The sequence below is a fragment of the Salmo trutta genome, chromosome 13, assembly GCF_901001165.1.
Source record: "Salmo trutta chromosome 13, fSalTru1.1, whole genome shotgun sequence".
NCBI lineage: Eukaryota > Metazoa > Chordata > Actinopteri > Salmoniformes > Salmonidae > Salmo > Salmo trutta.
Genome location: NC_042969.1, coordinates 85,663,651 through 85,718,768, shown reverse-complemented (window position 1 = coordinate 85,718,768; position 55,118 = coordinate 85,663,651). Strand labels below are relative to the sequence as shown.

Sequence of the window (55,118 nt, the reverse complement as noted above, 5' to 3'; positions counted from 1 at the left end):
AGGACATGTTGTGCCAGCTCTACGCTCCAGACCTCCAGTGCGCCTCCACAGCTCGGTATGTCCTGTGCCAGCTCCACGCACCAGGCCTCCTGTGCATCTCCCCAGCCCGGTACGTCCTGTGCCAGCTCCACGCACCAGGCCTCCTGTGCATCTCCCCAGCCCGGTACATCCTGTGCCACCTCCACGCACCAGGCCTCCTGTGCGTCTCCCCAGCCCGGTACATCCTGTGCCACCTCCACGCACCAGGCCTCCTGTGCGTCTCCCCAGCCCGGTACGTCCTGTGCCAGCTCCACGCACCAGGCCTCCTGTGCATCTCCCCAGCCCGGTACATCCTGTGCCACCTCCACGCACCAGGCCGCCTGTGCTTCTCCCCAGCCCGGTACATCCTGTGCCAGCTCTACGCACCAGGTCTCCAGCAATGGTCTGCAGTCCAGAGCCTCCAGCGACGGTCGGCGGTCCAGAGCCTCCAGCGAAGATTGGCGGTCCAGAGCCTCCAGCGACGGTCTGCGGTCCAGAGCCTCCAGCGACGGTCGGCGGTCCAGAGCCTCCAGCGACAGTCTGCAGTCCAGAGCCTCCTGCGAGGGTTCCCAGTCAGGAGCCTCCTGCGAGGGTTCCCAGTCCGGAGCCTCCTGCGAGGGTTCCCAGTCCAGAGCCTTCAGTGATGGTCTGCAGTCCAGAGCCTCCAGTGATGATCCTTGACCCGAAGCCTCCAGTGATGATCCTTGGCCCGAAGCCTCCAGTGATGATCCATGGCCCGGAGCCTCCAGTGATGTTCCATGGCCCGGAGCCTCCAGTGATGATCCATGGCCCGGAGCCTCCAGTGATGTTCCATGGCCCGGAGCCTCCAGTGAGGATCCATGGCCCGGAGCCTCCAGTGAGGATCCATGGCCCGGAGCCTCCAGTGAGGATCCATGGCCCGGAGCCTCCAGTGATGATCCATGGCCCGGAGCCTCCAGTGATGATCCATGGCCCGGAGCCTCCAGTGACGATCCATGGCCCGGAGCCTCCAGTGACGATCCACGGTCCGGAGCCCCCGGCGACGATCTATGGTCCGGAAGCGGAGGGATCCGTGAGCGGAGCGAGGTCTACGTCCCGAACCGGAGCCGCCACCGAGGCTAGATGCCCACCCGGACCCTCCCCCATAGAGTCAGGTTTTGCGGCCGGAGTCCACACCTTTGGGGGTGGTACTGTCACACCCTGACCTTAGAGAGCATTTTTATTCTCTATTTTGGTTAGGTCAGGGTGTGACTAGGGTGGGTACTCTAGTTTTTTGTATTTCTATGTTGGTTACAACGTGTTTGCATCTGGGGCTTGGATCCTGATAGAGTAGGTGTTCTTAAATGTTTGACCGGTAGTGTATGTTTAGCAGATGTTATTGCGGGTGTAGCGAAATGCTAACATGTAATTATATATATAATTCAAACAGGTTGTACATCCTCCACGCACTTGTGGGAAACTTTTATAGCCAACATTTCAACTGAGTACACTGACAGTTCATCTATTAGTCTTCTACATATCTGTATGTCAAATTCAAGAACGTAAACACCTGCTCCTGTGGGACCACTATCTGGTTCCTTGGATCCATCTGTGAAACACGATAAAAAAGCATTAAAACTTCTACAAATGTTATTGTCAACCACTATCCTTATATCACTGACTTCTGACAAATCATTTTTTTTCTCTACAAAGGTTAGATCAACAAACAGGATCTGAGAGTAACCATGGAGGAAAATCCCTTATCCCCACAGAAGGGGGAACCTCCAACTCCCTCTAAACACTCTCATCAGCAAGCTTTTCAACTCTCCAACCAAAACCACCAACTTGTCTACTAGTTTTATTTACATTTTTACTTTAGTTTATTTAGCAAATATTTTCTAAACTCTTTTTTCTTAAAACTGCATTGTTGGTTTAAGGGCTTCTAAGTAAGCATTTCAAGGTAACGTCTACACCTGTTGTATTCACGACTTCAAGGTAACATCTACACCTGTTGTATTCGGCGCATGTGACAAATAATATATTTGCAACTGTCATTTAGAACAGTAGCAGTGGGATTTGTATTTGTATTTATTATGGATCCCCATTAGCTGCTCTTCCTGGGGTCAGGCAAAATTTAGGCAGTTATACATTTTATAAACATTATAACACATTTGTTGGGGGTTACCCTGGGGGTTGGGTGTGGGGCTACACCGATGCCATGATTACTGTATATATGTGATAACCTTTGTATGCTTGTAATGCGCAATGATGGAAAAGTACTGGGTAAATGGAGATGTACTGCTTTAGTTCTCAGACTGAGAATTGTCTGCACCTGTTGATAGTCACACAGCCTCAAGGCCGAGAGAGAAAATACAGTCTAGTTCTCATCTTAGATACTTTGTATCTAATCCAATGCAACAATGTTAAGATATGATTGACGTTAGGTTGTATGAAGACTGTTGTCTCCTGTTTCGCCACACAGACCTTTACTATAGACTACTGCAGTACTCTGAATGTGAAACTCTGTCTGCAATTGTATTTTATTACTAAAGAGTTTTATACCAAGGTTCCTGTGTCTGTGTCATCAATCTGGAAGACTGATTAAAACCTGTTAGGGCTAGGGGGCAGTATTTGCACGGCCGGATAAAAAACGTACCCGATTTAATCTGGTTACTACTCCTGCCCAGTAACTAGAATATGCATATAATTGTTTGATTTGGATAGAAAACACCCTAAAGTTTCTAAAACTGTTTGAATGGTGTCTGTGAGTATAACAGAACTCATATGGCAGTCAAAACCCTGAGACAAATCCTGACAGGAAACTGAAATCTGATGTGTGGATATCACTTCAAACATTTGCCATTGACACACACAGGGGCTTGTGAATCATTTAGCACTCCCTATGGCTTCCACTAGATGTCCCCAGTCTTTACAAAGTGGTTTGAGTCTCCTATGGTAGTAACTGACCCAAAGAGAGGCTGTGGCACTTGGTCACAGGGGATGGGCCATTACCATTGTGACGTCGGCGCCCGTGACTACTCTCCCTTTTCGAAACGTTTTGAAAAACAATGCAACCGTCCCAATGGAATATTATTGAAGCCCTGGTTGAAAAAGCCCCTAAAGATTTATGTTATACAACGTTTGACATGTTTGAACGAACTTAAATATATATTTTTTTGCTCATTCCTGACGACAAGTCAGACGCACACGGTACATTTTCACTAGCCTTCGGAGCACGCTAACACTATTGGGACATAAATTATTAACTTTTTTGAACAAAACTACATTTGTTATGGACCTGGGATTCCTAGAAGTGCCTTCTGATAAAGATAATCAAAGGTAAGGTATTATTTACAATAGTATTTTTAATGGTTGATCGTTGCAAGTTGGCTCCAACATGTATAGCCTAGACTTTTTTTCTGGGCATACCACGTCGTTTATTGCAAAGTGTGATTTCCCAGTAAAGTTATTTTTAAATCTGGCAAAGCGATGGCATTCAAGACATGTTAATCTATAAGTCTTTGAATGACAATATTACATTTTAACAATGTTTTCGAATAGTAATTTTGTAAATTGTAGCGCTAATTCACCGGAAGCATTTGAGGGAAAAGATTTTCTGAACGTCATGCGCCGATGTAAAATGCTGTTTTTATATATAAATATGAACTTTATCCAACGAAAAATGCATGTATTGTGTAACATGATGTCCTAGGAGTGTCATCTGATGAAGGTTGTCAAAGGTTAGTGCTGCATTTAGCTGTGTTTTGGGTATTTGTGATGCATGCTTGTTGCTTTGAAAATGACTGTGTGATTATTTCTGGCTGGGTACTCTGCTGACATAATCTAATGTTTTGCTTTTGCTGTAAAGCCTTTTTGAAATCGGACAATGTGGTTCGATTCAGGAGAGGTGTATCTATAAAACGGTGTAAAATAGTCATATGTTTGAGAAATTGAAGTTATAGCATTTATGAGGTTTTGCATTTAGCGCGACGCGATTCCACTGGCTGTTGATTAGGGTGGGACGCAAGCATCCCAATGGCCCAGACAGGTTTTAAAGGAAACTTACATCACCCCATGCAAAGGACCACCCAACACATTCATAACAGATTTATCAACACACTAAGTGTGTGCCCTCAGGCCCCTACTCCACTACCACATATCTACAACACACATGTGTCCGTGTTTGTATAGTGTCTATTCATATGTTTGTGTTGCTTCACGGTACCCGCTGTTCCATAAGGCGATTTTTATCTGTATTTTAAAATCTAATTTTACTGCTTGCATCAGTTACCTGATGTGGAATAGAGTTCAATGTAGTCATGGCTCTATGTAGTACTGTTCGCCTCCCATAGTCTGTTCTGGACTTGGGGACTGTGAAGAGACCTCTTGTGGAATGTCTTGTGGGATATGCATGGGTGTCCGAGCTGTGCGCCAGTAGTTCAAACAGACAGCTCGGGACATTTAACATGTCAATACCCCGCATAAATACAAGTAGTGATGAAGTGCATGGCCACGCAGTCATGGGTGAACAGGGAATACAGGAGAGGGCTGAGAACGCACCCTTGTGCGGCCCCAGTGTTGAGGATCAGCGGGGTGGAGATGTTGTTACCTACCCTCACCACCTGGGGGCGGCCCGTCAGGAAGTCCAGAACCCAGTTGCACAGGCCGGGGTCGAGACCCAGGATCTCGAGCTTAATGATGAGTTTGGAGGGTACTATGGTGTTAAATGCTGAGCTGTAGTTGATGAACAGCATTCTTACATAGGTATTCCTCTTGTCCAGATGGGTTAGGGCAGTGTGCAGTGTGATTGCGATTGCGATTGCGATTGCGTCATCTGTGGACCTATTGGGGCGGTAAGCAAATTGGAGTGGGTCTAGGGTGTCAGGTAGAGTGGAGGTGATATCGTCCTGACTAGTCTCTCAAAGCACTTCATGATGGCGGAAGTGAGTGCTATGGGGTGGTAGTCATTTAGCTCAGTTACCTTAGCTTTCTTGGGAACAGGAACAATGGTGGCCCTCTTGAAGCATGTGAGGACAGCAGACTGGGATAAGGATTGATTGAATATGCCCGTAAACACACCATCCAGCTGGTCTGCTCATGCTCTGAGGACGTGGAGACACTGGATTTTACTCAAAGCCAGTGGCATGTCGTTGTAAAGATTGAAAAAAGTAAGGGGCCTAGACAGCTGAAAATCACAGAATGGGCTTCCTTAATCTAACCACATTGTCCGATTTCAAAAAGGCTTTACAGCGAAAGCAAAACATTAGATTATGTTAGGAGAGTACATAGACACAAATAACCACACAGCCATTTTTCAAGCAAGCATGTACACTGCTCAAAAAAATAAAGGGAACACTTAAACAACACAATGTAACTCCAAGTCAATCACACTTCTGTGAAATCAAACTGTCCACTTAGGAAGCAACACTGATTGACAATAAATTTCACATGCTGTTGTGCAAATGGAATAGACAACAGGTGGAAATTATAGGCAATTAGCAAGACACCCCCAATAAAGGAGTGGTTCTGCAGGTGGGGACCACAGACCACTTCTCAGTTCCTATGCTTCCTGGCTGATGTTTTGGTCACTTTTGAATGCTGGCGGTGCTTTCACTCTAGTGGTAGCATGAGACGGAGTCTACAACCCACACAAGTGGCTCAGGTAGTGCAGCTCATCCAGGATGGCATATCAACGTGAGCTGTGGCAAGAAGGTTTGCTGTGTCTGTCAGCGTAGTGTCCAAAGCATGGAGGCGCTACCAGGAGACAGGCCAGTACATCAGGAGACGTGGAGGAGGCCGTAGGAGGGCAACAACCCAGCAGCAAGACCGCTACCTCCGCCTTTGTGCAAGGAGGCGCAGGAGAAGCACTGCCAGAGCCCTGCAAAATGACCTCCAGCAGGCCACAAATGTGCATGTGTCTGCTCAAACGGTCAGAAACAGACTCCATGAGGGTGGTATGAGGGCCCGACGTCCACAGGTGGGGGTTGTGCTTACAGCCCAACACCGTGCAGGACGTTTGGCATTTGCCAGAGAACACCAAGATTGGCAAATTCGCCACTGGCGCCCTGTGCTCTTCACAGATGAAAGCAGGTTCACACTGAGCACGTGACAGACGTGACAGAGTCTGGAGACGCCGTGGAGAACGTTCTGCTGCCTCCAACATCCTCCAGCATGACCGGTTTGGCGGTGGGTCAGTCATGGTGTAGGGTGGCATTTCTTTGGGGGCCGCACAGCCCTCCATGTGCTCGCCAGAGGTAGCCTGACTGCCATTAGGTACCGAGATGAGATCCTCAGACCCCTTGTGAGACCATATGCTGGTGCAGTTGGCCCTGGGTTCCTCCTAATGCAAGACAATGCTAGACCTCATGTGGCTGGAGTGTGTCAGCAGTTCCTGCAAGAGGAAGGCATTGATGCAATGGACTGGCCTGCCCGTTCCCCAGACCTGAATCCAATTGAGCACATCTGGGACATCATGTCTCGCTCCATCCACCAACGCCACGTTGCACCACAGACTGTCCAGGAGTTGGCGGATGCTTTAGTCCAGGTCTGGGAGGAGATCCCCCAGGAGACCATCCGCCACCTCATCAGGAGCATGACCAGGCGTTGTAGGGAGGTCATATAGGCACGTGGAGGCCACACACACTACTGAGCCTCATTTTGACTTGTTTTAAGGACATTACATCAAAGTTGGATCAGCCTGTAGTGTGGTTTTCCACTTTAATTTTGAGTGTGACTCCAAATCCAGACCTCCATGGGTTGATAAATTGGATTTCCATTGATTATTTTTGTGTGATTTTGTTGTCAGCACATTCAACTATGTAAAGAAAAAAATATTTAATAAGATTATTTCTTTCATTCAGATCTAGGATGTGTTGTTTAAGTGTTCCCTTTATTTTTTTGAGCAGTATATATCACAAAAACCCAAAACACAGCTAAATGCAGCACTAACATTTGATGATCTTCATCAGATGACACTCCTAGGACATTATGTTATACAATACATGCATGTTTTGTTCAATCAAGTTCATATTTATATAAAAAAAAACAGCTTTTCACATTAGCATGTGATGTTCAGAACTAGCATTCCCACCCAAAACTTCCGGTGAATTTACTAAATTACTCATGATAAACGTTGACAAAATACAGAACAATTATTTTAAGAATTATAGATACAGAACTCCATTATACCCCCCTGTCACGCCCTGACCTACTCTACCATAGATAACAACTTACCATGGTCAGGACGTGACACCTAATGAGCTAACGACTATTTTTATGCCGTATATCCAAAGGCATCTCACCTGCCTCCACTAGTAAGACACATACAGATGTTAATTTAAATGCACCAATACATATCCTTCAAGCTATATAATGTATTCTGTCCAGCCTCTGAAGCCAAGTCTTCGCGGCTATTCAATAAACTACACACCCGTAATCAATTGTCATCCTGGTTAGAGCTCTATAAATATCCATCAACCATTGTCTATCAGCTTGCCATTCATAACATGAGACCGAGCGCATAAGAGCCATCACCTTCTTGCACTTTGTTTCAACATTTATGACACGATGTTTCCATGTATATCTCTCATTGAACCAAATATTTGTGTAATACTGTAGTCAATCTTCTGACTGCCTCAGCACTTCTAGTGACACACACACACACAGCCCTCAATCACACCGACCACATTGTCTAACCTCTTCAGTTCTGAGTTCATCAGACGCCAGTCAAACCAGAAACACAAACGCCAGTAGCATTCTGCTTTCAAATTCCTTCTCTCTGGCATTGATGCACGTCTGAATATCCCCCCGTTCCTTCCTTCTGTTTGGAAAAGACACAGTAGAAGGATGTGGAAGGACACAGTGGAAGGATGTGGAAGGACACAGTGGAAGGACACAGTGGAAGGATGTGAAAGGACACAGTGGAAGGATGTGGAAGGACACAGTGGAAGGACACAGTGGAAGGATGTGGAAGGACACAGTGGAAAGACGTGGAAGGACACAGTAGAAGGATGTGGAAGGACACAGTGGAAGGATGTGGAAGGACACAGTGGAAGGACACAGTGGAAGGACACAGTGGAAGAATGTGGAAGGACACAGTGGAAGGACACAGTGGAAGGACACAGTGGAAGGACACAGTGGAAGAATGTGGAAGGACACAGTGGAAGGACAAAGTGGAAGGACACAGTGGAAGGATGTGGAAGGACAAAGTGGAAGGATGTGGAAGGACACAGTGGAAGGATGTGGAAGGACACAGTGGAAGGATGTGGAAGGACACAGTGGAAGGATGTGGAAGGACAAAGTGGAAGGATGTGGAAGGACACAGTGGAAGGATGTGAAAGGACACAGTGGGAGGATGTGGAAGGACACAGTGGAAGGATGTGGAAGGACACAGTGGAAGGATGTGAAAGGACACAGTGGGAGGATGTGGAAACACAGTGGAAGGATGTGGAAGGACACAGTGGAAGGACACAGTGGATTAAGTCAAAGTGATTCTTTGAGAAAAAGAGACAACAGACCTCTTTGAGAGGCAGGCCAGGTCGGGATGCCTGGCATTTTTGACAGGGTCTCTTTGTATGCTCAGCCCAGCCCTTCACACAGAGAGGGCAGCAGGGCCAGGGGTGCACAGAGTACTGTTAGCCGCAGCGTGGGAGAAAGGGACACAACATGACTCCTATCTAAACACACAGACGAGTGGACGAAAAAGTCACGTCCAACTTCCCGACAGAATGCCAAACACGCATAACCCTGAACTTCAAGTCACAGGACAGAGTACTGGACATGCATAGAGTGAAATACAGAAACATGATATTGTACACTACATGCTAATAACAGGATCCCTCCCTGTTTTAGTCAATATAACTGTCACAAAGATATATGTGCACTATGTAATTGAATGATGTGATGTTATAGCAACCAAAGACCCCCACGACTATTATGAATGTCTGCTTTAGCTGTGCTGTCATAGTGACATTTTCTTCTGTTGCAGAGCGCTCTGAGATCATCTCTGTAGGACAGACTTGAAAAAGCAGGTGGTCTAAGTGATTTCATGCTAATGACTAAAGTGTTCCACTGGTGTGAAACATATTGGCAAAGCTGTTTACAAGGCCTGGAGGTCCCATAACAGTACCAACACTTACTAATGTTAGACTAACGGTTTTCTCATGATGGTTCCTTCGATTCCCTAACCAGGACCGTATAGAGACTACTGAATTACAGGTAACTACCAAAATAATATATATAATGTATATTGAAAGTAGGTGCTTCTACACATAGGTGTGGTTCCTGAGTTAATTAAGCAATTAACATCCCATCATGCTTAGGGTCGTGTATAAAAATGCCCAGTTGTCCATTATTTAGGCTACCATGGCTAGAAGAAGAGATCTCAGTGACTTTGAAAGAGGGGTCTCAAAGGAGCACAGGGGGTTTAAAGGGTGTGTGTGTGTGTCTCTGTTGACAGATTTCAACCCAATTGAACACTTATGAGAGATATTCTGGAGCGGTGCCTGAGACAGCATTTTTCACCACCTACAACAAACCAAAAATTAGAACATTTCTTACGGAAGAATGGTGTCACATCCCTCCTATAGAGTTCCAGACACGTGTAGAATATATGCCGAGGCGCATTTGGCACTCGTGTTGGTCCGATAACCTATTAAGACCCATTACGTTGGTGTTTCCTTTATTTTGGTAGTTACGCCTATACTGAGTCTGTATTGTTACATTGTTTGGATGTACGTATTGAAACTACTGCAAATGTTGGTGCGATCAATGAAGACAATAAGCCTTCAAATAGTTTCAAGGTCTATTTTGCGATGTAGGTATGGGGCCTGACCGGCGATGAGCTGTCTCCTAACTGTGCTTCCAGGTCAATGTAACTTTTATCATTGCAACAGGCTTGCTAGAGCAGGCTATTTTGGGCAGCCACTTCTCTCCATGTGATCTGGTGTTTTATGTCAATGTTGACGGGACGTGGTGTAACACTATCATTGTGTAAAATATTATTCCTTCAGCTGGCTGATTGTCTGAGTGGGGGGACACTCGTCAATATAATCTACCCTACTGTATGTCATGCTACATGCAGTACTCTAAAAACAAGAGTTATCCGAACAAGTACTAGTCCAACAAACACGTTACATTTATGGGGACATGATTTCTACCCTTGTCAATCTTCTGTGACAGTCAAAGACCTGTGAATATGAAACTGCTACCTTGAAATGTAAGCTGGGACTCCTTGTAAAATGTCTACTTCCTCTGCATTTCCCCAATTCTGGAACAGAGGAGAGTATTAAACTACACCTTCTGGAACAGAGGAGAGTATTAAACTACACCTTCTACCACAGAGGAGAGTATTATTAAACTACACCTTCTGACACAGAGGAGAGTATTAAACTACACCTTCTGCCACAGAGGAGAGTATTAAACTACACCTTCTGGAACAGAGGAGAGTGTTAAACTACACCTTCTACCACAGAGTATTAAACTACACCTTCTGCCACAGAGAGTATTAAACTACACCTTCTACCACAGAGGAGAGTATTAAACTACACCTTCTGGCACAGAGGAGAGTATTAAACTACACCTTCTGCCACAGAGGAGAGTATTAAACTACACCTTCTGCCACAGAGAGTATTAAACTACACCTTCTACCACAGAGGAGAGTATTAAACTACACCTTCTGGCACAGAGGAGAGTATTAAACTACACCTTCTGCCACAGAGGAGAGTATTAAACTACACCTTCTGCCACAGAGAGTATTAAACTACACCTTCTGGAACAGAGGAGAGTATTAAACTACACCTTCTGCCACAGAGAGTATTAAACTACACCTTCTACCACAGAGGAGAGTATTAAACTACACCTTCTACCACAGAGGAGAGTATTAAACTACACCTTCTACCACAGAGAGTATTAAACTACACCTTCTGGAACAGAGGAGAGTATTAAACTACACCTTCTGCCACAGAGAGTATTAAACTACACCTTCTGCCACAGAGAGTATTAAACTACACCTTCTGGCACAGAGGAGAGTATTAAACTACACCTTCTGCCGCAGAGAGTATTAAACTACACCTTCTGCCACAGAGAGTATTAAACTACACCTTCTGGCACAGAGGAGAGTATTAAACTACACCTTCTACCACAGAGAGTATTAAACTACACCTTCTGCCACAGAGAGTATTAAACTACACCTTCTGGAACAGAGAGTATTAAACTACACCTTCTGCCACAGAGAGTATTAAACTACACCTTCTGGAACAGAGGAGAGTATTAAACTACACCTTCTACCACAGAGAGTATTAAACTACACCTTCTGCCACAGAGAGTATTAAACTACACCTTCTGGAACAGAGGAGAGTATTAAACTACACCTTCTGCCACAGAGGTAAATAATGTTCTTTTACTCCACTACATTCCTAAATAAAATAATGTACATTTTATTCCATACATTTTCCCTGACTCCCAAAAGTACTCGTTACATTTTGAATGCTTAGCAGGACTGGAAAATGCTCTAATCCACGCACTTATCAAGAGAACATCCCTGGTCGTCCCCACTGCCTCTGATCTGGCAGACTCACTAAACACAAATGCTTTGTTTGTAAATTATGTCTGAGTGTTGAACTGTGCCCCTGGCTATCCGTAAATTTAAAAAACAAGAAAACCAAGTTGTCTGGTTTGCTTCATTTAAGAAATGTTAAATGATGTATGCTTTTACTTTTGATATTTAAGTACATTTCAAACCAAATACTTTTAGACTTTTACTCTGCTATTTTACTGGGGGACTTTCACTTTTACTTTAGTCTTTTTTTTTAAAGGTATCTTTACTTTTACTCAAGTATGAAAATACGGTACTTTTTCCGCCACTGATAGAATCTTAGGTCAAGGTAGAACTCTGAGGAGATTCTGGCATGGTGGAGTGAGATCTAGTAGAGCTCAGAACATGGTCTCTCTGGAAGGATCCTGTGTCAGGGTTCTGGAATGTTTTATTTCAACATATGCTTTCCTCTTCATCAGCCCTCAGACATGTGCTTCATCCTCCCACTGGAAACAATGAGATTTCTACGGAACATGGAGACATGCTCCTAAAGAGGAGAATGAGTAGGTCAGATCCTCAACCCAAGGGACTTAGGGGGTATGCAAGTGTGTAATGTTTCTCCAGCTAAACTCAAGGCCTATTGTGTCAATGAACTGCCGTGGAAAGTGTGGTGAGTGGTTTGAACACAAGGCTGGTTCTGAGTTATTTCCATGGCATTGGAAGTGACAGCAATTTCCTGTGTCTAGAGAGACCCTATGGGACAGAAGAGTTGACTTCCTGTGTCTCCTTCAGAGACCCTATGGGACAGAAGAGTTGTCTTCCTGTGTCTCTTTCAGAGAGCCTATGGGACAGAATAATTGTCTTCCTGTGTCTCCTTCAGAGACCCTATGGGACAGAAGAGTTGACTTCCTGTGTCTCCTTCAGAGACCCTATGGGACAGAAGAGTTGTCTTCCTGTGTCTCTTTCAGAGAGCCTATGGGACAGAATAATTGTCTTCCTGTGTCTCCTTCAGAGACCCTATGGGACAGAAGAGTTGACTTCCTGTGTCTCTGGAGAGACCCTATGGGACAGAAGAGTTGTCTTCCTGTGTCTCTTTCAGAGAGCCTATGGGACAGAATAATTGTCTTCCTGTGTCTCCTTCAGAGACCCTATGGGACAGAAGAGTTGACTTCCTGTGTCTCCTTCAGAGACCCTATGGGACAGAAGAGTTGACTTCCCGTGTCTTCTTCAGAGACCCTATGGGACCGAAGAGTTGACTTCCTGTGTCTCTGGAGAGAGCCTATGGGACAGAAGAGTTGACTTCCTGTGTCTCTTTCTGCACCTCCTGGTGCCATTCCCTGTGATGGACATGGCAGGATAAGAGATACATTGATTCATCTGATAGACATGTCAGGATGACAGTCAGTGATTCATCTTTTTGGTATTTGGTATTTGGTATTTTATTAGGATCCCCATTAGCTGTTGCAAAAGCAGCAGCTACTCTTCCTGGGGTTCCACACAAAACATGAATCATGACATAATACTGAACATTAATAGACAAGAACAGCTCAAGGACAGAACTACGTACATTTAAAAAAAAGGCACACGTAGCCTACATATCAATGCATACATACAAACTATCTAGGTGAAATAGAGGAGAGGCATTGTGCTGTGAGGTGTTGCTTTATATGTTTTTTTTTAAACCAGGACGCTTTCTTCAATTTGTTATGGGTATGGGAACTGTGAAATTACCCCTAGTGGCATGTCTGGTGGGGTAAGTGTGCGTGTCAGAGCTGTGTCTAAGTTGACAATTCAAACAATTTTGAATTTTCAACACAAAAAATAAGTTTTGCAGTCAGTCTCTCCTCAACTCTTAGCCAAAAGAGACTGGCATGCATAGTATTTATATCAGCCCTCTGATTACAAAGAAGAGCAAGATGTGCCACTCTCTTCTGGGCCTGATGTACAGTAGCTTATTAAAACCTGTTGGGGCTAGGGCGCAGTATTTTCACGGCCGGATGAAAAACGTACCCAATTTGAACAGGTTACTACTCTGGCCCAGAAACTAGAATATGCATATTATTAGTAGATTTGGATAGAAAACACTCTGAAGTTTTTAAAACTGTTTGAATGGTGTCTGTGCGTATAACAGAACTCATATGGCAGGCAAAAACCTGAGAAAAAGTCAAGCAGGAAGTGAAAAATCTGAGGTTGTAGTTTTTTCAAGGGATTGCCTTGACTGTATACAGTGACTTAGGGTTCATTTTGCACTTCCTAAAGCTTCCACTAGATGTCAACAGTCTTTAGAACGGTGTTTGAAGATTCTATGGTGAATTTGATGGGAATAACAGCACAAGGAAGTAGGTGTCCCATTATAAGGCATGGGCTCAGTCACGCGCAATGACTTGGGAGCGAGCTGAGTTCATATTCACTCCTAAAGAGAATGGATAGGTCCGGTTGGAATTTTATTGAAGATATATGATAAAAACAACCTAAAGATTGATTCTATACATCGTTTGACATGTTTCTACAAACTATAGTATAACTTTTTTGACTTTTCGTCTGGACTAAGTAAGCATGCGCGTTGTGGATTTGGATAGTGAACCTAACGCGCGAACAAAATTGATTATTTGGACATAAATATGAACTTTATCGAACAGTTATTGTGGAGCTGGGGTTCCTGGGAGTGCCTTCTGATGAAGATAATCAAAGGCAAGTGAATATTTATAATGTAATTTCTTAGTTTTATTGACTCCAAGATGGCGGGTTTCTGTTTGCTTGTTATTGGTGTCTTCTGGGCTGTACTCAGATTATTGCTAATTGTGCTTTCGCCGTGAACCTTTTTTGAAATCTGACAAAGCGGTTACATTTAGGAGAAGTGTATCTATAATTCTGTGCATAACACTTCTATATTGATCAAAGTTTATGATGAGTATTTCTATAATATGTGTGCTTATTGTGCTCATTCATCGGGAGGTTTGGAGGGAAACCATTTCTCAACATTACGCGCCAATGTGAAATGCTGTTTTTGGATATAAATATGAACTTTATCGAGCAAAACATACATTTATTGTGTAACATAATGTCCTAGGAGTGTCTAAGGCTAATGTGATTAGCATGAGGTTGTGAGTAACAAAAAAATCCCAGCACATAGACATATCTGATATGGGCAGAAAGCTTAAATTCTTGTTAATCTAACTGCACTGTCCAATTTACAGTAGCTATTACAGTGAAAGAACACCATGCTATTATTTGAGGAAAGTGCACAATTATGAACATGAAAATGTATTTAATAAACCAATTAGGCACATTTGGGCAGTCTTGATACAACATTATGAACAGATATGCAATGGTTCATTGGATCAGTCTAAAACTGTGCACATACACTGCTGCCATCTAGTGGCCACAATCTAAATTGTGCCTGTGCTAGAATAATACATTATGGTCTTTCTCTTGCATTTCAAAGATTTTTGTGCAAAAAATAAAAAATAAACACATGTTTTTTCTTTGTATTATCTTTTACCAGATCTAATTTGTTATATTCTCCTACATTCATTTCACTTTTCCACAAACTTCAAAGTGTTTCCTTTCAAATGGTATCAATAATATGCATATCCTTGCTTCAGGTCCTGAGCTACAGGCAGTTAGATTTGGGTATGTCATTATAGGCGAAAAAAGGGGGTCTGATCCTTAAGAGGTTTTAACATCATCCACATAAGATTCACAGCACAATCTTTAGTATGATCTCTTACACACTATTCTACTTTCCTGGATATAGCCACTATATTGTGATCACTGCATCCAATGGGTACGGGATACAGATTTAGAACAAAGTTCTACAATATTAGTAAAAATGTGATCGATACATCTTGTTCCTGTAGTGTTTGTAAACACCCTGGTAGGTTGATTAATAAACTGAACCAGATTACAGGCACTGGTTACAGTGAGAAGTTTCCTCTTGTGCAGACAGCTTGATGAAAACCATTCAATATTCAGGTCCCCAAGAAAGTAGGCCTCTCTGTTACACTACACATACATGATCAAGCATTTCACACATATTATTTAGATACTGACTGTTAGCACTTGGTGGCCTATAGCAACACCCAAAAAGATGTGCCAAGTGAACCTTCAAACACAACACTTCAATAACACTTGACATAAGATCTTCTCTAAGCATTACAGGGATATGGCTCTGAATATATACAGCAATTCCTCCCCCATAAGCATTCCTGTCTCTTCTATAGACGTTATATCCTTGTATTGCTACGGATGTATCATCGAATTAATTATCGAAGTGAGTCTCAGAAATGGCTAATATATGAATGTTATCTGATGTTAGTGAGTTATTGATTTCATGAACCTTATTTCTAAGGCTACATATATTAATATGGGCTATTTTCAGCCCTTTCCTGGGTAGCTTAACAGAGATAATTCCGTGTCCCCAGTGTCCCTTCAGAGATAATATTAAAAAGAGCAGACAAAGCAAGAGAAAAAAATATAGATTCAGCAGTCCATTAATCAATTGGTGTGTCTTCATCCTCATCCACCTCTTCCTCATCTTCATCGTCCTCTCATCCTCCTCATCTTCATCCTCCACCTCCTCTTCATCCTCCTCATCCTCCTCCTTCTCCTCATCCTCCTCCTCCTCCTCCTCCTTCCACCCTCCACCTCCTCTTCATCCTCCACCTCCTCTTCATCCTCCACCTCCTCTTCATCATCCGCCTCCTCTTCATCTTCCACCTCCTCTTCATCCTCTTCCACCTCCTCCTCATCATCTTCATCCACCTCCACCTTCTCTTCATCATCCAACTCCTCTTCATCCTCCTCCTCCTCATCATCTTCATCCACCTCCTCCTCCTCTTCATCATCCACCTCCTCCCCCTCTTCATCCTCCTCCTCATCTTCATCATCATCTTCATCCTGCTCCTCATTTTCATCATCATTGTTATCTTCATTGTTTAGCATCTTCTATAACAACCACTAATACTAAACAGGTTCATTGTTCACTCTGTCCTACTACCTTCCCCCCTACCTATCTCCTACCTTCTCCCCTACCTGCCCCCCTAACTGTCCCCTACCTTCCCCCCTACCTACCCCCTACCTTCCCCTACTTTCCCCCCTACCATCCCCCCTACCTGGCCCCCTCTCTTTACCCCTACCTGTTCCCTACCTGTCCCCTACCTTCCCACTACCTGCCCCCTACCTTCCCCCCCTACCTGTCCCCTACCTTCCCCCAACTTGCCCCTACCTTCCCCCATACTTGAATCCCTACCTGCCCCCCTACCTATCCCCTTTCCTTTCCCCTACCCTCCCCCCATCTTTCCCCCTACCTGCCCCCCTACCTGTCTCTTACCTGCCCCCTACCTGCCCCCCTACCTGCCCCCTACCTATCCCCTTTCCTTTCCCCTACCCTCCCCCCATCTTTCCCCCTACCTGCCCCCCTACCTGTCCCCTACCTGCCCTCTACCTGCCCCTACCTTCCCCCTACCTGCCCCCCTACCTGTCCCATACATTCCCCCCTACCTGCCCCTTACCTTCCCCCTACCTTCCCCTACCTTTCCCCTACCTGTCTCTCCCTACCTGCCCCCTACCTTCCCCCTACCTTCCCCTACCTTTCTCCCTACCTGTCTTCCCCTACCTGCTCCTACCTTCTCCCTACCTGCCCACCTTACCTGCTCCCCAACCTGCCCTTACCTTCCTCCCCTACCTTCCCCCTACCTGCCCCACTACCTGTCCCCTACCTTCCCCCTACCTGTCCCTACCTTCCCCCTACCTGCCCCCCACCTTTCCCCCTTACCTGTCCCCTACCTTCCCTACTTCCCCCCCTACATGTCCCCCTACCTGCCCCCTACCTGTCCCTGCCTTTCCCCTACCTTCCCCCCTACCTGTCCCTCTACCTGCCCCTACTTCCCCCCCTACCTCTCCTACCTACCCCCCTACCTGCCCCCATACATGCCCTCCTACATTTCCCCTTCCTATTTCCCGTTACTTGCCCCCACACATGTCCCCTACCATCCCCTCTACCTGCCCCCCACCTTCCACCATACCAGCCCCCCACCACCCCCCTACCTGCCCCCCACCTTCCACCATACCAGCCCCCCACCGCCCCCCTACCTGCCCCCCACCTTCCACCATACCAGCCCCCCACCTTCCACCATACCAGCCCCCCACCGCCCCCCTACCTGCCCCCAACCTTCCACCATACCAGCCCCCCACCGCCCCCCTACCTGCCCCCAACCTTGCAGTCTGGTTGTCCATGTCCAGTCTGGTTGTCCCCTTCCTATTTCCCGTTACTTGCCCCCACACATGTCCCCTACCATCCCCTCTACCTGCCCCCCACCTTCCACCATACCAGCCCCCCACCGCCCCCCTACCTGCCCCCCACCTTCCACCATACCTGCCCCCCACCTTCCACCATACCAGCCCCCCACCGCCCCCCTACCTGCCCCCTACCTTCCACCATACCAGCCCCCCACCGCCCCCCTACCTGCCCCCCACCTTCCACCATACCTGCCCCCCACCTTCCACCATACCCGCCCCCCACCGCCCCCCTACCTGCCCCCTACCTTCCACCATACCAGCCCCCCACCGCCCCCCTACCTGCCCCCCACCTTCCACCATACCTGCCCCCCACCTTCCACCATACCAGCCCCCCACCGCCCCCCTACCTGCCCCCTACCTTCCACCATACCAGCCCCCCACCGCCCCCCTACCTGCCCCCCACCTTCCACCATACCTGCCCCCCACCTTCCACCATACCAGCCCCCCACCGCCCCCCTACCTGCCCCCTACCTTCCACCATACCAGCCCCCCACCGCCCCCCTACCTGCCCCCCACCTTCCACCATACCTGCCCCCCACCTTCCACCATACCAGCCCCCCACCGCCCCCCTACCTGCCCCCTACCTTCCACCATACCAGCCCCCCACCGCCCCCCTACCTGCCCCCCACCTTCCACCATACCTGCCCCCCACCTTCCACCATACCAGCCCCCCACCGCCCCCCTACCTGCCCCCTACCTTCCACCATACCAGCCCCCCACCGCCCCCTACCTGCCCCCAACCTTGCAGTCTGGTTGTCCATGTGGCTTTTGACTCCTGAGAAACTGAATCTCTTCTCTAATCACTTCTGGCCTGTACAGCTGAGAGTGGGAAAGGTAAAACTGCCTGAATAAAATAATCAACCTTTCCTGTCTGAAAATGTGGTTGTTGATGTAGATAATTGGGGGTGTCGGGATGTGTGACAGCTTGTTCCTCTTAGAGCTCAACCAACCAGGAGAGCTTTGATGTGCTTTCTAATCAAGGGTAGTGTCTGGGGACTGTCTGGGGTGGTAAAGGGTAATGTCTGGGGACTGACTGGGGTGGTAAAGGGTAGTGTCTGGGGACTGACTGGGGTGGTAAAGGGTAGTGTCTGGGGACTGACTGGGGTGGTAAAGGGTAATGTCTGGGGACTGACTGGGGTGGTAAAGGGTAGTGTCTGGGGACTGACTGGGGTGGTAAAGGGTAGTGTCTGGGGACTGACTGGGGCAGTAAAGGGTAGTGTCTGGGGACTGACTGGGGTGGTAAAGGGTTATTGTCTGGGGACTGACTGGGGCAGTAAAGGGTTATTGTCTGGGGACTGACTGGGGTGGTAAAGGGTAGTGTCTGGGGACTGACTGGGGTAGTAAAGGGTAGTGTCTGGGGACTGACTGGGGAGGTAAAGGGTAGTGCCTGGGGACTGACTGGGGTGGTAAAGGGTAGTGTCTGGGGACTGACTGGGGAGGTAAAGGGTTATTGTCTGGGGAATGACTGGGGTGGTAAAGGGTTATTGTCTGGGGTGGTAAAGGGTAGTGTCTGGGGACTGACTGGGGCGGTAAAGATGCAGAAGGCAACCCACCTGGTTATGCTCAGACGATCAACCCCACATATGGGCCCAATCAGAACAAAGAATCCCCATGAAAGTACTTCCTGTCCCCCAGGGCCAGCTTCCCAGAGATATGACCCAATTATAACATACTGCTGGGTTTGTTCCTCTGAGAAATGGAACCATTTGAAACCTTGAGGTTGACTGTTTATGTGTACCTTTAATGGTCCTCTTTGGCTCTGGGCACTTGTAAATCTTTTTCTAATGAAACAATGCTACTCATTGTGAGAGCATGGCATACTTTGACACAACCACATTACTCCAGTGAATGATTTTTGGGGTCAGATTCCACCTTGGAACTGAATGGTACTGAGCAGGGGATCCCCAACACAGGGAGAAGCAGCCTTGGATGAGAAACGGGAAGATTAATCCCTCCCTTGTTTCTGAAAGATGGAGGTGAGGATTCTGGAACGCTGATGTGAAATTCCGACCTCACGGCAGATACAGAGAGGGACACTGATCCATGAACAAGTGCGTGTGTGTGTGTGTGTGTGTGTATACACACGTGTGAATGCGAGAGGGTGTGTGTGCATGTGGGGGGAGGGGGTTCTCACCTAAAGGCTCCTACTGGACTCTGGCCCACATTAAGCGTGTGGTCCACAGTTTTCCCTTATTGAGTTATTTGAGAACTTTATAGCTTTAGAGAAATAACAAGTTTCCCACATATCCATGATAGCAACAAAGTCATTATAATCAACAGTGACTTTAGGCAACACACTTGATCTTGCTTCTGCTGGACTTCAATTTTCCATGTTCAGCTTGAGATTTCTAAAGGTTCAAGTTTTCTAACAAGGTTTAGGAAATCATGTGGCCAGGAATTCCTGCCACAGAACAGAAATATGTCTAACCCTTCCCCAGTGTCCCTCCTCTACCCACTCTGTTACTATCCCTCCTCTACCCACTCTGTTACTTCCCCTCCTCTACCCACTCTGTTACTTCCCCTCCTCTACCCACTCTGTTACTTCCCCTCCTCTACCCACTCTGTTACTTCCCCTCCTCTACCCACTCTGTTACTATCCCTCCTCTACCCACTCTGTTACTATCCCTCCTCTACCCACTCTGTTACTATCCCTCCTCTACCCACACTGTTACTATCTCTCCTCTACCCACTCTGTTACTTCCCTTCCTCTACCCACTCTGTTACTATCCCTCCTCTACCCACTCTGTTACTTCCCCTCCTCTACCCACTCTGTTACTTCCCCTCCTCTACCCACTCTGTTACTTCCCCTCCTCTACCCACTCTGTTACTTCCCCTCCTCTACCCACTCTGTTACTATCCCTCCTCTACCCACTCTGTTACTATCCCTCCTCTACCCACTCTGTTACTATCCCTCCTCTACCCACTCTGTTACTATCCCTCCTCTACCCACTCTGTTACTATCTCTCCTCTACCCACTCTGTTACTATCTCTCCTCTACCCACTCTGTTACTATCCCTCCTCTACCCACTCTGTTACTATCCCTCCTCTACCCACTCTGTTACTTCCCCTCCTCTACCCACTCTGTTACTTCCCCTCCTCTACCCACTCTGTTACTTCCCCTCCTCTACCCACTCTGTTACTTCCCCTCCTCTACCCACTCTGTTACTATCCCTCCTCTACCCACTCTGTTACTTCCCCTCCTCTACCCACTCTGTTACTTCCCCTCCTCTACCCACTCTGTTACTTCCCCTCCTCTACCCACTCTGTTACTTCCCCTCCTCTACCCACTCTGTTACTTCCCCTCCTCTACCCACTCTGTTACTTCCCCTCCTCTACCCACTCTGTTACTTCCCCTCCTCTACCCACTCTGTTACTTCCCCTTCTCTACCCACTCTGTTACTATCCCTCCTCTACCCACTCTGTTACTTCCCCTCCTTTACCCACTCTGTTACTATCCCTCCTCTACCCACTCTGTTACTTCCCCTCCTCTACCCACTCTGTTACTATCCCTCCTCTACCCACTCTGTTACTATCCCTCCTCATAACCCTAACCCTGGCATCCCCATAACCCTAACCCTGGCAACCCCATAACCCTAACCCTGGCATCCCCACAACCCTAACCCTGGCATCCCCACAACCCTAACCCTGGCATCCCCACAACCCTAACCCTGGCATCCCCACAACCCTAACCCTGGCATCCCCACAACCCTAACCCTGGCATCCCCATAACCCTAACCCTAACCCTGGCATCCCCACACATAGATCTGTTTCGTCAGACAGAGCTACACAACTCTAGATGTGTCTATAGATTGAGTTCTAATTCACCTGCTCAGACGGTGTAATAGACCTGACACATTGCTATGGCATATGATGTGGTTAGCTGATATGTAAAATGCCTATCCAGGCATAGTAAGTTCAGGCATGTGTCAGCAACGTTTGGGACAGTGGAATGCGCCCTATGTGTTGAGGTTAGATGGAGGAGCTGTGTATCGCACGGCCTGACAGACTGGCTGCCATAACAAACACCCCCCCTGGCTCCTGTGATGTGGACCAAGTGCAGGACAAACATCAAATATTCTGCTTTGTGGAAACTGGCTGAACTTCAAAGGAGTCAAGCTGATTAGAGTTAAGTGACAATGAGTTAGAGATGAGAAGAGGTCTTGGATGGGAGGCTCTATACTCACAGTGGAAGAGATGAGAAGACTATATATTATCTGAGAGTTTATATTACCATCTAGCCATGAAGAAAAAAATAGCAATAATAAGTTTAACCCTCTACTCATTCCTTAACCATTTTCCTAATCTTACTCCAAACCAGACAACATCTGGAGGATTGTCACCTCAGTGAGGCTCCCGTGTTCCATCCTGGTGATTGCGTCTAGCTCTCCACCAGAAACGTCCCGCTCAGCCGGCCCTGCCGGGATCTGAGACAGCATTTTGTGGGGCCCTTCAGGGTCCACCGGAGGGTTAATGAATGAACTTACCATTTACAACTCCCCACCATCTCAGCCTCTTTTCATGTTTCCCTCCTCAGGCCGGTGGTTCCTGGTCTCCATGCTGATGCTATACCCCCCGCGACACTCCTCCGCCTCCCCTGGACATCGATGGGTCCCCTGCCTATTCCATCAGGTCTCTACTGGACTCCTGATGTTGTGGGGTCGCCTTCAGGATCTGGAGGGAGGGAGGGTACTGTCACGCCTACTCCCGTTCCCTCTCTCCGATGCTTGACGTCGCCGGTCTACTAACCACTGCCGGTCCTGGCAACCATCATTACGCACACCTGCTCCCCATCATTACACTACCTGCTCCCCATCGATATGCACACCTGGACTTCAGTACCTTGATTACTTCCCCTTAATTTAGTCCTCAGTAGCCTCAGTCTTCAGGCAGTATTGGTTATGTTCACGTTCAGTAAGCTTCTGCCTTATTCTCATTATTAAACTCACCTTCTTCACCTGCTTCCTGACTCCCATTGTATACATTACAGAGGTTGAGTTGAGGGGTTGTGTGGTGGGTAGGTCTTTAATCACAGAGGGACTTGTGCCTTCAGTCAGAGAACAGGATAGAACATCAACAGTGCTGTTCTAACACAGGAGGGCTGCTACAGAGAGGCCAAACAGGTTCCATCTTCCCCTGCCTGTGATGTGCAATCCCTGGGACCAGGACCCCTGCTGTGCCCTGCGCTGGAGATAGACATCTCAGATGGAAGGCTGGGTTGGGGACAGGGGAGATGGGGACAGGGGAGATGGGGACTGGGGAGATGGGGACAAGGGAGATGGGGACAGGGGAGATGGGGACAGGGGAGATATGGACAGGGGAGATATGGACAGGGGAGATGGGGACAGGGGAGATGGGGACAGGGGAGATATGGACAGGGGAGATGGGGACAGGGGAGATGGGGACAGGGGAGATATGGACAGGGGAGATGGGGACAGGGGAGATGGGGACAGGGGAGATGGGGAGATGGGGACAGGGGAGATATGGACAGGGGAGATGGGGACAGGGGAGATATGGACAGGGGAGATGGGGACAGGAGAGATGGGGACAGGGGAGATATGGACAGGGGAGATGGGGACAAGGGAGATGGGGAGATGGGGAGATATGGACAGGGGAGATGGGGACAGGGGAGATGGGGACAGGGGAGATGGGGACAGGGGAGATATGGACAGGGGAGATGGGGACAGGGGAGATGGGGACAGGGGAGATGGGGACAGGAGAGATGGGGACAGGGGAGATGGGGACAGGGGAGATGGGGACAGGAGAGATGGGGACAGGAGAGATGGGGACAGGGGAGATGGGGACAGGGGAGATGGGGACAGGGGAGATGGGGACAGGGGAGATATGGACAGGGGAGATGGGGACAGGGGAGATGGGGACAGGAGAGATGGGGACAGGGGAGATGGGGACAGGGGAGATATGGACAGGGGAGATGGGGACAGGGGTGGTTGTGAGTTCAATCTCTGATCGAGTCATATCAAAGACAATAAAAATGGGACCTGATGCGTTTCTGCTTGGAACTCAGCATTAAGGAGATTAGATTGGGGAGTAAAGGCCCTGCGATAGACTAGAGTCCTGTCCAGCGGGTGTAGATGTACATCAAGCTACCTCACGCTACAGAAACAGGAGATAGACTCCTGCTCCTATGAGCCGTTCTGGCTCACACTAAGCCAAGGCTCATACAAGGTTACTTACCAACATAATATGTGGGCATTTGATTGAATGAATGAATGATGAATGGGCTTCAACAATGTGGTACCACATAAGACATGGATCTTTTGTTGCAGATGCCATCTAACCAGTTAACTGTGTTTGATTGTCCTCTCGCACACACATGCAAGAAGTTTCTCCGGAACACAGAACACTGGCTCACATTCCAAAGATTATAGAGGAGAATTCCCTATTGCCCCATCCCCATTAACTGACATATCTCACTGCTCCAGACTGTCTATGGAAAATACTCTATAGATGTCATTTATTTTAACCTCCTCACTTCAGCACCAACCAGTGAGGTCCTCTATGAATGCCCATTAAATATGCTTGTAGATACCATAGACTTCCAGTCATTGCGCTAATGCTAGTTAGGATTGGCTAGCGAAACTAGCTTCATACTGGACACAGAGACATAGAAATGGTATCCACATCATGACTCTGGGGATAATTTAGATAAATTGCCTCGTTGCCAAAATCGCGAAGTATCCTTTCAAGAGAACGACAGTCGTGGTGGAATTAGTCTGTAACGTGCGAACGGTTTGAACTAAAAACAAATGTTCTTGTTTGTTGACTGTTGTGAAGGCATTAGAGTTGAGGTCAAACTTAAGTCAACGGGAGCTGTGAAGTTTTAAATGCGTATCGTTAAAAATTACCCTTAATTGCTCCAATTTACTCTGAAATAGTTTCCATTTGTAATGCCTTACAACAGATTGCTTTGACCCATTTTTCCAAAAGGGAGCAATCCAGCTAGCTAGACAAAGGGGAACGCTGTGCAAACCTTTTAGTCAGAGATTCAAAGTGTTTAATAGTCACATGTACAGGGTTGGAGGTGTGACTGCAGGGTTCAGGGTTGGAGGTGTGACTGCAGGGTTCAGGGTTGGAGGTGTGACTGCAGGGTTCAGGGTTGGAGGTGTGACTGCAGGGTTCAGGGTTGGAGGTGTGACTGCAGGGTACAGTGAACATCTTAGGGGAATTGACCAGAGTGGGAGCAGCATGACAGTTGAGGGGGTGGGGGGGGACCAAGTGAAATAAAAACAATACAAATAATTATTAATAATAAATGATTAATAATATACATACAGTACTGCCTGTGTCTGAGTGATCGAAGCAGGAAGAACAGGGGGTGTTTAACGGGGTCCCTGATGATCTTCTTGGCCTTCCTGAGACACCTGGTGTTGTAGGTGTCCTGGAGGGCAGGCAGTGTGCATCCAATGGTGCGTTTCGGCCGTCTGTAGAGCCTTGTGGTCCACGGTGGAGTTGCCGTACCAGGCTGTACACTGAGGGGCCCCTCTGGGACAGGCCGAATTTCTTCAGCATCCTGATGTTGAAGAGTCGCTGTGGTGCCTTTCTTCACAGCTTCTCGGAGACGTGTACGCAGAGGAATTTGAAGTTATTGACCGTCTCCACGGCGGCCCCGTTGATGTGGATGAGGGCGTGTCCAGCCTAGTTCCTCCTGAAGTCCACAATGAGCTCCTTTGTTTTGGTAACGTTGAGGGCGAGGTTGTTTACCTGGCACCATGCAGTCAGAGTGCCTACCTCCTCCCTGTAGGCTGTCTCGTCATTGTTGGTGATCAGGCCTACTAATGTCGCGTCGTCAGCAAACTTGATGATGGAGTTGGAGCTGTGTGAGACCATGCAGTCGTGGGTATATAGAGACATTATTGCATGGAACTCCAGTACATCTCATATTGCTAGCAGGTTGCTAGCAAACCTAGTTTCAAAAAACAGATAAAGCAACACCTCATGACACAATGTCTCTTCCCAATTTGACCTAGATAGTTTGTGTGTATGCATTGATATGTAGGCTACGTGTGCCTTTTTTTTTAATGTACGTAGTTCTGTCCTTGAGCTGTTCTTGTCTATTAATGTTCAGTATTATGTCATGTTTCATGTTTTGTGTGGAACCCCAGGAAGAGGAGCTGCTGCTTTTGCAACAGCTAATGGGGATCCTAATAAAATACCAAAAATACAGGAAATACAGGAGGAGACCCAGGCACGACGCTATTTTTTTAGGAATCCAGTGACTGAGTCGACGTATTCATTGATGTTATCTCCCGAGGCAACCCGGAACATATTCCAGTCCACGTGATCGAAACAGTCTTGGGGCGTCAATTCAACGCTGTACAGACCTGACCACCGGAACTTCCCTTTTGAGTTTTTGTTTGTAGGCGGGAAGAAGAAAGATGGAGTCATGGTCGGATTTGCCGATAGAAGGACGGGAGAGGGCCTTATACCCGTGTCGAAAAGACGTGTAGCAGTGGTCAAGAGTAGAATTTCCACAAATTAGACAGTCAATGTGTTGGTAATAATTTGGGAGCACAGATCTCAAATTACTTTTGTTAACGCCTCCAGTTTGTTCAGAGTCTATTGAAATACAACAATAAAGATCTTTGAGAGCTTTTTGGTGTCGGTCTGAGGCGGGATGCACACAGCCACGGCGATAATCCCTGAGAATTCTCTCGGGAAGGTAAAAAGAGCAACAAGTCGGGGGAGCAGAACCTCTCAGGTTTCTGTACGTTTCCTTCGTCGAACCATGTGCTGTTGGGCATAAAGCACAACCCACCACCTTTGCTCTTGGCAGAGAGAGCCTACTTCCTATCTGCTAGAAAACTGTAAAACCCGCTGGTTGTATATAATCAGTCTGGATGTCGGAAGAAAGACAAGTCTCAGAAAAACAGAGTATTTTGCAGGATCTGCTGTCCCTCTGGAACATCCCAGCATAGGGAGAGAAGCTATACAGCTTGGGAGTGTAAACCAGATGCCACAATAACCCCCCCGCAGCCCCCTCCTCTACAGATAACAGAGGTGCTGTTCCTAATGATCCTCCCTCCCTCCTCTACAGGGAACAGAGGTGCTGTTCCTAATGATCCCCCTCCCCCCTCCTCTACAGGGAACAGAGGTGCTGTTCCTAATGATCCTCCCTCCCTCCTCTACAGGGAACAGAGGTGCTGTTCCTAATGATCCTCCCTCCCTCCTCTACAGGGAACAGAGATGCTGTTCTTAATGACCCCCCCTCCCTCCCTCCTCTACAGGGAACAGAGGTGCTGTTCCTAATGATCCCCCTCCCTCCTCTACAGGGAACAGAGATGCTGTTCTTAATGATCCCCCTCCCTCCTCTACAGGGAACAGAGGTGCTGTTCCTAATGATCCTCCCTCCCTCCTCTACAGGGAACAGAGATGCTGTTCTTAATGACCCCCCCTCCCTCCCTCCTCTACAGGGAACAGAGGTGCTGTTCCTAATGATCCCCCTCCCTCCTCTACAGGGAACAGAGATGCTGTTCTTAATGATCCCCCTCCCTCCTCTACAGGGAACAGAGGTGCTGTTCCTAATTACCCCTCCCTCCTCTACAGGGAACAGAGGTGCTGTTTCTAATGACCCCTCCCTCCCTCCTCTACAGGGAACAGAGGTGCTGTTCCTAATGATCCCCCCTCCCCCCTCCTCTACAGGGAACAGAGATGCTGTTCCTAATGATCCCCCCTCCCCCCTCCTCTACAGGGAACAGAGATGCTGTTCATAATTTCCCTCCCTCCTCTACAGGGAACAGAGATGCTGTTCCTAATTACCCTCCCTCCTCTAAAAGGAACAGAGGTGCTGTTCTTTATGACCCCTCCCTCCACTACAGGGAACAGAGGTGCTGTTCCTAATGATCCCCCTCCCTCCTCTACAGGGAACAGAGGTGCTGTTCCTAATTACCCCTCCTTCCTCTACAGGGAACAGAGATGCTGTTCCTAATTACCCCTCCCTCCTCTAAAGGGAACAGAGGTGCTGTTCCTAATGATCCCCCCTCCCTCCTCTACAGGGAGCAGAGGTGCTGTTCTTAATGACCCCCCTCCCTCCTCTACAGGGAACAGAGGTGCTGTTCCTAATGATCCCCCTCCCTCCTCTACAGGGAACAGAGGTGCTGTTCCTAATGACCCCTCCCTCCTCTACAGGGAACAGAGGTGCTGTTCCTAATGATCCCCCCTCCCTCCTCTACAGGGAGCAGAGGTGCTGTTCTTAATGACCCCCCTCCCTCCTCTACAGGGAACAGAGATGCTGTTCTTAATGACCTCCAAACAGTGAGCACCAAAAACTGCTTTGGGACAAAACCCAGAGCCTCCAACCTCATAGTGGCCTGGCTGAAGAACCTATTTGGACTACGTGGACCTCTGGGGAGCTGTATTCTTAGAAAGTGCTCAAAATTCACCCCTTAAACACAACTCAAAACAACTCAACCACGTTGCTTCAGTCAGCTCAATTAGCTTCACATTGGACGAAACAGGACAAAATACGTGACAAGAAACACGTTCCATCTTTGGTTTAATTTCATCTCCCGGCTTCCGTTCATTTACAGCTAAGCACCAATTAATTTCCACAAAGTCGTTATTAGCTACAAAAGGCATAAATATATTATTACATAAAACCAATAATGCATAATTGTATTTACGTTGAGAGACCGTTCATATAATGCCACTGAATACTGTGTAAATTATAATTTCACATCCATTAAAAGTTGGTATTCATACTCAAGCACTATCAAACCATGATAGGGTAGATAGAGAATAACATGACAAACTAACAAAGCTCATTCAAACATATCAACATTTAGAAAATGTGGGAAATGGTTTATGAAAAACTGTATGATAATCCAGTGTAAAATGTATATGAGAAATATATATTTGGCAGTCCATAAAAATATACTGCCTGTATATAAACAAGCAGTAAAGTCAGAATAGGTAGAAACATTCTCATAATAGTTATTCATCTCTCTCTGTCATTGCAGCAAATCAGTCACTAAACAACCAAAAAAAGAGACAAACATTGAGGCAGAGGGAACATAGTGAGTTGTTGTCTTCCTCTCTCTCCATTGGCTGTAACAGTATAGTGTTGGGTCAGAACTGTCAACATGGAACCTCACTGTGTGACCCAGTCTCTAGTCCCTATAAAAACATGTAACCTCACTGTCTGACCCAGTCTCTAGACCCTATAAAAACATGTAACCTCACTGTCTGACCCAGTCTGTAGTCCCTTTAAAAACATGTAACCTCACTGTCTGACCCAGTCTGTAGTCCCTATAAAAACATGTAACCTCACTGTCTGACCCAGTCTGTAGTCCCTATAAAAACATGTAACCTCACTGTCTGACCCAGTCTGTAGTCCCTTTAAAAACATGTTAACTCACTGTCTGACCCAGTCTGTAGTCCCTATAAAAACATGTAACCTCACTGTCTGACCCAGTCTGTAGTCCCTATAAAAACATGTAACCTCACTGTCTGACCCAGTCTGTAGTCCCTATAAAAACATGTAACCTCACTGTCTGACCCAGTCTGTAGTCCCTATAAAAACATGTTAACTCACTGTCTGACCCAGTCTGTAGTCCCTATAAAAACATGTTAACTCACTGTCTGACCCAGTCTGTAGTCCCTATAAAAACATGTTAACTCACTGTCTGACCCAGTCTGTAGTCCCTATAAAAACATGTTAACTCACTGTCTGACCCAGTCTGTAGTCCCTATAAAAACATGTAACCTCACTGTCTGACCCAGTCTGTAGTCCCTATAAAAACATGTAACCTCACTGTCTGACCCAGTCTGTAGTCCCTATAAAAACATGTAACCTCACTGTCTGACCCAGTCTGTAGTCCCTATAAAAACATGTAACCTCACTGTCTGACCCAGTCTGTAGTCCCTATAAAAACATGTAACCTCACTGTCAGACCCAGTCTCTAGACCCTATAAAAACATGTAACCTCACTGTCTGACCCAGTCTGTAGTCCCTATAAAAACAAAACAAAAGAGAAGCAGTGGTGGGTTTCCAGACCTCCGACTATGTTACAATAAGAATAACATCTAGTCCGTCTTTCTTGGAAAAGAAGAGATCCTTTTCTGTACTGTTTCCCTTTCTTTTTGTTCCCTCCTCCTCCTCTCAATAATCCGGTTCTGCTACTTGGCTGATTGATGTGAGCTGTACCGTGGTCAAACTATTCCACAAACCTCGCTCCTCACAAGTCCACATGTGGAAAACAGTCTGTCCTGACATTGTACATTGTAGGACACACTGTGAAGTTTCTGTGTCTGTTTACAGTTTATAGTCCAGGGGTTCTATATTCCCCTTTAGTCAGCGCTGGTCCTCACAGCACACGTACATATGTGACCCGTAAGTCCGTGCCCAGGTGATTTTTGGCCAGGCACTTGTAGGTGCCAGAATCTGCTGTAGTGGGTCTCTGGATGATCAGCGTTCCCTGTGGGTGAAGCAGCTCGCTGCCCGTGGGCCGCCCTTTCCCCGCCGTGGAGAGCACAGAGCGGTCAGGCAGCTCCCAGGTAATCTCTGGCTTTGGGATCCCGATGGCGGCACAGTTGAGCTGTATGGGTGCCGCCGCCACCGCCCTCACGGTGGGAGGGGGTCCCGCAGTGATGCGGGGAGGGTAGGCGATGATGATGACCGGCACTGTGAGAACCGCCTCGCCTGCGTCATTCCCAGCCCGACACACGTAGTTTCCCCGGTCGTGGAGGGTGGTGTCCCTGACAACCAGGGTCCCGTTCTCCATCAGCTGGTGGCGTCCATGGACCTGAGGCCTTACTAGGGTGTGACCTCCAGGGATGGTCCAGTAGATGCTGGGTCTGGGGCTGCCATCAGCCAGGCAGTGGAGGAACAGAGGGTCCCCAGACACACTGCGTATGATCCCTCTGGGCCTGGTGAGGATTAAAGGCTTCTGGCCCACCTCCAGAACTATCAGCTTCTCAATGTAGCCCACCGAGTTCTTAGCGGCACAGCGGTACTTCCCAGCATCCTCCTTCGTGGGGTTGTAGATGACGAAGGTTCCGTCGTTGCCTATGTGTTGGCGCGAGCCCCGGTCGGGGCTGCCAGTGAAGCGGGTCCCATTAGGCAGCAGCCAGATGATCTCTGGTGTGGGGTGACCATCTGCAGAACAGTTCAGCACCGTGGTCTTGCCCATGCGGGTCACCACCTTCTCGTTGAAGGGGTTCTTGAAGATGGGCCGTCGGAGCATGTCAGTGACCTCCAGCTGTACCACCATCACCGCCTCCCCTCCGTCGTTCCTTGCCATGCAGATGAACTCCGCCATGTCCGTCGGACGGACGTTCCGGAATTCCAGCGTTCCGTTGTGGTGGACAATAATTCTGCTGCCGAAATACGGAGCATTCAGGAAGATGTTATCTGGCATAATCCAGGTGATCTTCGGAGGCGGGTCTCCAGCAGCCTTGCAGTCTATGAACTTCCTGGAGTACTTAGCAGCCGTGTCTTTCACCACGGTCCTGTTCTGGTAGTAGCCGTTGATCACCGGAGGGTTTCCGTCAATATCCAGCTTGTAAACCTTGCTGTCGTCCCCAGCGGTGTTGCGAGCCATGCACACGTACTCACCAGCATCCCTAAGCTTAACATCCCGGATATCGATAGACCCGTTGACGTGCATCAGGTAGCGCTCGTTGGAGGCTGCGATCATGTCGTTGGTAGGGAGCATCCACAGGATTTTGGGCTTGGGCTCGCCCGTGGCCTCGCAGTCAAAGCGGATGTCACCTCCAGGCTTCACTTGGGCGTAGGTCCGGCTGGGCGTCCGTATCCGTGGCGCTGCAGTCACCACGGTGATGTGTACGTGCATCTCATCCTTGCCCAGCTGGTTCTCGGCGTAGCACGTGTAGTCTCCCTCCTCTGCCATGCCCACCTGTAGACAGACACAGTACCAGCAGTTCGGAGTCAGAGGACTACAAAGACAGAGAAGAAATACATCTAGCAATATTGAGTTAGCAACATTGAGTTAGCAACATTGAGTTAGCAACATTGAGTTAGCAACATTGAATACAGCCCATTATTCCTAGCAAGCCAATGCATTAACTAATTAGTGTTCAGGTAGATTTCACACCTGGTTGAGATAAAGCGTGCCATTATCAAACAGGATGTATCTACGTGCGCGTCTCCCTCCACTGCTGCTGTCTGCCTGCAGGGCGCTGTTAACCATGGTGCCGTCTGGTAGACCCCAGGAGATCTCTGGCTCCGGGGCTCCAGACGCTTTGCAGTCCACCTTCAGGTCATTGCCGTAGGGGACCTGCTTCTTGCTGTACGTCTTGGGCTCGATCTTGGCTGGCTTCATGGACACAGTGACCTTCATGAGCTGGAGGTCGTCTCCCACCTTGCTGCGCGCCACACACAGGTAGTCCCCAGCATCCTTGTCACTCACAGAGTCTATGACCAGGGTACCGTTGTCTAGGACCTGGATCCTGTTTCCCATCCTGGATAAAGAGATGTGAAAAATAATTAGGTACATTGGTTATTTCTTTAAAAGTTACTTCTTACTGCAGCACAGCTTGCGGGCTGCCGCAGAATTCTATGGCACGTTATTTAAGTGTCAGCCATTGTTGCCATTAATGCTAGTTAGTTCTAGTTTGACCTCCAGAGGCCATCTTTGAGAAGCTGTTTTTAATATTGGCTGTATTAGAGAATTTAAAACCTTTTTTTGTAAGAACATAGTACATGGGATTGATGTTAAGAAATGTAGCTTAATTAATTTGATTAATATTATTGTGTTTCTATTCCAAGAAAAACGAAACCCTCAGAGTTTCTGTTAGGAAAATATGGCCCTGTACAACGTGACCGTGTCAGGGCTGTTGTAAGGAGAAGCCGACCAAAGTGCAGTGTGTGTGTCGTTCCGCATTTTATTTACACTGTGAAACTATGCAATACATAAACTAAAGAACAAAACAACAAACCGTGACGCAGAGGTGAAACATACACTAACTCAAAAACAATCTCCCACAAACCCAGGTGGGAAAAAACCCTACTTAAGTATGATCTCCAATTAGAGACAACGAGGACCAGCTGCCTCTAATTGGAGATCATCCCAAACAAAACCCCAACATAGAAATACAAAACTAGAACCTGACAACATAGAAATAGAAAACATAGAATCCCCCCCCCCCCCCCCCCCCCCCGTCCCCCCCCGTCACGCCCTGACCTGCTCTACCATAGAAAATAACATCTTTCTATGGTCAGGACGTGACAGACCGGTCGGGAGTAGGCTACTAAGTGACTACGAGTGAAGAGCAAAATAATCTTAACATTTCCACACCCTAATTGTAGGCTAACCAAAACCCAAATGGAGATTCTGTGTGTCATCATTTGTAGATAACAAATTAAAAATTGTCGAACAGAGAAAGAATGTTGCTTTATATGATATTACTTCCTATTGATTTTACAATAACATACAGAAGTATAGTAGGTCATGTAGAGATCAGACTACTGGGGGAAATGTTCTGTTTTTAACAGCAGCAGTCATGTCATCACATCAACAACATTGAATTACTTTTCCTCCTTGTGGAGCTTATAGGTCCTCCTGCTTGGTATTTCCATCAATCTCCATAAAACATACGTGGAATGTGTTATTCTTACAGGGGCCAGATGGGCTTACAGCAGATCACTCTATTTCACCTGGCAAGGCCAGGCGGGCTTACAGCAGATCACTCTATTTCACCTGGCAAGGCCAGGTGGGCTTACAGCAGATCAGCTCTGTCTTTTATCAAGGCCATTGGCAATGACTCACAATAATGGCTTCTTCCGAATTCTACAACAGTTGCAGAAAACAATACAACTGTAATAGAAAACTCGTCAGGGTTGCATAGACAGCCTCATAACAGTTTAAATCAGACAAGAAACACAGGGAAAAACATTCCACTAAGTGTCATTATCTGCATAATGCAGTTAATGATATAGGGGGGAATAATGATTTTATGAACTGAACAGTGAATGAAACCATTAGGCACTACGTTGTTCGACAGTTACATTCACAAAGGAAGTGTTGTATTTTTTTTTTTGCCTGTGTTACATAAGTCTTTGTTCCAAATAGACTTCCAAAATACAAACAAGCTCATTTTTTCAGTGATTGCATGCAGAGAGGACACATAGCAGAATGTCAGCTACATTATTAGGAGCAAGATAATGTCTCAACCAGGAAGCCAATGTTCTTCTGGTACTCTCATGTTCATCTTTAAGAAGCTCTGACTGGGTCCTTGCTCAAATAATATAAAACTTGTTTGTGTTGATATGCAGTCTAAAATCCGTCATATTGGGTTGCTATTCTGGAAAATACCCCTTCAGTTATTCTGGTCTCAGGTTTTCCCCAGCTAAGAACCACTGCTAATGGAGAAAAGATTGAGCGGCTTAATAAGGTCATTTATACTGGGTTGAATTCATCGGGTTTAACAGCATGCTACGGCTTGTGATGAGATGATATGTTATGGGTTCATTTGAAGACTACAGTCTGTACCTTTACCCCAAGGAGAGATCATATTAACATGTAGCTTTAGATCAGATGCTGCCGAACAAATTTCTGCCCTGCTAGAGCTGCCCCGGTCAACTGTAAGTGCTGTTATTGTGAAGTGGAAACGTCTAGGAGCAGCTCAGCTGCGAAGTGGTAGGCCACACAAGCTCACAGAATGGGACTGCCATGTGCTGAAGCGCGTAGCCCGTAAGAATTGTCTGTCCTCGGTTGCAACACTCACTACTGAGTTCCAAACTGCCACCGGAAACAACGTCAGCACAATAACTGTTCGTTGGGAGCTTCATGAAATGGGTTTCCATGGCCGAGCAGCCGCAAACAAGCCTAAGATCACCATGCTCAATGCCAAGCATCGGCTGGAGTGGTGGCAAGCTTGCTGCCATTGGAATATGGAGCAGTGGAAACGCGTATCTGTAGTGATGAATCACGCTTCACCATCTGGCAGTCCAACGGACTAATCTGGGCCAGGCCCCTTAGTTCCACTGAAAGGAAATCTAGTGCTACCGCATGACAATGACATTCTGGACGATTCTGTGCTTCCAACTTTGTGGCAATAGTTTGGGTAAGGCCCTGTCCTGTTTCAGCATGACAATGCCCCCGTGCACAAAGCGAGGTCCATACAGAAATGGTTTGTCGAGATCGGTGTGGAAGAAATTGACTGCCCTACACAGGGCTCTGACCTCAACCCCATTGAACACCGTTGTGATGAATTGGAACACCGACTGCTAGCCAGGCCTTCCCAGAACAGTGGAGGCTGTTAAGGCAGCAAAGGGGGGACCAACACCATATTAATGCCCCTGATTTTGGAATGAGATGTTCGACGAGCAGGTGTCCACATACTTTTGGTCATGTAGTGTATTTCTGACTATACAAATAACAGAGCAAGTCCTTACATGTCTCTGCATGTGTTCAGCCTGGCAGGACAGATTCTGAGACTGGCTTTATTTTTTACTTTAAAACTTTTGTTTATTATTTTTTTTACCCCTTTTTTTCTCCCAATTTCGTGGTATCCAATTGGTAGTTACAGTCTTGTCTCATCGCTGCAACTCCCATACAGACTCGGGAGAGGCGAAGGTAAAGAGCCGTGCGTCCTCCGAAACACGATCCAACCAAGCCGCACTGCTTCATGACACAATGCCCACTTAACCCGGAAGCCAGCCGCACCAATGTGTCGGAGGACACACCGTACACCTGGCGACCCGGCCAGCCACAGGAGTCACTAGTGCGCGATAGGACAAGGACAGCTGCAATGTCTTAGACCACTGCGCCACTCACGACGCTCCTGGCTTTATTTTTTTGAAGTCTCTGTTTTCAATCCACGTTTCTGTACATTTTCAAACTTAGGTGCTCAGTGCATGGATGGACTAACTTAAACCTGTACTGAAGAGGCACGATTCTTCTCTCTGGAGAACCCCAGTTTTAGCTCTCTGTACTGGAAACACATCTAAATCATTTCGGGGAGATGTTATAATGATGTCTCTTTTGGTGTGTTTAAACAGCTGTGTTGTAGCACAGATAACCTGGATTCTATTCAATATGTGTGTATGTTGATCTGCTGGCGTGTGATTGTACCTGTATGTCTCTGAATAGACTGTGTGATTAAGTGTATATTACAGATCATGTCCTCATTACCTGTGCCACTGGTCCACCACAGCCTTGGAGGGTAGTCTCCAGATTATCCTGGGTTTGGGGTCCCCGGTGGCCGAGCAGTTTAGCCTCAGCTGGTCCCCATACGACAGCACCGTCCTGTGGTGTGACGCCTCAACAATCTCAGGAGCCATCTCCTTCTTCTCTACTGTCAGCATCACCACCCTGCGCTCTGACCCTGTAGAGCTGGTGACGATGCACTCATACTTCCCACTGTCTTTGGCGGCCGTATCGGTCAGGTGGAGCGTCCCGTTAGCGAACACAGACACCCTGGGGTCCACAGAGGGCTTCATGGGCAGCACCGCCATCCCATCATAGAGGACCCAGTGTACGGTGGGCTGGGGGCTGCCCTGAGCTGTACAGGGTAACCACAGGCTCTGACCCACACCGGCCTGAACCTGCTGTCGTTTGGCCTCCAGGATGCCAGGGGGTGCTGCCACCACCTGCAGTCTGACAGTGGCAGTGTCGGCTCCTGCTGGGTTACTGGCGATGCACTTGTAGTGGCCCCGGTCATACACAGACACCTGCTTGATGAGCAGAGTACCCTCTGTGGTCACTGACACTCTGGGGTCCGAGTTGTGGCCCCTGACTTGGGTGCGGTTGGCCAGGATCCAGGAGACTAGAGGGGTGGGGCGGCCTTCCGCCTTGCACTTCATCTCCACTGTCTTCCCTGAGTGGGACTTGATCTCCCGTACCTTGGGCTCCAGGATGCGTGAGGGGTAGGCCACCACGGACAGGGTGACCAGGAGCTTGTCTGACCCCTGCTCGTTCTCAGCCAGGCAGAGGTACTGACCACGGTCTTTGATGTTGGCGTTCTGGATGGACAGAGTGCCGTTCTGGAACACCTCAAACTTGCCCATCTTGCCCTTGATGGTCATTGTGCTTCCTGAAAGGAAGGGAGGAACAGGAGAGAGAGAGAGAGCGAGAGAGAACGAGAGAGAGCGAGAGAGGGGGAGAGAGGGGGCGAGAGAGGGAGAGAGAGAGGGGGGAAAGAGAGAGAGTAATAGAGAGGGAGGAGAAAGAGGGCAAGAGAGGGAGTGAGAGAGAATATGTAAATACAATATAACTTCAGTACAACTTCATTCCAAACTACTTTTATAACATGCTAAATATCTCTACCCTTTTACCCGTGCTTGAAGAGAAGCGTTTCCAGCTGATGGTGGGTTCAGGGCTGCCCGCGGCTTCACAGGGCAGGAAGGCGTCTGAGTTGGACAGGACAGTGAAGCTGGCCGCGTTGCCTCCCACAATCCTGGGCTTGGTGAGCATGTCCTTGGTGGACGGCTCAAAGCCCACAATGTTAGCGGTTGTCGTATCATAGCCGATGATGTGGCTATAGGCGTTGGAGATGGTATCGTCTATGTCCTTGTTGCTGTAGGGGCCATTGGCGTGCCCTTGCTCTGCTTCCAGAACAGTCAGTGTGTCAAAAGTCAGGGTCTTGTCTGGGCCTCCGCTGGCCCTGTTACTGGACACCGTTGGCCTGATTCTCCTGATCACGGGTCTCTGTGTGATTTGGTAACGGCTGTCTCTCCCTGACGGGAGCCTGATGTTAGTGTTCACTCTGATGGGGTCGGTGTTAGTCTGGACGCGGGTTGATGATGCAGTGTAAGGCCTTGAGGTGGTGGTTAGATGAGGTGTGTTGGAAGTCATTCTGGGCCTGGTGGTGGAAGTGTAGGCTCGTGGACGGTTAGTGGTGGACTCCATCTCATCTGTCCAGTTCTCATCTTCGTATGAGTGGGAGTCTGTGGTGGTTTCTCCCACGGAGGTCAAGTCAGTGGACACAGTCACTGCAGACCTTTCTGATTCCCTGGAGGGTGTGTACAGGGGCTTGGAGACGGAGACGGTTCGTGTGGGATATGTGGTGGTCTCCATGGTGGTTTCCATGGTGGTCTCCATGGTGGTCTCCATGGTGGTCTCCTCTGTTGTTTCCATGGTGGTGCTGGGCGCTTCGGTAGTTGTTATGGTTTTTCTGAAAGGCCACCTGCCCCTGAAAGGCCTCCTGCCCCCTGACCCTCCATTCGGTCTCCGGTTTCCCCCAAATCTACGGGATAGGTACCCCCCTGACCCTCCGGATTCAGACCCAGAGGACGAGGCCTCATCTGTGTCTTCTCTTGGGGCAGGTTTTTCTGTGGGTGGAGTAGCGATAGTCTGAGTGTCTGGGGAAGACTCTGTGGTGTTGGAGTACCTGTAGTGCCATGCTGGGGTTGTAGTTCCACGGCTAGTGCCAGGCTGGGATGTGGTCGAGGCCTCAGAGTCAGGCGATGAATCTCCATAGTCATCGTCTGATGAGCTCTCTGGGGTCTCCGGGTGTTTACCTGCTCTAGGCGGTGACTCGGTCACAGGTTCAGCCAGAGACCGCTGGGTGGGCAGTGCGGTTGTAGTTTTAGTTGCGGTGGTGATGGGTTGGACCGTTGTTGAACCCTCTGTGGTGGTAGAGGGCCTAGCTGGTTTACGTAGTCCGTTGAGTTTCTCCTTCTGCCTGGCCCTGTTCCCAAACAGCCTGCCCCAGTTGATCTTACCACGGACAACCTTGGAGGCGGTTGTGGTTGTGATGGTGGAGGTGGTTGGTTCATCTGTTGTGCTCGTCATAGGGTCGTGTGTTGGGTCAGACTCTGGGGCATCAGAGGAGGTAATGTCGCCGCTGGATACCTCACCTCTGGACTGAGATTGAGTGGAGGTGGGCTGGGTGGTGGTGGTGGTGGGGGCTTCTGTTGAGTATGTGGTGGTGGGAGTGTCCAGTGTTGTAGAGATGGGCCTCTCTGTTCTTCCTAGAGAGCTAAGGACTTTAGGCGATGATTTAGGCGATGTTGTCGGTGTGACGACCCGCTGACCACCTGTCTTCTTCTTCCCATCCTCATCACAGTCACAGTCTGAAATAGCAACAACAATAACAATGAATCATCATCATCATGATCTTTTGGCTGTTCCTCAAAGCTCAAGAGTCTCACCAACAAAGATAATGTCAACATCAAAGACAAGAAACGACATGTTTGAACACCATGACAAGTATTATATTACTATAGTATTTGTGACGATCGTCGTAAGGAGTAGACCAAGGTGCAGCGTGTTGAGTGCTCATGATAAATATTTAGTATTGTACTCAGAACACTATACAAAAACAATGAACCACGAACGTCACGTTCTGCATGCTTCACTGAGCAATACAAAAACAAGATCCCACAACTGAAAGTTGGGGGAAAAAAGGGCTGCCTAAGTATGATTCCTAATCAGAGACAACGATAAACAGCTGCCTCTGATTAGGAACCATACGCGGCTCAACACAAAGAAATAGAAAACATAGAAATGAACATAGAAATACAAAATCTAGAATGCCCACCCAAATCACCCCCTGACCTAACCAAAATAGAGAAAATAAACGGCAATCCGGTCAGGGCGTGACAGTATTAATATATTTAAGTATTACTATATTTAAGTATATAAAAAAATATTTTCAATACATTTAATGTCAATTTTATTTGTATTTTATTAGCATTTAAGTTTATTAAATAAGTTTAAAATGATCTAAATTGGGATGCTTTATTTTCATTTATTCTTAGTATATTAGATAAAGAGCAAAACTAATATACGCTGAATACACCTTAAATACATTTTATGTATATTTCTCATGAATTAGAAGTACTAAAATGGTATTTGAATTATAATTCCGTATTTGCTTTACAAAGAAAGTGTATTTATAACGTGTTTCAAGTATAATTTTACAAGTAAACGTTTACTCATGAACCACATTAGTTATTGTAATTAGCCATGTTAAAGGTTACCTTCATTTACCAAGGCATATTTTCAGCTAATGCTATTTACAAAGCAGTTGTGGCTGGAGCAGCAAACTACGAGTTACGCTTTTGATAACTGTGCACCAGTTGCATTTCACACTTTAGCTGTTCACATTGTGATAAATTAACATTTCAATAAAATGTGTAATGTGTCATATGTGATGTGTAATTAAAAGTACAACATTATTCAGTTTGAAAATGAACATCAAAACATTTCAATTAGCTAAATATAAGGAACGATATCATATTATAAATGGAAACTTCAGCTGCAGAAAACGATGCTGGGTAATTTTGGGGTGTTTTTGAAAGTATACTTTAATATACTTTGCGGACATTTATGTTAAATATACTTTTTTGAAAGTATACTTAAGTATATTTACTTGAGATATGAAAAAGTATAGTCTCAGGAAGCATTTTCCTCAGCTGTGCATGCTACCTTATGAGGTATAAAACAATCATTATCATTGTCAACTTTCTCTGCACTCTTCTGAACTGGAATTAAGAAAGTACTTCAAAACTCATTATTGCCACTGAAACTGCAGTGCCTTGCAAAAGTCTTTGTACCCCTTAGATTTTTGTTAAACGTTATTGTTACAAAGTGGGATTAAAATTGATTTAATTGTAATTTCTTTGTCAACAATCTACGCAAAGATTTTATTTGACATTTTGTAAAGATTGATAGATATTAAATAACTAAAATATAGTTGTTGCATAACTATTCAGCTCCCTCAGTCAATACATTATAGAAACACTTTTGGCAGTGATTACATTGGTGAGTCTTCCTGGGTAAGTCTCTGAGAGCTTTCCAAACCTGGATTGCGCAATATTAACCCTTTATCCTTTTCATAGTTCTTCAAGTTCTGTCAAGATGTTGGTGATCATGGCTAGACAACAATTTTCAAGCCTTGACATATATTTTCAAGCAGATTTCAGTCAAAACTTTAACTCGGCCACTCAGGAACATTCACTGTCTTCTTGGTAAGCAACTCCAGTGTGGATTTGGCCTTGTGTTTTAGGTTATTGTCCTGCTGAAAGTTGTATTCCTCTCCCAGTGTCTGTTGTAAAGCAGACTGAAACAGGTCTTCCTCTAGGATTTTGCCTGTGCTTAGCTCCAACCCGTTTCTTTTTATCCTGAAAAACTCCCCAGTGTATTTGCAGATTGTCAAGCATACCCATATCATGATGCAGCCACCACCATGCTTGAAAATAAGGTGGCAGTTACTCAGTGATGTGTTGTGTTGAATTTGCCCCAAACATAAGGCTTTGCATTTAGGCCAAAAAGTGTATTCCTTTGCAGTGTTTTTTTTTTTAAGTATTACATTAGTGCCTTGTTGCATACAATAATATTTTTGTTTTGTATATTTGTATTCTTCTTTTCACTTTGTAATTTCTGTCATTATTTTGGAGTCACAACAATGTTGTCGATCCATCCTCAGTTTTCTACCATCACAGCCATTGAACTCTGTAACTGTTTTAAATCACCAATGGCCTCAATGTAACATCCCTGAGAAGTTTCATTCCAGTCCTGCAGCTCAGTTCAGGAGTATGACTGTGTATCTTTGATGTGTCTGGGTGGTTTAATACATAGTCCACAGCATAATTATTCAAATGACCATGCGTAAAGAGATATTCAATGTCTGATTTGATATTGTTACCCATCTACCAATCACTGCCCTCTCTTTATGAGGAAGGGTTAGTCATTAAAAAATCCTGTCTACCCCTATTATTAAACCACATTTTATTGCTGAACTAATGTATTCTTAACTAAACAAAGGGGCTGAATACTTATGCACTGACTATAATTTAGTTATCTTTATATATATATATATATATATATATATCTTTTTTAAATGTATTAATCTTACTATTTATTTTTATTTATTTTTCACTTTGACATTACAGAGTATTATGAGTTCATTGTTGGCAACAAATTACAATTAAATTAATTTTAATCACGCTGTTTAACTCAACAAAACGTGTAGAAATACAAGGAGTATGAATATTTTTGAAAGGCTGTATACTAATAGCGCACTTGATCACTTACAAGCAGTTTCATTAAAATAAAAAAAATCAATGCTTCAACTTAAAAACAACTCCAAGTGTATTTTAAATGAATATACAAAAATACATTTAAAGCGTTTGAAATTGAAGTACAGTTTTTTAATGAGTGTGTTTAAGTTTAATGATAGTGAACATATAGTATACTAAAAGACTGAAAAACAATTAATTTAAAGTACACTTTTAATAAGTGTATTGAAGTGTGATGATAGTACACTGAACAAATATATGAACGCAACATGCAAAGCGCTGGTCCCGTGTTTCATGAGCTGAAATAAAAGATCCCAGAAATGTTCCATGTGCACAAATAAAGTATTTCTCTCAGATTTTGTGCACAAATTTGTTATTATCCCTGTTAGTGAGCATTTCTCCTTTGCCAAGAGAATCTATCCACCTAACAGGTGTGGCATATCAAGAAGCTGATTAAACAGCATGATCATTACAGAGGTGCACCTTGTGCTGGGGACAATAAATGGCCACTCTAAAAATGTGCAGTTTTGTCACACTACACAATGCCACAAGTTTTGAAGGAATGTGCAGTTGGTATGCTGACTGCAGGAATGTCCACCAGAGCTGTTGCCAGAGAATTTAATGTTAATTTCTCTACCATAAGCCACCTCCAACGTCATTTCAGAGAATTTGGCAGTACGCCCAACCGGCCTCACAACTGCCGCCCAGGACCTCCACATCCAGCTTCTTCACCTTTGTCTGGGACCAGCCACTCAGACAAGCCGATGAAACTGAGGAGTAGTATTTCTGTCTGTTATAAAGCCCTTTTGTTGGGAAAAACACATTCTGATTGGCTGATTCCCCAGTGGGTGGGCCCCTGCCCAGTCATGTGAAATCCATAGATTAGGACCTAATTTATTTATTTCAATTAACTGATTTCCTTATATGAACTGTAACTCAGTAAAATGGTTGAAATTGTTGCATGTTGCATTTATATTTTTGTTCCGTATATATTTATAGTATACTTAAGATATACCAGAAAAGTACATCTCGCATTTGAAATATATTATTTAAATTTGCTGTATATTTAAATATACATTAACATACTTGTAATATATTAAAATATACAATTTTTTTCTCATTTGGTATAACGTACCTGTGGTCAGCTCCATAGTGTAGAAACTACATATCATATTTAAACAACATGACATAACGTACCTGTGGTCAGCTCCATAGTGTAGAAACTACATATCATATTTCAACAACATGACATAACGTGCCTGTGGTCAGCTCCATAGTGTAAAAACTACATATCATATTTAAACAACATGACATAACTTACCTGTGGTCAGCTCCATAGTGTAGAAACTACATATCATATTTAAACAACATGACATAACGTACCTGTGGTCAGCTCCATAGTGTAGGGTACTGTGCTGTTGCCTTGCTTCTTCAACGTGGTGGGCTGTTTGAGTTTGTTCAGGATGGACTGGATGTCTGTGATTCGGTTGGGCTTGATGAACCTCCTCCTGCCAGGATAGTTCCTCCTCCGGCCCCCTCCTCCTCGGCCATTCATAGGGGGGATGATGTGGATCTGCTGGCGGGAGATGATGGTGGAGCCTGCAGGCAGACGGGGGGACTTGATCCTCTGGGTGGTGTGGAAGGTGATCTCATCCTGCTCTCTCTCGGTGGTGGTGACTGCAGTGAAGGTGGTCTGGCTGTCTGGGTCAGTGGCTGTGTGGATCTCAGGCCCTCTGGGGGGTGATCTGGGACTGTCCATCATGGGGGTGACGTTGGGGTCGGTGAGGAGCGATAGCGCTGCCCCAGTGGAGGTCTCCGGATCTGCAGGTGCTTCTCCGGAGAATAGGATCTGGGTCTCGTCTGTGGTGTCAGTCACGGTGAGGCGGAGAGTGACGGGTAGCCTCGGGGATACCGTCATGTTCCTCTCCAGAGCGTACGACTCACCACTAGACCCACTAGTTCCACTAGACCTACTGATACTTGGAATGTATGGTGTAACTGCCTCACTCTGAGTTTCACTGATACTCCCTGTGATGTCGGGGCCGTGTGTGAATGTGGACTCAATGGGCGTGGCATCTGACCGGATGTATGACTCCGTCGTCCCTCTGTCAGTGTTTTCTGTTGTTACAGTGAAACTAGTCCGAATGTCATCTGGTATCTCCATGGTTGTCATGAAACTGGTTTCACTGTTCTGATTGTTTACGTTCTCTATGCTTGCAGTTACACTCATCTTTCTTTCATCTGGAGTATCTGGGGTTGGTATGACGCTGCTTGGTAAAACGACGAGTCCGTCTTCATGAGACAGACCCTCCCCAGATCCAGCATCGCCGTCCGCAGACATGTCAGTCTCAGAAACTCCTTTTACTTTCTCCCTCTCTGTCTTTGTTGCTGAACCACCTTGAGCCTTCTTCATGAACTCTGCAAATCTCTGGGGGTCTACTTTCCTGGAGGCTTGATCAAAGACCCTCCTGTTGCTCCACATGCGTCTGCTGCTGGCTGGGCCCCTCCGCCTCCCCCCTGAGCCTCCTGATCCTCTGCCCTGCGAGGAGGACCTGAGTCTGGGGTACGGCCTATCGGATGTGATGGTCCTGGATTCCTTGATGGTTCTGTCAGAGGGGCTGGAGGAAGAGATCCCACTGTGGGAATCCTCCCTCTCCTCTATGCCCCCGTCAACCTCAAACTCAACCCCAGCTTCCACTCCTGACCCCTCTCTATCCACCACCGTCACCTTCCTGTACCCCTCCCCAGTGACAGTCACCTGGGAAGTCAACAGGTCCACCCCCAGGTAGTTAGCACTGAGACACCTGTAAAACCCTCGGTCTCTGAAGGTCAGATCCTTTATTCCTAGAGTCCCGTTCCTATAGAGCTTCCTGTTCCCATGGGATTTATCCAGCACTGTGTGATCAGGTAGAATCCACTGGACCGAGGCATCAGGGCTGCCTGTGGACCCACAGTCTAGAACCAGGTTCTGTCCCAGAGGCCGTGAGAGCTTGACCCCGTTGACCTCTACCTCCTCCACATCGGGAGACAGTACGGTGACTCGGAAGCTTAGCACGTCTGCGTCCAGGTAGTTAGTGGCGATGCAGCGGTAAAGCCCAGTGTCTGAGGTGTCTGTTCCTCTCAGGGTCAGCCTGCCATCAACGGTGATCACTATCCTGCGGTCCTCGCTGGAGTAGGGCGCCCGTACCTTACTGCCGTCCGATAAGATCCACTCTACAGAGGGCTTTGGTTCCCCCAAAGTCTGGCAGTTGAACTCTACCACCCCACCTGTAATTACAACAAGAATCACATGAATAAATTGATTTTATAATGCACATTGCTATATTGTAACTCTGAGAGTATGTTACATACATTATATGGACACATTTCTGCTCATCCACAACACATTGTGCACTGTAGGACCCACCTACAAGGACGGCGTGCTCAGTCATGAACAAGACACATATTAACCATGCATTGCTTTCATGTAGCCCTTTTCAACAAGCATCAAAAAGCATTGTATGGCGTCTGTATCTCTGCCCAACACCCACCTATGAGGACAGAGTGCTCAGTCTGAGTCTGGTTGTCTCGTTTGATGATGGTCCAGCTGTAACGGTCCCTCCTCTGCGACACCTTGTTCTCCACACGCAGGTTAACCACTGACCTGTACTTAATGTGCAGAGTGGAGAATGTGGTCGTGGTACGGTCCAGCTGAAAGTTGACCTCTCCTTGCATCAACCATGCGGGTGAAGCCTTAATCTCAGCCTCGATGTCTGTGTGGATTTCATCATGTCCCTCCATTGGTCTGATCTGGGTGTACTTGTAGATCATGTCTGGGGTCCTGGAGAGCATCAACCCTCTCTCTAGCCTCATGGGAGCGTCACTGTACGTAGCCAGGATACGCCAGAGCTGTTGGATGTGCTCATAGTCAATATTACAAACCAGCCATGTAGAGATGGTGGTGGAGAGCATGGTCACGTTGTTCTCCCCCTCCTCCACCTGGGTTAGAGTCAGGTTCTCCATGGCTGATGGTCTCTGGACTGTGCAGGTAAGGCTAGCGTCATTGTGGAACTGATCTGTCAGGTTCATCTGCAGGGATCCGATGGGAGCGATGAAATCCCGGGGGGAGACAGGGGTGTAATCCCCCTCGTCCAGGCTGACGTTCCTCTGCTTCAGATGGGGGTGGATCCAGGGTTTGGTACAGGTGAAGGAGTCACGGGGTAGCTCGGTGAGGCTCCTGTCTCGAATGGGAGAAGGGGTCTCACAGACGGGGCAGGCTTCACCTCTGGCATACTTCCTGTCTCTCTTGCATTTCAGCACACCTGGAAAACAAGGTCATTACTGAATCGATACATAGTTTTTCCCTCATTCCCTTATGATGTTTTTTTATGTACAGTAACTGCCAAAGTTAAATCAAACATTCAGAATGTTGCAGAGAGAACTCTAATGTAACATTACCTGAATTTATCTCCGCCCACTCTGGGAACCAAGCCATGCGACAGTCGCAGGACCAGGGGTTGCCATGGAGATAGATGTTCTCCAGATGGGAGCAGCCAGTAAAGACGTCTTTGGGGAGGCTGGCGAGAAGGTTGTCAGACAAGTGGATGTTCCTGACAGACGACACCTTGAACACCTGGCTGTGCCTCAGCGTGATGAAGGTATCCGGGTGGAGCTGCTGGAGCAGGTTGCCCTCCAGGTGGACCAGCTGTAATGTGGTCAGACCGTAGAACGCCTCCGGGTTGATGAACTCGATGAGGTTGTGGTCCATGTGAAGTCGTACCAGGCCCTCCAGGCCTTGGAAGGTGTCCTTGTTGATCTCCTTCACTCTGTTATAGCTCATCTTCAGGACCTGAAGGCACATCGTTGAAAAATACAAGTTATAGTCATACATAGAGACCCCTGGAGCGAGAGCGTTCCACGGCTAACGTGTTTGAGGCTCTTCATTAGGAAAAACAGTGTTGTAAAAATCATCCAGGCCAGAGGTGATGTGAGGTTATTCTGCCTGGGAGCACTTCCAGAAGTCAGCTGTTGTGAATGTTTTTTAAATAAGAGGAACTCAAAGCAGTTGTAAAGTGATGCATTTCCAAGGTCTTTTATGATCCTCTTTCTCAGTTAACCCTCTGGCCTACAAACGTCTTTTGGAATAAAAAATGAACACCGCGGGGAAAAAAACACAGCTGTTTATTTGGTGATATATTTTCCAAGATGAATTACACTTGGGTTTGAAAGATGTTACTGGAAGGAAGAACTTGTATTTATTAATGTCTTAGTATGCTTAGTTCTTTGGCTCTACTAGCTTGGGGGGAAAAACGTCTACTCTGTCAAAGAAAGATATGAGGTTATGAATGGAGTAGGTTATACATTAAACATAATCATTGTCTAGTCATGGATATGAGCAAATGTGAATCAAATGAGTCAACGTATTAAACACATAAAGGATCCTTTGTAGCTCAGTTGGTAGAGCATGGTGCTTTCAATGCTGGGATAGTGGGTTCGATACCTGGGACCACCAATTTCTTAAAAAATGATGCGGGCATGACTGTAAGTCGCTTTGGATACAAAATGTCTTCTAAGTGGTGTATATATACGGGTAATACAGGAAACACCAACATAAAGTGTGTTAACAGGACGTTGGGCCACCACCAGCCAGAACAGAACACCTTGGCATAGATTCTACAAGTGTCTGGAACTCTACTGGATGGATGCGACATCAGAATTCCATCATTCGGTGTTTTGTTGGTGGTGGTGGAAAACGCTGTCTCAGGCGCCTCTCCAGAATCTCCCATAAGTGTTCAATTGGGTTGAGATCTGGTGACTGAGACGGCCATGGCATATGGTATTGGGTTGAAATCTGGTGACTGAGACGGCCATGGCATATGGTATACAGTGCCTTCAGAAAGTATTCACACCCCTTAACTTTTTCCACATTTTATTGTTACAACCTGAATTTAAAATTGATAAAAAATATTCTCACTGGCCTACACACAATCCCCAATAATGTCAAAGTGGAATTATGTTTTTAAAAATTGTTACAAATTAATAAAAAATGAAAAGCTGAAATGTCTTGAGTCAATAAGTGTTCAATCCCTTTGTTATGGCAAGCATAAATAAGTTCAGGAATTAAAATGTGCTTATTAACAAGTCAAATAATAAGTTGCATGGAATCACTATGTGTACAATAAATAGTGTTTAACATGATTTTTTTTAATGACTACCTCATCTCTGTACCCCACACATACAATTATCTGTAAACTCCCTCAGTGGAGCACTGCATTTCAAACACAGATTCAACCATAAAGACCAGGGAGGTTTTCCAATGCCTCGCCAAGAAGGGCTCCTATTAGTAGATGGGTAAAAAATAAAACAAATCTGACATTGAATATCCCTTTGAACTTAGTAAAGTTATAAATTACACTTTGGATGGTGTATCAATACACCCAGTCACTACAAAGATACACGCGTCCTTCGTAACTCAGTTGCTGGAGAAGAAGGAAACCGCTCATGGATTTCACCATGACGTCAGTGGTGACTTTAAAACAGATACAGAGTTTAATGGCTGTGATAGAAAACTGAGGATGGATCAACAACATTGTAGTTATTCCACCATTCTAACCTAATTAACAGAGTGAAAATTAAGGAAGCCTGAACAGAATAAAAATATTCCAAAACCTGCATCCTGTTTGCAACAAGGAACTAAAGTAATACTGCAGAAAATGTGGTGAAGCATTTTACTTTTTGTCCTGAATACAAAGTTTGGGGATAATCCAATACAACACTTTACTGAGTATCACTTTCCAGATTTTCAAGCATAGTGGAAGGTGCAACTGAGTCCTGGACTTCATCACCTGGCCTCCTCCAGGTGATGAAGGTCGGAGGCAACAACACCTCCACTATGCTGATCCTCAACACAGGGGCCCCACAAGGGTGCATGCTCAGCCCCCTCCTGTACTCCCTGTTCACCCATGATTGCGTAGCCACGCACGTCTCCAACTCAATCATCACGTTTGCAGATGACACAACAGTGGTAGGCCTGATTACCAACAATGACGAGACAGCCTACAGGGAGGAGGTGAGGGCCCTGGCGGAGTGGTGCTAGGAAAATATCCTCCCCCCCAACATCAACAAAATGAAGGAACTGATCGTGGACTTCAGGAGACAACAGAGGGAGCACGCCCCCATCCACATCGGACTGCGACATTGATCATCCTAATATTTCTATATTTCTTAATTCCATTCTTTTACTTTTAGATGTGTGTTTATTGTTGTGAATTGTTAGATATTACTGCACTGTTGAAGCTAGGAACACAAGCATTTCACTACACCCGTAATATATGTCTATGCGACCAATAAAATGTGGTTTGATTTTATGGGTATGCTTGTAATTGTTAAGGACTGGTGAGTTTTTCAGGATAAAAAAGAGACAGAATGGAACTAAGCAGAGGCAAAATCCTAGAGGAAAACCTGGTTCAGTCTGCTCTCCACCAGACACTGGGAGATGAATTTACCTTTCAGCAGGATAATAACTTTAAACAAAAGGCCAAATCTACACAGGAGTTGCTTACCAAGAAGACAGTGAATGTTCCTGAGTGGCCAAATTACAGTTTTGACTTAAATCTACTTTAAAATCAATAGCAAGACCTTAAAAGGATTGTCTAGCAATGATCAACAACAAATTTGACAGAGCTTGGCAAATAATAATAATGGGCAAATGTTGCACAATCCAGGGGTGGAAATCTCTTAGAGACTTAGCCAGAAAGACACAGCTGATATTGCTGCCAAAGGTGCTTGTATAAAGTATTGACTCAGGGTTGTGAATACTTATGTTAATGAGACATTTCTGTATTTAATTTTCAATAAATTTGCAAAAATATCTAAATACAGGGAGTACAGGAGGGGGCGGAGCACACACCCTTGTGGGGCCGCTTTGTCATTCTGGGGAAATTGTGTGTAGATGGGTGAGAAAAAACATATATTTAATAAACTTTGAATTTAAGTTGTAACACAACAGAATGTGGAATAATTCAAGGGTATGAATACTTTCGGAAGACACTGTACATCGTTTTCAGGCTCAGCTAACCATTCAGTGACCCCTTGTGCCCTGTGGACTGGGGGCATTGTCATCCTATGGGGGCATAGACATGCCACAATAATGTCCAAAATAACGGCCTGCTAAAATACGAATGACCCTAAGCATGATGGGATGTTAATTGCTTGATTAACTCAGGAACCACACCTGTGTGAAAGCACCTGCTTTCAATATACTTTGTATCCCTCATTGACTCAAGTGTTTCCAATTCCCTGTATATATCGACAGGTGTTTATGACAGTGCTGTACGTATACCTGTAAGGACTTGAGGTCTTGAAAGGCCCTGTCAGCGATGCTGTGGATGGTGTTGCTGTGGAGCATCAACAGCTCCAGGTGTTTGAACCCAGACAGATCATTCTCCTTCAATGCGGTTATACTGTTATACCTGAAGACAGAAAAGTGGGAAAACCATCTAACAGTGAATCATTTATTATTTCTCAAAATGCTACATCAACGGTCTAATATATAACTAAAATATACTGTATGTGCATGCATAAAGGGAGAGAAAAAGAGAGATCGGAGAGAGAGAGAGAGACCCGGAATCACCCTACTAGAATCTGAAGTCAAATGTCCACTGGTTTGCTGGTGATCTGGTGCTTCTGTCCCCAACCAAGGAGGTCCTACAGCAGCACCTAGATCTTCTGCACAGATTCTGTCAGACCTGGGCCCTGACAGTAAATCCCAGTATGACAAAGATAATGGTGTTCCAAAAAAAGTCCAGGACCACAAATACAAATTCAATCTAGACACCGTTGCCCTAGAGCACATAAAAAAACTATTCCTACCTCGGCCTAAACATCAGCACCAAAGGTAACTTCCGCAAAGCTGTGAATGATGCAGTCGAAAGGAACATGCAGTCGAAAGGAACATAACATTTGACATACAAATTAGGATCTGGCTAAAAATACTTGAATCAGTTATAGATCCCATTGCCCTTCATGGTTGTGAGGTCTGGGGTCCGCTCACCAACCAAGAATTCACAAAATGGGACAAACACCAAATTGAGACTCTGCATGCAGAATTCTGCTAAAATATCTACTATGTACAACATAAAACACCAAATAATGCATGCAGAGCAGAATTAGGCAAAACCCGCTAATTATCAAAATCCAGGAAAGAGCCGTTAAATTCTACAACCACCTAAAAGGAAGCGATTCCCAAACCTTCCTTAATAAAGCCATCACCTACAGAGAGATGAAGCTGGAGAAGAGTCCCCTAAGCAAGCTGGTCCTGTGGCTCTGTTCACAAACACAAACACACCCCACAGAGCCCCAGGACAACAACACAATTAGACCCAACCAAATCATGAGAAAACAAAAAGATAATTACTTGACACATTGGAAAGATTTTACCAAAAAACAGGTCAAAGTGGAATGTTATTTGGCCCTAAACAGAGAGTACACAGTGGCAGAATACATAACCACTGTGACTGACCCAACATTAAGGAAATCTTTGACTATATACAGACTCAGTGAGCATAGCCTTGCTATTGAGAAAGGCCAGCCGTAGGCAGACCTGGCTCTGAAGAGAAGACAGGCTATGTGCACACTGCCCACAAAATGAGGTGGAAACTGAGCTGCACTTCCTAACCTCCTGCCAAATGTATGACCATATTAGAGACACATATTTCCCTCAGATTACACAGACCCACAAAGAATTTGAAAACAAATCACATTTTGGTAAACTACCATGTCTATTGGGTGAAATACTACAGTGTACCATCACAGCAGCAAGATTTGTGACCTGTTGCCACAAGAAAAGGGAAACCAGTGAAGAACAATCACCACTGTCAATACAACCCATAACTATTTGCATATCCTTTTTAACACTGTATATAGCCATAAAATGACATTTCAAATGTCTATATTCCTATGAAACTTTTTTCAGTGTGATGTTTACTGTTTATTTTTGAATGTTTATTTTAATTTGGTTTATTATCTATTTCACTTGCTCTGACAATTTAAACATATGTTTCCCATGCCAATAAAGCCTGTTTAATAAAAATTGAAAAAGAGAGCGGAGAGAGAACAGAGAGAGAGCGGAGGGAGAGAGAGAGCAGAGAGAGAGAGAGAGAGAGTCAGACTCTCACCCTAAGTTAATTCTTTCCACAGCTGTCTGGATCTGGCCTGGTATTGCGGTCAGATATCTGAAGGTACAGTGCACTTCGGTGGGAACATAGCACGCGCACGATTTGGGGCAGCCGCTGGTTATTGGTAACAGAGCGACCAAGACAAACACAGCCGTTAGCAGCCACTGCCGCAGGTATGAGGGGCCGTCGGTACACACACTCATTCTGGAGAGGGAGAGCGCTTCACACTAAGTCACACACTGCTCGGGTTCTTCTCCTCTCATTAATGAATGTCAACCTGTTGGAGAGACACAGGGGTTGTTGTTTTAGTTTAAAGAAGGACTCATTTCATATGTGCAAAGAATGCAGTGTATTCTGTGTCAAAGATAACGTGAAATGCAAATAAAATGAGAGATGTGGAGAGAGAGAGAGAGAGAGAGAGAGAGAGGAAAGAGAGAGAGAGGAAAGAGAGAGAGAGAGAGAGAGAGAGAAAAGAGGGAGAGAGATGTGTGTGTGTGTGTGTGTGTGTGTGTGTGTGTGTGTGTGTGTGTGTGTGTGTGTGTGTGTGTGTGTGTGTGTGTGTGTGTGTGTGTGTGTAAGTGTGTGTAAGTGTGTGTATGTCTGTGTCCATAGTTTTAAGTTGGCAAATACAAAGCAATGATGAATCAGCAGAAATAGTTTTTTAAACAATATATACACAATTGCTAAATCAATGTAGATAATATTCAAACTCTCCATACCTTTTAGATGAAAGGCCCATGCACTTCAACATCGATGAACATTCAAAGGGTTCTGAAAACAAGGTTCGAAATAAAGTAATTGAGAGTCATATAAAAAAATATATTTATATATATTACATAAAAATGTGAAATATAGTCTTTCCCAATGCACAGAGAGAAAGGTTGTGCGTAAAGTCTACAGGGTACTCAGAGTGTATTTGTGTTGTAGTCTAATAATCCCCCACCATTCGCTCCTTTTCTAAACCCCATCAGCACTTCACCTCTGAGACTGATTTTTAAAATACACTCTGAGTCCATGCTAATGAAACACCTTGTTCCACAAATGAAGATATCTAAAGTCACCAATTAGCATGATGTTTAGATTAGTTGTTTATTTCCTTGTTTGATTTTAGCTTTTCTTCTACGTTCAGAAATATTTTCTAGAAGCAATAAACAACTGATATGTACTAATATGTTATTTATACTTCAAATTCAAACAGTGTGTTTTCTAATTACCATATAGTAGTCTGTCATCCAATTAAAAGTTCTCCACACTTCACCGCACTTACTTGTGTCAAAGCAAAATGAATCCAAATCCTTGAATCACATGTCATGTAAATCCGTTATTTAGGTATAGTGTTGGATCCTAGTAGCCAGTCGTAGGAGAAATCCTTCTGGTTGCAAGCCATTCCCGTTACGAGACCACTCCTGTCTGTCTGAAACACAGGCAACTGTGAATGCTGGACGATGAATGGTCTGAGTGCTCTAGCTTCCACCCACCCTCGCCTCCCCCGCTCCGGGGAGAAGATTTCCCTAGGTACAGTTCTAGGATCAGCCCCCCTCCCCCCCAATCTAAGCCTTAAACATAAGTGGGGACATGTAGCCTGGTGGTTAGGGGCGGTTAAGAGCATGGGCCTGTAAACCCGAAAGGTTGCTGGTCTGAATCCCCGAGCCTAACAGCAGGTGACAAATCTGTCAATGTTCCCTTGAGCAACGCATTTAACCTTAATTGCTCACGTACATTAAGTTGCTCTGGATAAGAGCGTCTGCGAATTTAAGAAAATGTTAAATGGGAAAATGCAAAGCTGACCCAAGTTCAGCATCTCAAATCAAATTTTATTGGTCACATACTGTAAAGGTCGCTACTGGTGAGAAGTCAGGTGCAGGAGAGCAGAGAGTTGTGATCAGGCGGACTTTTTTTTGGGAAGAAGCACAAAAGACAGACGCAACTGCGTCAAAAAAAACCTCCAGCCAATGGCAAAAGTGAATAAGTGCGAAAACACGCACAATAATGCAAATGTATGACAATAAACATACTACGGGTCAAAACACGATACCCGGGGAAAACCAGTCTGGCGCGTAACACTAAAGACGTAACAAAACAATTCCACACAAAGACATGAGGGGGGGGGGGAACAGAGGAATATATATATGCAGTGTGATTAGGGAATGTAAACCTGGTGTACGGGGAAGAAGACAAAACAAATGGAACAATGAAAAATGGAGAGGTGATGGCTAGAAGGCCGGCGACGTCAACCACCGAACGCCGCCCGAACAAGGAGAGGAGCCGACTTCGGCGGAAGTCGTGACATATATTTAGCAGATGTTATTGCGGGTGTAGCGAAATGCTTGTAGGGGCAACTTCACTCTCCTTTGCATTGCTACTGTGCTTGTAGACTTTCAGTCATTGTGCAAATGCTGGTAAGCATCGGCTCGCAAAACTACGACAAACTTCCTTTATACTGCTTGCAGAGCCATAGTTATTGGCCAAAAGGCAGACAAGCAGGGGAAATATGCTTTCCATCACAATGCTAATTCTAGTCCCGGATGTTGCGTATCATGTTCAGCCAATCAGGATGCAGTGGTGAAAAAACTGATTTCTGCAACGTGATTGGCTGAACGTGATGCACAACATCCGGGACGGTGGCAGTGAAAAATTTTTTATAAAGAAAGTACGCATATTTTCTCCGTTATTTTTTTCTCCACTTTCTTGCAATTAAATCGAGTAAAGGAGGAAACCGATGTCTTTGCAGCCTGAAACCATTTCCAATCTGTTCTACATTCATCTAATTGGCTTCAAACATTGATTCCTATGGTTGTAATGATTACTAGACTATGAACAGCTTTACCAATTGATTTGTGTCATATTAATATACATGTATTTTTTCATTGTGGTCCTCGGTAAAAAAAAACAAACACAAACTTTATCCTGTAATTACAGTAGAGTGTCATGCCGTTGTTATGAACCTTCTCAAGCTGCCATCTATCTGTGGAGCCATAAAATGGTGATACAGTGGCTTGAAAAAGTATTCACCCCCCATGGAATTTTTCCAATTTTGTTGCCTTTACAACCTGGAATTAAAATAGATTTTTGGGGGGTTTGTATCATTGGATTGACACAACATGTCTACCACTTTGAAGATGCAAAATATTTTTTCTTGTGAAACAAACAAGAAATAACACTAAAAAACAAAATGCTTGAGCGTACATAACTATTCACCCCCCCAAAGTCAATA

At 46.0% G+C, this 55,118-nt stretch overlaps 1 protein-coding gene and 1 long non-coding RNA gene across 4 annotated transcripts; one reads left to right on the top strand and one right to left on the bottom strand.

Moving 5' to 3' along the window:
* The first annotated feature begins 8,961 nt into the window (after window positions 1-8,961).
* On the top strand, window positions 8,962-22,768 carry LOC115204975 (uncharacterized). The gene is made up of 2 exons (XR_003880543.1): window positions 8,962-9,192; window positions 22,344-22,768. It is a non-coding gene; the product is annotated as an uncharacterized LOC115204975 (long non-coding RNA).
* A 5,534-nt stretch (window positions 22,769-28,302) lies between these two features.
* Window positions 28,303-53,307, bottom strand: LOC115206658 (immunoglobulin superfamily member 10-like). 3 transcript variants are annotated; one of them, XM_029773836.1, is made up of 11 exons: window positions 53,172-53,307; window positions 52,624-52,675; window positions 51,905-52,181; window positions 50,071-50,200; window positions 46,188-46,578; window positions 45,281-46,051; window positions 43,134-45,017; window positions 37,062-38,801; window positions 35,920-36,820; window positions 31,879-32,245; window positions 28,303-31,680 (listed from the first exon to the last, which is right to left on the bottom strand). In XM_029773836.1, the coding sequence occupies exons 3-11, from the start codon at window positions 52,105-52,107 to the stop codon at window positions 30,130-30,132; spliced, it is 7,938 nt and encodes a 2,645-aa protein (XP_029629696.1). In that variant the 5' UTR covers window positions 52,108-52,181; window positions 52,624-52,675; window positions 53,172-53,307; the 3' UTR covers window positions 28,303-30,129. The 3 variants fall into 3 exon arrangements, with proteins under 3 accessions (XP_029629696.1, XP_029629697.1, XP_029629698.1); XM_029773837.1 differs by lacking the exons at window positions 52,624-52,675; window positions 53,172-53,307 and having other exon boundaries at window positions 51,905-52,278; XM_029773838.1 differs by lacking the exons at window positions 43,134-45,017; window positions 45,281-46,051; window positions 46,188-46,578; ... (2 more) ...; window positions 52,624-52,675; window positions 53,172-53,307 and adding an exon at window positions 42,886-42,985.
* Between the last annotated feature and the right edge of the window lie 1,811 nt (window positions 53,308-55,118).

Excerpts from the sequence above, each read along its gene's own strand:
- LOC115206658 (XM_029773836.1), bottom strand. The coding sequence starts at position 52,107 with ATGAGTGTGTGTACCGACGGCCCCTCATACCTGCGGCAGTGGCTGCTA. Across the intron at positions 46,579-50,070 it reads AAGACCTCAAGTCCTTACAG|GTCCTGAAGATGAGCTATAA; the intron begins GTATACGTACAG and ends ATGTGCCTTCAG. Across the intron at positions 45,018-45,280 it reads TGAGCACTCTGTCCTCATAG|GTGGGGTGGTAGAGTTCAAC; the intron begins GTGGGTGTTGGG and ends TTGTAATTACAG.